Consider the following 72089-nt stretch of genomic DNA (forward strand, 5'->3'; position numbering starts at 1 on the left):
ACTTTTAGGTTCAATTAATCTGTTTCCTCAGCAATGTCCAATTTACCAGTATGCATATTAAGATATATTTACATGTGCATGTTTTAATATGATGATAATCAGACGTCGTATAGTTAGGGTAAACGCACTCCAATCTGAAATATAATCATATGATACATAAACGATCAGTTACCATTGGAAACAATGATCACAATTACCATAGTTGTCACAAATACGCATTCTTCAATAGACCGAGCATTTGTAACATCACATATCCCCCTATATACATCATTGTGGTATCTCAGCTGATACTTAAAAACTAAGAAATATTTTTTTTAAATGTTCATTTATATAGTTTTCTTACGCATAAATTTGCCCAGGAAAACTAATCTAAATTACTTTACAATTAAACATTTTTCTCAAATATTATGATTATTCCCTTTTTTCTACAAAATTTGCCAATATCAATTTATCAGTTATTTACCTTCACGTAATATACCATTTGACGAAAATTTTCATCGTCATATTCATCATTTTTCTTTATAAATTGTCTATTTGTAAAAAAAACCTAACTTTTACGTAGTCTTATATAGTCATCATCAATGAAAGTCTAAACGAGTTATTCGCAGGGCATTGTCCGCAGTTCCAGATATGTCATCGCTGATACATAATTTATAAGAAATTGTCTGGCCGCTTCTTTTCTTTCTTGTTATGGTGAAATCTAAGATAAAATAACCAACAACATATTTACAATGAACACATTCTAAATGACAAACACAATACCCATTCTTAAGGTTGACAACAAAAGGTAGAGATAAGAAAAAAATAACGGCGCCAGAATTCATGAAGCATCATTAAAAAAAAAACTCTGGAAAAGACTGGAATCGAGTCAGTGTTCAAAATAACAATAGTTCACCACCCATGACATAATAATAATTGACCATCAACGACAGACTACATTATATCTAGGGTTTAAGTTTTTGAATAACAACGAAAAACTATCTTTTAACTAGGATTTGATTATATTTTACCAATAACGACAAGCTTCATTTAAACTAGGATTTAATTTCATTTGACCAACAATGACAAACTACATATACAAAGTTTATCTTTACACAAACAGTATATGTAATAATGCATACAAGTGTCGTTGCAACGTTTCAAGACCGACTGGTCTGTTTGTCAACTCTGACTGACTCTTTTAGCCAACCTAAAAACTACATTTGTTTACTAGGACTTAACTATGTATGACCAACAACTACATACTAAATGTACATCATATCTAGGCTTTAATTACAACTACATACTAAATGTACATCATATCTAGGCTTTAATTATATTTGACACACAACATGCTACATTATAACTAGGATGTAATTATATTTGACCAACAACGACCAACTACATTATAACTAGGATGTAATTATATTTGACCAACAACGACCAACTACATTATAACTAGGATGTAATTATATTTGACCAACAACGACCAACTACATTATAACTAGGATGTAATTATATTTGACCAACAACGACAAATTACATTTTAACTAGGATGTAATTATATTTGACCAACAACGACCAACTACATTATAACTAGGATGTAATTATATTTGACCAACAACGACAAATTACATTTTAACTAGGATGTAATTATATTTGACCAACAACGACAAATTACATTTTAACTAGGATGTAATTATATTTGACCAACAACGACCAACTACATTATAACTAGGATGTAATTATATTTGACCAACAACGACCAACTACATTATAACTAGGATGTAATTATATTTAAGCATCCGCGATAAAGGTCATTATAACACGAGTTGAATCATATTTCGCCAACAACGGCAAAATACAATGTAACTGAGATTGAGATGATAGACCATCACTGATGTAAAGATTGTACGAAAGCCACGTACAATTTAAACAAAAACACTTGTAGATATGGATTTAGTTATACATACAGTTTATGTGAAATGATAAACATAAAACACCTTAAACCGATTTAAGTCGGTTTGATTTATATTATGTTACAATATATTGAATTAGAGTATAAACCAAATTCTGCTGATGAAGTCGGCCGTAAATGTAAATAACCTAGACTGCCTTAGATAGTAGGTCATCATAATATGTTCAGGAAATCGTCATAGGGGAGCAGAACATTGAGCTACAAATCAACACTGTAGAGGGAATTTACGAAATATCTAATCGTGTTTCCCATTCATCTAAATTGTTACTTGGTTTATCAATGGTAATTAATGTATATAATGCTGTTGAAACTAAACAAATAAAAAGGCGATATATGGATGTTTCTCGACCTTTTAAAAGGCAGACTTTTTCACAGCAGTCAAAACGTCAAAGATTTCTATCAATTCAATGAAAGTCAAATTCGTATTCCATTCCAGTCATCTAATTCAGAGGTTTTATTGTATATGACATTCAATAATAACGTTAGTTCTTTATGGTATATGTGATATGCGTATGGAATGTACAAGGTTAAGTGTAGATCAAGTGGAGACGGCGTCTATATATGAAGAGTTAATTTGAAGTGTGTTATACTGAGGTGTCACAACCAGAATATGTCACCATGACACGCCTCCTGACCACCAACGTTACATATATGACAAAGGTTTAACTAAGGACAAAGTTTGGCTATGGAGAAACCGCAAATTCAAAAAGGTTTCCAGACGTTGTTTTGCGGTAGTTGAGACGTTTTAGTTTTGCTTTGTTTTCTTCGATACAGGCTGATGCAGCATTCCCTGCTCAAGCCAGGGTACTGTTAGTTGACACACTTATCACAACTTTTGTCTCGCTTTAAGTCTAGAACGTACATACCATCACAGCGTTTGTCTCGCTCCAAGTCTAGAACGTAAACGCCATCACAGCGTTTGTCTCGCTCCAAGTCTACAACGTAAACGCCATCACAGAGTTTGTCTCGCTCCATGTCTAGAACTAGAACGTAAACGCCATCACAGCGTTTGTCTCGCTGCAAGTCTCGAACATAAACGCCACCCCAGCATTTATCTCGCTCCAAGTCTAGAACGTAAACGCCATCACAGCGTTTGTCTCGCTGCAAGTCTCGAACGTAAACGCCATCACATCGATTGTCTCACTCCAAGTCTAGAACGTAAACGCCATCACAGCGTTTGTCTCGCTCCAAGTCTAAAATGTAAACGCCATCACATCGATTGTCTCACTCCAAGCATCGAAGGTAAACGCAATCACTGTTGCGTATTGTACAGACGACACAACTTAATATAAATTGAAAATAAGATACAGTAGAGTAAACATTTAATTAAACCGTATCATACAGATACTGATATATAATGGTCTAGAAGAATGACCCAGTCGTGTTAGGTTCAATATCATATATAATTTGATTGATTGCGATGTTTATACCTCGATCCGAGAAGCTCCCGGATATAAGGTTACGCAATTCTTTCCTAGAGACTCAACGTTATCATCTAGAAATGGTTTACTGGAGAATCAGAATAAACAACTTTATTGGTTCATCATCCCTCATGTATATATACAATGATCTGTGATAGGATGTAGTAGACATGGACCTCACACTAGCTTACTAAGTCTCCGGGAAAGGAGAACAAATATCTAGCGTCAGACATAAAGAAACGTGATATTCATCATCAAACCTCTTTCAGGCTGATACGGTGTTAAAAATGGTTTGGACGAATTATTCGGTTCTATCCATATAATGATAAAGATTATAACTTTATTTTAAGATTTTAGTACTGGAGAAAAGCAGGAGATCACGTCATATTTCATTGTTTTTCCATCAGTGAAATGGTCCAAACTTAAGCAAACAATAAACATGATAGTTGATTACATAAAATAACGCCATGACAACAACTGTTTATATTGACAAAAATTGATTTGCAAGATTCTTGATACAAATAGCAATATTGAGAATTTATCAGTCAGGCTGATAATAATTCATGTAAAAGTAGACAGATTATTTACGAAATCGTTATTATAATTAAAACTCGATAATAGATACCTTTGACAAAGCGAAAGTAGAATAAGACGAAGGGTTCTAGAAGGGTAAGCGTATCCTGTTCATTGACGACACCTGCCAGGGAAATCGAGGTCAAAATGTTAAATTTTGTTAAATATGATATGTGTGGAAACCAATATATATTAATGTAGTTGTATGACCCTTTTTAGGACAGTTTTTTGTTTTATTTTATATTTATACTTATTGTCTTTTCGTTTACTGTTTCAATGTAATACAAATAAAGTTTTTGAAATTGCCAATGACGAAATTGAATTGTTTACTGGGAAAAAAATAAAACAAACTTATGACCTCATCTCAGTCAAACCCCTACAATATGTTTTATAAATAGAAACGTTTACTTAAACTGATATCATATCTGTTTATAGTTGCTGGGATCATGATATTTCCTTCCGTCTATATATTTAAAAAAAAACTCTCGAATGCTGTGATGTTCTAACTTGATTTACCTGTTTGATAGCTCCCCTTTGTAAATATCCTCGAATCTATAATGTCGCGTGTTACATGCGGGTTCCTTACTGTTACGGCATGTGGCGGAGCTTTTAACACGTTTGTCATCAAGTATTACTGCTATGTCCATTTCTTTATTTTTAAGTGACATTCATTTTACATTGTGTACTTGTTAATCTTTTCCCTGTTATTGGCTCTGTTAGTATTAATATCAATCAGTATATCATGACTTCAGTGTTAGATCGTTAGCAAAAAACTCAGAAGCAGGTTTCCAGATAAGCAGATTGACGAATATAAGGGGAGGAATGTTTTATCCAATATCGGGCAGTAGCTGTTTTCCTTATGTGAGATTAAAACGTGTTCGACTCTCGTTGATGTCCCAGTTCTCTTTTCAAAAATATGAAACATCTTAATCTGACTTATATTGACAACCGTGTCTTTTCGAAGGCGTAGACGCTAATTCTTCCGAAGCTTCTGGTCTAACGTTCTATATAGTTAATTATCTCCGTGTAAGTATGGATTCATAGCGTTATTCCGTTTTATCGATTGAGTAGGCGTTCAGTTTACACGTAGGTTACCTTGTTGTCTTTATTAGAGTTCGTAGCGACTGGGGTAGGCTCTCTATCCTCCAATCAGAGATAATGATTGACAACACTCCACGTGTATTCCCGACATGTTATAATAGTACCTCGGACCAATTATCAGTCAATCATTTGTTACAATGTAGGACAGTGTTACTCTAACGAGAGGTATCTTTGTAACAATAAATCAATTAATTCTCCTTCTCGAGTAGTAGTCGATATTTTATTAACCTTCGACTATAGAACCAAAATTTCCGACATGGTTTACCCAAGACACGTGGAATTAAAAGGTTGAAAATCTCATGAAACCAAGGAACTAATTAAAACCATTTGGTGTATCCATGTTTGCAAGGATATACGCGGCTTTATCAATTTTAGTTCTACATCATCACGCGAAGACAGAAACTAGTTTTCAATATAGGAAGAAATTAATTAATGACGCCACGCTGAAGTAAGCAAAGCAGATCAGATCTCCTTGCAAATGAAATATTCACAAGTCTGTGCAATTCTTACGGGCTAATTGAGTCACGACACTTTTAATTTACTTTGTAGTTGGACAGATGTACATACTGGACCGTGTTAAGCACAGTACCGTGCAGGTTTGTTGGATATTTGTATGTTTACAATAAAAACAATACATGAGACACTAACTTCCTAAGATAAAGGTAATTGGATAGTATCCTACATTGGTTTAATTTGGTAACATCAAGATATGAAATATGTTATAATATCATATGAAGTGTCTTCGGAGGATATGACTGCCGCTGTGATATATATAAAGCATGTTCACACTGTTTAGCCAGGAGTCGGTAGCGTGACCCCAATGCAGTCGCATTAATCAGACAATGATACCTAGGGAGGCAAAATATAGAGTAGAAAACAAAGAAATTATGGACTTCTACGGGGTTCTACGTCTTTGCAAGAGCCAGGGTCGTATTAGAATCTTTAACACAAAAAGGAAAAACACTACCTACTGAAGCTCGGCGGTTATGAGGCAATTTCAGTCTGTTTACAGACAGATTTATTTTAAGACTGCTTGATATCTACAAATATATTCTTACTTGTTATGAAAAAGATAATACAAACATCTAAACGGAATCAGTATTTTGAGTAAGAATAGGTCAAACGAGGAAACAAATCAACAATTGAATACATGAATATGGTTTTATAGATTACCTTGATTTAGTCATTAGATAAGTAATTATATAACTAGACCAGATATTTCAGAAGGTAAATATTCTTGTGTTATCGATTCCTGTGATCATTCTGTACCCCCTGTTGCGATCACTTTGGTCCCTTTTAAGGCAGTGTTGGTCCCGGTTGCGGGCGTTTTAGCATTTTATAGCAATTTTAGTTTGTATAGTGATTTATCAGATAAATGTATCAATCCACAGTTGTGATATATATCGATTTATCAAATAAATGTATCAATCCACAGTTGTGATGCATATCGATGTATCAGATAAATAAATGTATCAATCCATATTTGTGATGTACACGTATATCGATTTATCAGATAAATGTATTACAGTAATCCACAATTGTGATGTATATCGATTTATCAGATAAATGTATCAATCCACAGTTGTGATGTATATCGATTCATCAGATAAATAAATGTATCAATCCATAGTTGTGATGTACACGTATATCGATTTATCAGATAAATGTATTACAGTAATCCACAATTGTGATGTATATCGATTTATCAGATAAATGTATCAATCCACAGTTGTGATGTATATCGATTTATCAGATAAATAAATGTATCAATCCATAGTTGTGATGTATATCGATTGATCAGATAAATATATTACAGTAATCCACAATTGTGATGTATATCGATTTATCAGATAAATGCACTAATATATAATCTGCAGTTGTGGTGTATATCGATTTATCAGATAAATGTATTATTCCACATTTGTGATAAATATAGATTTATCAGATTAATGTATTAATTCACATAAGTGATGAAAAGATGTAATATATTTCATATTAATTCACATAAGTTGTACTTTCGCATTGGCAGGTAAACGTTCAATCGGCATTGATGATGCATTCATGTACTTGGCTGGAGAGTTAAATAAGCGCATGAATGATGTAAAAAGAAAACAAATATATATTGACAACATTTTAAGGCAGGTACACCACAGTAGCAGGTAGATACAATAACGATCCAGTCTAGAATTGCCTGATCTTTTCACTCTATTTTGAAGTAAACTCATTGTACGGCAAATTCAGTCATACCTTACCATGTTCTGCCAATATGTTTTTTGTCAATTTGTAGAAACCATAGCTTACACAATAGTTTTTAACAGACCACCACTATGTGAGGCTGTTAAACCCGGAGTTGCTCCGTAGAAACTATAATTATCGTCCAGTAAACACGGTTATTTCCAACATTTCTGTATATGTTTGTCGTTTGACTTTTGATTGGTCTCTACCATCAATCAGTCTACCACAACTGGAACTGAAAAAAAATATGTCATGAGCAGGGGACCAAAACGACAATTGCCCATGAATGGTACAGTATGTGATATAGTGAGTATTGATCGTAAAAGTGGTATCAACTTAAAACTCACAGACAGGGCGTTCAACACCTGTAACACACCAATTCCTCAGCGTTTAGATTGATATTGCTTTGTGTCATCCCTAGCTTCGTTATCAAAACACGTACGCGTCCTGGTACATTATAACATAAGTGAAATAAAAACAAAACGTATCTGTCGGATACACCTTTCTATTGACTTGGCGTAAAATCTAATTTGATATTATGTTGTGATGTACATTTTACACCTTCTTTCTCTAACACTAGTAAAATGCTATTTACCCATAATAATATCTGTAATTGACCATATGTCACATGACCACAGTGCGATTTATTGATACATAGAGGTTCCCCAACGAGTGGAGATTGTTTATCATTTTTATCCAACTCGAGTTAGTTAATTTTCTAATTTTGAAAAGACACGAGCTTTAGCAAGTGTCTGTTTTAAATTAGAAAATTAACTAACGAGAGTTGGATAAATATGATAAACAATCGTCACGAGTAGGGGAACTTGTTTATCCCATAACGTCTTTACTTACAAAAGTATGTTTGTCAAGTTCAAATTCTCCCAACGTAGCAACTAAATTCCAGTGAACCAAATCACTACGCGACAAAATATAGGTCGTCATGAACGAAAGCTTATCATCTATTTTAGATATAAGACTTATATCTTCGGTACTTTATTTGTAAATGATATTATTTTAAAAAAAAAACCGAAATATTAGTTTGACAATCCGTGTGTCTGTGTGATTCATTAATACGGAACTTGGTTAAATGACTCCGCTCAAATATGTATCGAAGACGGCACCATCATCACGACGTCGAACGTCACCGCTGAATATTAGACTAGAATCTAATCATTGTCAGATTCAATTATCGGTCCTTTCCTGGATTTCGTAGGTATGCTATTACTGGTTATTGTGATGTTAAGTGTTCGTTCTGAGATTTATTCATTCACGACACCGTGCATTTTAACAAATATTTCGGAAACCGAGCTGGAGTACTGAGCAATATGTATTTCACGTTTGTCAGTGTGTTTACACGAAATCTCATCAGTTTACTGACATGAGACAAATGTTCCAAGATGATTTCTACATCTGTGTGTTTGGGATATATACATTCGTAATAGAGGTAAGTGGAATGATAAGAAAGTGTTTATTCGTTGATTTTTTTCTTTAGTACAATATCCGTACCGAATGACACCGAACTAAAAGGGAAGCTCTGGGCTTAGGCCTACGTTAGATGCCGCGACCGTTTCATTCAAATGACTATGATTAGAGACCGCGATTTAAATATTTTGTATTACATTTGTTCATTGTTTTAATAATTCATTCATGACTATCGGGGTCCGCTGCATATCGAGAATCAAGGGGGAGGTGGGGGTGTCAGTTTTGGTGAGCTAAGCCTAGCCTTTAATCGATGCAATATCTCACTTCCGTGCGTCGTCTATTTTACAATCTTTAAATTATATTTCCTGCGTCTCATACCCCAGATTAATCGACATTTCCATGAGGCCACTCCTCTCAAACAGTTATGCTAATGTTGACCACCGACAGATCCACAAAACGTGTCCATGTTTTTTTATGTTGATCTTTTGAAGACAGACGACAAAAAAAGAACAAGTGAGAGTAGTAAAAATAGTCCTCGGTCAAAGGCCAGAGGTTAGCCAATCAGATTTGTGGGGGGTCACAAATGACTAATCGGAGGCTTAGAAAGTGGTTACACACTGCGGTGTGTAAACAAAAACAATAACACACTTCAGTTGTGTAACAAGCGTAGTTGTGGGATAAATTAATTGTATATATCTGTATTGCGTAACAGCTCATGTTGTGTGACAATGAGTTCGTCGTCATGGCATGATAATGAAAAGACATCTCACCCATGGAAATGTTATCATGACAGAAACATTGAGATGATAGAGTTAAGATAATTTCATTTGTAACGAGGAAAATTGTATTTTTTCACTTCGTTGATATTGTTTCATGAGTAACAAGGAAAATTATATTTCCCCACTTCGTCAACATTATTTAATTAGTAAGGAGGAACATTTTTCTACTTCGTTAATATCATTTCATTGATAACGAGGACAATTGTTTTTCTTCACTTCGTGCCAAACAAATGAATCACGTGATAAAAAGTTAGTTCGCCCCTTCAGTTTTTTGCATAAGAGATATTGATAATCGTAACAATCTTTTCACTTATCTTAAGCGTGGTGATTTTAATTTCCCAATTGTTAATTTTCCATTTTCAGGTAGTACCATTCCTGCATCAGCAACCAACCTATGGTGTTGATGTGTCCCAATTGTTTCAATAGTCAGGGACCTGATCATTATCACGATTTCCATACCTATTTCGTTACATCACATGGGCTCGCGAGATAGAGGTAGAAAAGACCAGTGACAATATCGGATTAATTGGCAATAGAGTCTTCTATCAAATGTGACTGGTGTACGATATGGAGCCATGCCTTCCAGGTGACCCCTGATAATACAATGCACACTCACTCTGTGACACGTTTCGTACAAATCAAGTGGTGTCTCCATTATCAAATACAAATTGAAGGCTGTTGCATATTTTTGCAGTCGCTTCTGAATTTAACATATATTTATGATTCTAGTTTACATGTTTTGGGATTTACTTACCAATCCAGCCTCAAAAGGTCATACTGTAGGCAATCTAAGTATGAGAACATTGGCCTTATGATTAGACAAAGGTGTTGGTTTTAACAGTACCGTGTCAGTTATTTATTATTTCATTGGTAGAGAACAGAGTTTTCAGTCGGCATTAGGAAATTTTAACACTTCTGACTACATATTGAGTTAGGTGAACTTCTTTAAATAGTAAGATTGATGGCATCTTTGTACCAATTTGCTTGCTTATCGGGCGTTGAAGCTGAGAGCGTAAGACTTAAAGTGCTTTTGTAGGTAACGATTTGGTGAGAACCTCACTCCTACATGGACATAATTCTGGGTACTTGCACTGTAAATAATCATATAACACCACATTCAGTTACTATTTTACATATACCAATGCCAACCTGCCCTTAATGTTGAGTCACAAACCAATTTTATAGTGGTTAACCTTTTGTTGTTTGGTGAGATAAGCTAGCAATCAAACCAGTGGCTAGCATTGTACCACTCGGTACTCATCATTCTGGTTATGACTAGTATTATGACATAGACTGGTCATTACCGTTTACCATAATTCTAATGTTCATATTCAGCGTGTTGTTCCGTTTTTATTGGTCGTAATTTACATAATTTACATGTACTGTTTACTTTAAATGTATATGTGTGTGGTATCTATTATGTTTCTTCGCTTACATTGTTATAATAGCTCTTTAATTAGGTAGTGAATTCACAACGGTAGCTCTTACAGTACGTTTCAGGGCAGTCTTTATCGGCAGCAAAATTCAGCAGTATTTCGTAAAATCATCCTTATCCTCAGTCTTACCAAGCTTCTTCGGGTATCATATATGTACCCTCTATAGCATGTATAAAAGTCTGCATATCAGACATGTCGCCACTCCGTCATTATAGCCGATTTTTTTTCTTTTTGAGGTTTGTTCACCCCTTAAGTTTAGTCACCGCCGAAGCAAATTACGATCTCACAAAGTGCGAATTTAAGATTGTGAAGATGCCTAATTAAATTCCTCGTAAGGCCTGGTTCAGAAAAATGTGTAATAACAAAAATAAGGAAACGAGATAACACGCAAATGAGTCTCCTTAATTCCATAATGAAGTCCGAAAGCTGATGTTCTAATGTAAACAAAAACGATCGAACGAAAACGTGCTTTAAACAGTGACAGAGTCCGCTACAAAAATAGAAAAAGATTGCGACACAGACAGTATCCGAAAATATCTTTGGGAATAAAGATGGATTGTGGGTATTTCATCAAAGAAGAAACGGAGAGGCCTGCATCCTTCTTGATACTGTTTTGTATGCTCTGCCCTGGACCCGTATCGTATCGCCCTTCTTATACCTGTAATAGGAACTTAATGTCCTGTTTTTGTTTTATCCCTTTAAGGACTTAATGAATTAAATTAAAGCTTTCTTTCAAACTAGATTAGATATTCGATCGACAAGCCGGTGTTGAAAAAAAAACAAAAAAACTCACGCCCCGGGTTTGAAATCTTCCCCGCCGTACAATTTTCACTCAAACCAACGTTACGTAGTAACCTCGCTTTCGATGTTGTAACGTCTCACGGTCAAATAACGCTATTTATAGGAAGGTATTTTCCTGATCAAGCTTAACACTAGAATGTCTAAGAAGGTCAGTGAAAGAAGGAATGGACAGGTGGAGGCAAAATGTACTTGTTAAGCAATTCTTTAAATCAAAATATACAACCGACGTATTTTCCCCAGGTTTATCTAGTTATTTTATGACTTTTTTGTTATAATCATTTAATATATATCCTATGAGCGTTTTTCATATAGTATACATGGAAGAAATGTTTAATATTTACATTTTCACCCTTTACCTTTTGTATTTTGAAGATTTTATCAGAACACATGAAAAACAAAGAGTACGGGGGAATGGCAGTGTTTTCTGTGTTGACCTAGAGTGTCTGTCCGCCGTCCGGTCGAGTATTCTTGGCATTTCTTTATTCATTTCATATTGTTTGATTTTCTGTCTGTCTCTCTATGTTGTCGCACTTAAAAGTTTGGTTCTCATATTGTTTGATTTTCTGTCTGTCTGTCTGTGTTGTCGCACTTAAAAGTTTGGTTCTCATATTGTTTGATTTTCTGTCTGTCTCTCTATGTTGTCGCACTTAAAAGTTTGGTTCTCATATTGTTTGATTTTCTGTCTGTCTGTCTGTGTTGTCGCACTTAAAAGTTTGGTTCTCATATTGTTTGATTTTCTGTCTGTCTCTCTATGTTGTCGCACTTAAAAGTTTGGTTCTCATATTGTTTGATTTTCTGTCTGTCTGTCTGTGTTGTCGCACTTAAAAGTTTGGTTCTCATATTGTTTGATTTTCTGTCTGTCTGTCTGTGTTGTCGCACTTAAAAGTTTGGTTCTCATATTGTTTGATTTTCTGTCTCTCTATGTTGTCGCACTTAAAAGTTTGGTTCTCATATTGTTTGATTTTCTGTCTCTCTATGTTGTCGCACTTAAAAGTTTGGTTCTCATATTGTTTGATTTTCTGTCTGTCTCTCTATGTTGTCGCACTAAAAAGTTTGGTTCTCATATTGTTTGATTTTCTGTCTCTCTATGTTGTCGCACTTAAAAGTTTGGTTCTCATATTGTTTGATTTTCTGTCTCTCTATGTTGTCGCACTTAAAAGTTTGGTTCTCATATTGTTTGATTTTCTGTCTCTCTATGTTGTCGCACTTAAAAGTTTGGTTCTCATATTGAATATATTTGCATCATTCTATTGGTTGAAATAACCATAATTATTGTAGCGACACACGTTTAAAATAAGTGAAATATGTCTCCAATTTAAATCAACAAGATTTTTAACAAGATTGATTGCTGTATTGAATTCTTTATCAATATATATATATATATCCAAAAATAGTTTTTAGCATCTACCAATTGATATATGCTGAATGGGATTCTATTTAATAAGCTTTTATTGTACCTAAATTACTAACATATAATGATGGTTTATATATACATAGTGTCCTTTTAATCAAAATGTCTTACGCTGACGAAACACAACTCAATTAGTTTGATATACCGAGATTTTTTCTGCACATGATGTAATGTGTCCAATATCTTGTGGGCGTAACATTGAATGAGCCACGATCCTGACGACGAGCCATACATGTACCTTAGTTATTTACAGTGTAGATTATAGTCTGGGTAACGATATATTGACCATCTCATTTGGTCTAAGGCACACCTCCAAATGTGCCACTGTTTATTGGGAATCAGCATGAAAATGTCTGGTAATCTGTCTATCAATGAAGCCTAGGCGGTTGTCCTAAGTCACGTTATCATGTCCCTCTCTTCAGCCGCTACAAGCAAATCATGCTGTGACAGCAAGCTGAAAATTGAATGAGGAGCCCGTTATTCGCTATAGCCAATCAGTGGTCGACCTCGTATAATTGACAGTTCGGAACACCTTTGAGTGGGACCTTTGAGTCCGAGTGGTAGTTACGCAGGTTTATACTGTACGTGCACCGTTTAAACTCAGCATTGCTGTCTCTGCTCCACGATATATACCCCTGGCTCGCATACATTAGTATTGAGTTTAAATAAGACGGCTCTTTCCTAGGCAGCTAGAGATACGGCGATACCGGGTTCCAGTGGCACGCGAGCTAATTAGTGAAACGGACAATCAAACTATAGAAATTACCTGGACATAACTGATTATCTACCGTACAAGGTAAGTCTTTGGCATTGTAATTTCGAACAATGCTTTTTTATTTTGATATGATAACAAAATGCAAACGGTAAGCTTCAAATTTGTCATTAATAATTTTAACAAGTTTAATCTTTATTATTTAATAAATCAATTAAGTTTTCTGATTTGCATTTGTTCTGGAATAGATAGGTTTGTGATGTTAACATTAAAGACTATGTTTTCTCTATTAATTTATTGAACACCGAAAAATGGTAAACTAGCGGTAAAGCACACTTTGTCATTTTAGGAACATGAAACCATTAATCTTTACTAAACACTTTTTCGCCATATTTATAGGCTTTTGATATATATGTTTTGGTAGGTATTAGTTGCTTAAATGTTTAGAAGGGTTAATGAAATTTTTTTTTTTTAATTGTGAATTTGTGAAATAACATGTTATGATGCGGATGTCGATTTGTTTCCTTTACTTCAAATAAAGGTAGTGACATTTATTAATCTCCAAAATCGCATTAACAAACACAGAACTGACATTTCAAGGTTTGTCAGCATTCATTAGTAGGCTTTTAACGACATATTCTACTGTATATAAAAGGCAAAATAACGAAATATTCTATTGCATATGACAAGCAACATAACGAAATATTCTATTGGATATGACAAGCAACATAACGAAATATTCTATTGGATATGACAAGCAACATAACGAAATATGTTATAGGATATGACAACTAACAGAACGACATATTAACATAACGATATATTGTACTGGATATGACAAGTAATATAACGATATATTGTACTGGATATGACAAGTAATATAACGACATATTCTATTGGATATGACAAGTAATATAACGACATATTCTATTGGATATGACAAGTAACATAACGACATATTGTACTGGATATGAAAAGTTATATAACGACATATTCTATTGGATATGAAAAGTAATATAACGACATATTCTACTGGATATTACAAGTAACATAACGACATATTCTACAGGATATGACAAGTAACATAACGACACATTCTGCTGGATATGACAAGTAATATCACGACATATTATATTGGATACGACAAGTAACATAACTACAAATTGACATAGAGATGACACTTACCAAATACATTGTATGAAATGATAGCTTTTCTCCGTAATCGTATTGAGACAAAATGATAAAATTTCAAGAGAGCAAACCAATCTACGTGTAACTTTTCAAGTTACTATATCTGTGAAATTCTGATGACCTGTGTGTTTTCGCGCTACAGCTACTTCTCAGAAGGGATTTCATTTCCATATGGTTTCTCAGCGACGGGTTTTTTTTCTAGATTTTCCTTATCTTTGCATTTTTCTTTCGAAATACATTTCAATACATGGAATATTGTCCTTGCCTTGCAAATACTCGTACAACAAGAATGTTTGTTAGGGTAACTAACAGCCATTGCTGGAATTATTTGCTCTAGAAATACCGGTTTAGACATACACAATGGCTGGTTTTCCCTCAATCATATAGTATGCTCGTTTGGAATGTCAATACAGCAATAAGAGCGTAGGTTTTTTGATGATTGGATTTTCTGAAATGTTCATTTCAAAGGTAACTGATATCATAGAATTTGCCCAGTCGCGGCGTGAGGTATTGTGTGTATTGTTCTATCCTCTTTGGAGGAATTCTGTGATAGATTAATCCGTCAAGAACAGAATCTAATAATTAAATTGTCAAAATACCAGCAAGAAGACTTTTATAGACACTTCCCCTGTACGTCTTAGAGCATAATTTGAAAATTAAAAAAGAAGCATTTTCAATATTTATGAGATACATAGACCTCAGTTTATTATCATTCGAAAGTTAATATGTACATAAGAAAGGTCAAGTCAAAGTGCTAATTTGTAGTCTCTGTTTGGAACTTAAACAAGATTAAGTTCCAAATGTGTCGGTAATTGCATTAAGGCAGTTGTATCTTGTCTGCTAAGGTTTGTAATCAAGAAGTACATCTATACATAGAGTGATACGTAATAACTCTGTCAAATCGCATGGCAGTGTTGGTGTGCCCTTCTAGGATATTGTAGACGTTACAGTTCAGATGAACTATGGATATAACTTTTCCTTCCTAATGCATCTCAGGAAGCACACACATGTTCAATTATTTAAGGTACGAATAAAGGTCATTTTATTTTGTTTGTATGTATTCTGTACATACTTTAAATCTGAAACAGACATTATTGTTTCGATTTGGAAACGAAATCGATATCATTTTAAATAGGTAAGATTTTTTTCTCTTAGCATTTGGATATGTAGAAAGATTAATCACCTTTTTTGTGTGTCACACCGGTATAAAAGGTACCCATTTTTACAGAATAAGTAAGGGAGGTTTTCTCTTTGACTAACTCGGTTGAGCGTACGCGTCAGTCTAGTTGTTCACTAGCGTAGTTATTGAAACTATTGACCTCTATTTCATTGGCGCACACGTTCGGATCAGGGAAATATTGACCAAAAAGTCTTACGCCTTGCTCTCACAGGGGAGTATGTAGCCCTTGTTAAACACGAGCCGTTTCCGATTGAGTTGGTTTCGGGGGAAACAAGCCAACCGGAAAACTCGGGTCAGTTATTACAGTGTTATTTTTATGTTATAATCATATCACTATACTCGAGGTATAAAATCGAAAGCAAAATAATGGTCATTACTAATTTAAATAAACAAATATAGCTATTTACCTGATGAATTTATACATTTTGAAAAGAGAAAGCAGAGCAAACATGTCAGAAAATTATCATAACAAACTGGTTATAGATATCAATTCACGGAAGTAATACATGTACAATTCTGTGTACAATTCTGATAAACGTAAACTTGAATAATGTATGTACAGCGAATGTAATTAATTTAATTTGTGATGGAAATGTTCATGTACCAACTTCATTTGTTTTTTGTTTTGGTTTAACGGCCCATTGACCGCCGTGGTCATTAATGGCCATGTTGATTTACTTACTGCCTCCTTATGCATCCACTGGTTTGATATCTTGTATATATAACATGATTTACTTACTGCCTCCTTATGTATCCACTGGTTTGATATCTTGTATATATACACTTCCAGGGACTCCAAAAACAACACAAGTGCGAAATGAGATAAAATTTCATTTTAAAATGCATTCGCATTGTATATTTTGATTGTTAAAAAAAGTGGTTTAATATTTTACCTTAAATTAACGAAAAGATTATATGAACTATGTGATATACAATACCGTCGATCGGAGTAAGATAAAAGGATATCAAATTTTATAAAATAGATCATGTCTTTTTAATAGCGCCTTCGAATTCACGGAACTGAAAAGAGTTTTCATATTCGGGACACGAAAGTAGTTATCAAGAATATATTAAAATGCCAAACTTCTTAAAGGCATACTGGAAGTACTGTAACACAGAGTAGCTAATTATATAAATACTATGTACTTAGGATCCATTTGCTAAATATTGACTTCGCCAATACTCAAATTTACATTATACAGCCAATATCTCAGTATACGTATTGTGATATTCGCTGTCATGTGTTGTTCCTATTGTCAGCGTAAACGGACATTCCTGAGACAGTCTAACATCACAGCAATGTCTGCTTGGAACATTGACCTCATCTGTTGTGGGAGGAAATGTCTCAAAAGGACACTGATCCAGTTTCATTCCAAGTCTTATATATAGGTTTACGAGGGATGTAATTATAGATTGATATTAAAAGAAATAAAAAATGATTGGGCGAATACACTGAAGAGTAATCTACCTTGTCAGGGTGATGGTCGTAAATGATATGTATATCTTCTATGACTGGCAACCAAAAAAGTGTGAGATTAGATTTTAATTAATGAATAAAAGTCCATGCTATGGCAACTATTATGAATTCGGATACGATGGGTATATACGTCTAGTCGTCTGTCTTCTTACTTGAAGAATAATACTCAGGAAGTAATTGGCGATGTACTATTATCGCGATTAAACACGAATCATTTATCTCCACAAACCATCAATATGTGTTCGCCTTTCACTGTCGCGCTAATTCAAAAACAATCTTTCTTATTTCGTATTCCAAGAAACTGTTTTACAACGAACGCCACAGAAACAGCATTAAACGCGAGGTATTTAACTTTCGATTGATTCTGTTCAAGAAAGAAAATACCTACGTTACGAATTAATGATACGAAACATTGGTATAAGCCAGTCGGAAGGTAATCGTTTCTACATAGCTGTCATGCGGGCGGATCGATGTGACTGACAACGCCTTAACTGTCACGAGTTATTCTTGATAAATACAACGTAATGTAAAGGAGGACACCACTCTACATGAAAATGAAATTTGGGGTAATCTACAGTAAGGTCCTAACATCCTAGACGTCCAGTACAGTAGGTCACGTGTGTAATCTACAGTAAGGTCCTAACATCCTAGACGTCCAGTACGGTAGGTCACGTGTGTAATCTACAGTAAGGTCCTAACATCCTAGACGTCCAGTACAGTAGGTCACGTGTGTAATCTACAGTAAGGTCCTAACATCCTAGACGTCCAGTACGGTAGGTCACGTGTGTAATCTACAGTAAGGTCCTAACATCTAGACGTCCAGTACAGTAGGTCACGTGTGTAATCTACAGTAAGGCCCCAACATCCTAGACGTCCAGTACGGTAGGTCACGTGTGTAATCTACAGTAAGGTCCCAACATCTAGACGTCCAGTACAGTAGGTCACGTGTGTAATCTACAGTAAGGTCCTAACATCTAGACGTCCAGTACAGTAGGTCACGTGTGTAATCTACAGTAAGGTCCCAACATCCTAGACGTCCAGTACGGTAGGTCACGTGTGTAATCTACAGTAAGGTCCTAACATCCTAGACGTCCAGTGTGGTAGGTCACGTGTGTAATCTACAGTAAGGTCCTAACATCCTAGATGTCCAGTACGGTAGGTCACGTGTGTAATCTACAGTAAGGTCCTAACATCCTAGATGTCCAGTACGGTAGGTCACGTGTGTAATCTACAGTAAGGTCCTAACATCCTAGACGTCCAGTACGGTAGGTCACGTGTGTAATCTACAGTAAGGTCCTAACATCCTAGACGTCCAGTACAGTAGGTCACGTGTGTAATCTACAGTAAGGTCCTAACATCCTAGACGTCCAGTACGGTAGGTCAGGTCTGTAATCTACAGTAAGGTCCTTACATCATAGACGTCCAGTACGGTAGGTCACGTGTGTAATCTACAGTAAGGTCCTAACATCCTAGACGTCCAGTACGGTAGGTCACGTGTGTAATCTACAGTAAGGTCCTAACATCCTAGACGTCCAGTACGGTAGGTCACGTGTGTAATCTACAGTAAGGTCCTAACATCCTAGACGTCCAGTACGGTAGGTCACGTGTGTAATCTACAGTAAGGTCCTAACATCCTAGACGTCCAGTACGGTAGGTCACGTGTGTAATCTACAGTAAGGTCCTAACATCCTAGACGTCCAGTACGGTAGGTCACGTGTGTAATCTACAGTAAGGTCCTAACATCCTAGACGTCCAGTACGGTAGGTCACGTGTGTAATCTACAGTAAGGTCCCTAACATCCTAGACGTCCAGTACGGTAGGTCACGTGTGTAATCTACAGTAAGGTCCCTAACATCCTAGACGTCCAGTACGGTAGGTCACGTGTGTAATCTACAGTAAGGTCCCAACATCCTAGACGTCCAGTACGGTAGGTCACGTGTGTAATCTACAGTAAGGTCCCTAACATCCTAGACGTCCAGTACGGTAGGTCACGTGTGTAATCTACAGTAAGGTCCTAACATCTAGACGTCCAGTACGGTAGGTCACGTGTGTAATCTACAGTAAGGTCCTAACATCCTAGACGTCCAGTACGGTAGGTCACGTGTGTAATCTACAGTAAGGTCCTAACATCCTAGACGTCCAGTACGGTAGGTCACGTGTGTAATCTACAGTAAGGTCCTAACATCCTAGACGTCCAGTACGGTAGGTCACGTGTGTAATCTACAGTAAGGTCCTAACATCCTAGACGTCCAGTACGGTAGGTCACGTGTGTAATCTACAGTAAGGTCCTAACATCCTAGACGTCCAGTACGGTAGGTCACGTGTGTAATCTACAGTAAGGTCCTAACATCCTAGACGTCCAGTACAGGTAGGTCACGTGTGTAATCTACAGTAAGGTCCTAACATCCTAGACGTCCAGTACAGTAGGTCACGTGTGTAATCTACAGTAAGGTCCTAACATCCTAGACGTCCAGTACGGTAGGTCACGTGTGTAATCTACAGTAAGGTCCTAACATCCTAGACGTCCAGTACGGTAGGTCACGTGTGTAATCTACAGTAAGGTCCTAACATCCTAGACGTCCAGTACGGTAGGTCACGTGTGTAATCTACAGTAAGGTCCTAACATCCTAGACGTCCAGTACGGTAGGTCACGTGTGTAATCTACAGTAAGGTCCTAACATCCTAGACGTCCAGTACGGTAGGTCACGTGTGTAATCTACAGTAAGGTCCTAACATCCTAGACGTCCAGTACGGTAGGTCACGTGTGTAATCTACAGTAAGGTCCTAACATCCTAGACGTCCAGTACGGTAGGTCACGTGTGTAATCTACAGTAAGGTCCTAACATCCTAGACGTCCAGTACGGTAGGTCACGTGTGTAATCTACAGTAAGGTCCTAACATCCTAGACGTCCAGTACGGTAGGTCACGTGTGTAATCTACAGTAAGGTCCTAACATCTAGACGTCCAGTACGGTAGGTCACGTGTGTAATCTACAGTAAGGTCCTAACATCTAGACGTCCAGTACGGTAGGTCACGTGTGTAATCTACAGTAAGGTCCTAACATCCTAGACGTCCAGTACGGTAGGTCACGTGTGTAATCTACAGTAAGGTCCCGACATCCTAGACGTCCAGTACGGTAGGTCACGTGTGTAATCTACAGTAAGGTCCCAACATCCTAGACGTCCAGTACGGTAGGTCACGTGTGTAATCTACAGTAAGGTCCTAACATCCGAGACGTCCAGTACGGTAGGTCACGTGTGTAATCTACAGTAAGGTCCTAACATCCTAGACGTCCAGTACGGTAGGTCACGTGTGTAATCTACAGTAATGCCCCAACATCTAAACGTCCAGTACGGTAGGTCACGTGTGTAATCTACAGTAAGGTCCTAACATCCTAGACGTCCAGTACGGTAGGTCACGTGTGTAATCTACAGTAAGATCCTAACATCCTAGACGTCCAGTACAGTAGGTCACGTGTGTAATCTACAGTAAGGTCCTAACATCCTAGACGTCCAGTACAGTAGGTCACGTGTGTAATCTACAGTAAGGTCCTAACATCTAGACGTCCAGTACGGTAGGTCACGTGTGTAATCTACAGTAAGGTCCCGACATCCGAGACGTCCAGTACGGTAGGTCACGTGTGTAATCTACAGTAAGGTCCTAACATCCTAGACGTCCAGTACGGTAATTCACGCCTAGACAAACGAAACGAAATGAGATAAAGCCGATGTGTGCCTCGGGGATATTTGGTAAAGGGAATCCAGTGTTAGTGTTTATATAATACCTACATGTGAAAAATAGATGTTACGGGAGAGATATACATGTATAAGTACCTCGTTTACATCAAGGCAACATCCTCAGGTAGTGATAGAATTGTCATCCATAGGAGACGTGATTCCCTTAGTTAGAACTAGTATTACCAGGCATTTAATGAGTGTTTCGGCGTCAAAATACACTTTCAGGGCAGACAACGAATTTTATTACATTATTGAAACGTATCATTTTATCATCCTAACTCGGAGTTAATGCCATGTAATATTTTAATATCTTTTTGGCAATAAAACGAGTTACATCGTAATCTAACCTTGGGACACATTTGCGTTAACTGTCGGATATATGTCCCCAGAAACTCGTGAACTATATAAATAGTAAAGTTACCTACATTCGATACAAAACTATAAAATATTACTATATTGCATCATGATCCTAAACAAAACTTTCTGGAATCTGCTGCTCATATCTACTTAAAATATACAAGGGAAAAAAATATGACTATATATTACCGTCCTTCAATTGTGTTCGGGAGAATACATCTATAAATGTGGCTTGTTTTGTCATGTTGTCCCAAAATAGTGTTCGGGAGAATACATCTATAAATGTGACTTGTTTTGTAATGTTGTCCTACAATAGTGTTCGGGAGAATACATCTATAAATGTGGCTTGTTTTGTAATGTTGTCCTACAATAGTGTTCGGGAGAATACATCTATAAATGTGGCTTGTTTTGTAATGTTGTCCTACAATAGTGTTCGGGAGAATACATCTATAAATGTGGCTTGGTTTGTCATGTTGTCCTACAATAGTGTTCGGGAGAATACATCTATAAATGTGACTTGTTTTGTCGTCCTACAATAGTGTTCGGGAGAATACATCTATAAATGTGACTTGTTTTGTCGTCCTACAATAGTGTTCGGGAGAATACATCTATAAATGTGGCTTGTTTTGTAATGTTGTCCTACAATAGTGTTCGGGAGAATACATCTATAAATGTGGCTTGGTTTGTCATGTTGTCCTACAATAGTGTTCGGGAGAATACATCTATAAATGTGGCTTGTTTTGTCGTCCTACACTAGTGTTCGGGAGAATACATCTATAAATGTGGCTTGTTTTGTTGTCCTACAATAGTGTTCATGAGAATACATCTATAAATGTGACTTGTTTTGTCGTCCTACAATAGTGTTCGGGAGAATACATCTATAAATGTGGCTTGTTTTGTCGTCCTAAAACAGTGTTTGGGAGAATACATCTATAAATGTGGCTTGTTTTGTCAGCCTACAATAGTGTTCGGAAGAATACATCTATAAATGTGGCTTGTTTTGTAATGTTGTCCTACAATAGTGTTCGGGAGAATACATCTATAAATGTGGCTTGTTTTGTAATGTCGTCCTACAATAGTGTTCGGAAGAATACATCTCTAAATGTGGCTTGTTTTGTAATGTCGTCCTAAAATAGTGTTCAGGATAATACATCTCTAAATGTGGCTTGTTTTGTAATGTTGTCCTACAATAGTGTTCGGGAGAATACATCTATAAATGTGGCTTGTTTTGTCATGTTGTCCTACAATAGTGTTCAGAGAATACATCTATAAATGTGGCTTGTTTTGTCGTCCTAAAACAGTGTTTGGGAGAATACATCTATAAATGTGACTTGTTTTGTCAGCCTACAATAGTGTTCGGGAGAATACATCTATAAATGTGACTTGTTTTGTCAGCCTACAATAGTGTTCGGGAGAATACATCTATAAATGTGACTTGTTTTGTCGTGTAGTCCGCCTACAGTGTTAGGGAGAATATATTTATATTTTGGAAATATCAGAGATATTTAGCTTCCATACATCAAATATATTTCACGTTCCATGTCTTGTACAGAAACATATCTTTTAGTTTCTTAGTGACATATAATGACGTAATATATTGGTTGTATATACATCTTCCAAAGATTCATGCCGGCATTATTGATAATACATTCCTGGTATTTCATCAATTTAATTCTAGAATAAAACTTGCTGAAGCACGTTAATCAAAACACTGTTTGTCTAGACTGATAAAACGAACATATACACGATAATATAACAATACATTGCACGTGCTTGTCGCGCCGCCATCATTCTGGCGCTACTAGCAATCCCCTAGCTTCAAAACAGAAAGTGATAACTGCATATTCCAATAGTAACCTACCGATAGGTATGACGACGGCTACCAAGTATCTAGTTATAAATCGAAAAAAAAACAGCAAATAAGAAAACGCTGTACATCACAGTAAGTTAGTGATTTCTTTTATCGATAACTTGTTAAGACAAATTCCGATGTTATATCTGATGCATCCATCCTATGATCAAGAACTCTTTTTCTTCTTATTCTAATATTGACACTGCCACAAAACTCATTACGAATCAATGTTGTCTTCCGTTTTTTCGTGACTCAGTGATTCTGAAATCAGTAAGTTCTGTAAACAATAAGGTCATACATGACTCTAATGTATAATTCAGTTCTGTGGTGACTCAGTAAGGTCATACACATGACCCTGATGTATAATTCAGTTCTGTGGTGACTCAGTAAGGTCATACACATGACCCTGATGTATAATTCAGTTCTGTGGTGACTCAGTAAGGTCATACACATGACCCTGATGTATAATTTAGTTCTGTGGTGACTCAGTAAGGTCATACACATGACCCTGATGTATAATTCAGTTCTGTGGTGACTCAGTAAGGTCATACACATGACCCTGATGTATAATTTAGTTCTGTGGTGACTCAGTAAGGTCATACACATGACCCTGATGTATAATTCAGTTCTGTGGTGACTCAGTAAGGTCATACACATGACCCTGATATATAATTCAGTTCTGTGGTGACTCAGTAATTCTGTCATCAGTAAGGTCATACACATGACCCTGATGTATAATTCAGTTCTGTGGTGACTCAGTAAGGTCATACACATGTCCCTGATGTATAATTCAGTTCTGTGGTGACTCAGTAATGCTGTAAACAATAAGGTCATACACATGACTCTAATGTATAATTCAGCTCTGTGGTGACTCAGTAATGCTGTAAACAATAAGGTCATACACATGACCCTGATGTATAATTCAGTTCTGTGGTGACTCAGTAAGGTCATACACATGTCCCTGATGTATAATTCAGTTCTGTGGTGACTCAGTAATGCTGTAAACAATAAGGTCATACACATGACTCTAATGTATAATTCAGTTCTGTGGCGTTTAATTCAAGAGTTGTAAACGTTCCAAAGCACATATTATCGCAACTTTAAAATAAAATGGAAATGACAATTTGATTAAATTTTTTTTTTTTTTAAATAAGATTTGAATTACAATTTAGGCGGCTCCACGTTAAAGTATATAATAATATATTGTATATAACAATACTGTAATATTGACTATACCTTTCTCTCTAGGTTATACTGTGGATACTTGCTGGTACCTGGTGCTGTCAGTTTCATATCTAGTTAAGAATTTTATTTAGAGTGTACATCTCAAAGTAAACTTAAAGTGAAAATTACTTGCCAGTCTATAAAGTTTGCCTCGTTATTATTTTCTGATTGATCACAGTTTTGCTTTGTAAAAAAAATATGTACTAAATTGAGATATTTCCCACTTTATTCTAGATATACAAACTGTACGTAGGACCGGTTTGATGTGACAATAAGTACGGTAAAATTGAATGGTAAACAATCTAAAAGCTCGAACTGCACATCGAAGCATTGTAGATTATTTTGTTTTAATATACAACAGTAATGATTAAAGGATAAGAACAACACTTGCACTATGATTCCATGGAAATGGAGGTCAATCTCCCGTTGAATGAGGATAGAATGTTATAATACCAGAAAATAAAAATGTTCTCAGTGTCCATTGGATCATTGTATATATTTTCCAAGTGACTGATGCTGAAGTCAATTGCTGCACTACTGTAGCTCGTATGCTACGTGAACGTACATGTATATGATGATGTACTTAGGTGTGTGTCTGGGCGGGTAATTGATGTCTACAAACCCTTTATGACAGAACTGTAACTTAGTTTTTGCGTCAAATATAAAGGGATGGAATCCCAAAACAGTTATGTTACTGGATGTTATATATTTATAATTTGGCCAGGAGTGTAAGAATTTCACCACGGAATTAATGACTTTAGATTAGCTTAGTTTGGGGTTCATGTGTAGTTGGTGGCTGTGTTGCCACATTGATTCATATTATACATTGTGACGTATACTGCCATTTCCTGGTATGGTGTGGGTTATTGGAGGGTCTTATGTTGGTGACAGTTGGCTGTGTATGAATCGCAGATATCTTCCGCTCCATTACAAGTCCCTAATCTGGTATGTAGTCAATTAGACAGAGTTCGTGAAGGTGCATGGAGCCCTCTGGTAAACGTTCAAGGACATGGTACAGTCATTGGCGCGGCAAATGTCTGCATTAGAACATTAAAAAAATATTTGATGATTTTTGGCCAATAGTTTAAGGTCAATGATAGGGCACGTATTCGGAACAGTATCCGCCATACACGAGACCAATATACATGTAGTTTCAACTAAAATGGTTAGGAATATCACAGCTACCTAATACTCTCTGTACATACAAATGATTTAAAGTTAGGGGACCAGGAATTTAAATTGTCTAGCGATCTAGAAAAGATTTGTCTTTAATATTTAATGCCAATATCCGTTCCACTCTTGTGCAGCCTCGTCTAGCCACCGCTTTCCAGTTGCCTCACTTTTCAAACAGTATCTTAAAGTACAACTTGGCCTATGTTTCCTTTAGCCTTTTGGTTCCACAATTCAACCAATCAAGAAAGAGAACACCTTGCTTTGAGTAACGAGGATGAACGGACAGTTTTTATTTAAGCAACGGTGTACTAATTTAAGTTAATGTTTAATTATGTACTTTAGAGATATTTGATTTCTACGTCATCGTGTCTAAATTATATATCATAATTATATATTTTGTACGCATGCAATACACGCCCGAATGCCTTGACAGTGGGTACCATAATCTCAGACATTTTTAAGAAAATGTGTGCACGGGTCGTTATATCCTTATGCCATGTTTGAAAGTAAACTAGCTACACAGATCTAGACGTTTATAAAGGGACATTTTGTCTGATTTTTCATATTCAGTAATTGCTTGTGTTTATAAAAAAATGTTGCTATCTAGCCACTTCCTATTCCAATTGGAAGTTCGTGTGTGCACGTGCTTGCAGTGTTATATTGTTTTCATTCATTTTGCAATGAACGTTTAATATTTGTCACAATATTCGTGTTGAAGACTGGCTTTCATACACAGATATAGCTTACAACAAGGGTAGTATGCCGATACTGTATTGTAGAGTTTTGCGCCGCGGTTTTGATTTAACATATACATTTCAGATGAGTTATTTCTCTGAGTTGTATTTTGACAGCGTGATAATGAATTTTGCAACCAATTTTGGTAGCTATTGAATTAATGAAATTACTAATTAAAGAAGAACCTGACTAAGCAATGTATCTTCATAGATGTTTAAAATTAATTTCATTTGACAGTTGAATTTATAGACGTTCCAAACAAATGTAGCAGGCAAATCGATATGCCAGTCTTTCAATACTTATAAATTGAAACACAGACAGTCGTATGTTTAAATCACCTTCTGATGTGATCACTGTAAATCGAGTAACGGTATTACGATAGAGACAGATACCTCCGTCAACAGAATATGTTATCTATGGCAACTATGAATGAAGTGATAAAGCAAAAGAGGAGGAGTAAAAAGAAGTCATAATTATATCTCAAAATTGATGAAACGACATGCAACCCTTTTAAAGGTACAATGAGTAAAACCCAGGTGTTTCGGAAGGGAACGAATCTACTGTTTTATCTGCGACATTCGCCATGCAAATCTAGATAACATCAACGTCATATTACCGATATAAGAACCAAGGTTTATGGTGATAAAAACCACCAGAGATATCAACGAACATAGACCTTACGTCATAAGGCAAAATGATGTAAATCTAGATAATGTCACATTCTTTATAAATGAAACGAGAATCGGCTTATAAAAAAAACCTCAAGGGATATCAACGAGTATCCCTTGATACTCGTCTTACGTCATGAGGAAATACATTGATTGTGATGTGTCGACCATTAAACTTTCTGTATGGTTAATTTCCAATACTCTGTATAACCTAATTTTCTCATGTTATGTTTACTGTCACTGATTCCCTTTTGACAGGTATAGAGCCAGCATTATCAATCATATCACTATTATTATCTTGTCGTAGAGCAGCGAGATCTCGGATAAGAGCAGCGAGATCTCGGATAAGAGCAGCGAAATCTCGGATAAGAGCAGCGAGATCTCGGATAAGAGCAGCGAGATCTCGGATAAGAGCAGCGAGATATCGGATAAGAGCAGCGAAATCTCGGATAAGAGCAGCGAGATCTCGGATAAGAGCAGCAAGATCTCGGATAACACTTCAGTATCCAGCTTGATCCCATAGTGGTATATTAACACTTAATGAAGAAGTACTTCAAGTTATTGTTTTATAGATTTCTTTGTCTAGCTAGTAATGTGTCATGGTACGAACGTTCTTTCGTATCGTTTTAACGTAAAGTCAAATTAAAGTAGCCTTAAACTGACCAACAAACTAACTCAAGCCTTGGTTGGCACAGCTGACGAAGCATAAAACATTTCAATCTAAATACAACGGCGTCGATAGAGAAGTAATTCTAACAAACGGTCCCTCAACGTACAATAACGTTTTACTAATTAAACAAAGGAATTGATAAGTGTCTTGGTATCGATTTTGTCCGGGAGTGTTGATACTCTATCATGTATCTTTCTCTGTTTAACTTGATTTTGTTCAATTAGTTTAGTTTTGTAAAACATGGATAGAGATATATGACGTGTAACGTGAGACTCAATCTGCTAATAATATCCTCTTTTGTCTGTTATTATACATCTGGGATAGCTTGTCTGAGATAGCGGTATATTTCACAGAAACTGCTAAAAACTGAAACGTGAAGTAGATATCTCACTAGTTCATTAAAAAAATCTAGTTATTTATTAGAATTCCATTATTCGTTGATATGGTCAAAAATGCCTTCTACATGATATAACGTTTACACACGGTAAGACTTGTTGGTAGGATACACTACACACCTGATACGTAATGTGTCATTGGTAAGATACACTACACTACACACCTGTTACGTAATGTGTCATTGGTAAGATACACTACACACCTGATACGTAATGTGTGATTGGTAAGATACACTACACTACACACCTGATACATAATGTGTCATTGGTAAGATACACTACACACCTGATACGTAATGTGTCATTGGTAAGATACACTACACACCTGATACATAATGTGTGATTGGTAAGATACACTACACTACACACCTGATACATAATGTGTCATTGGTAAGATACACTACACTACACACCTGATACGTAATGTGTGATTGGTAAGATACACTACACACCTGATACATAATGTGTCATTGGTAAGATACACTACACACCTGATACGTAATGTGTCATTGGTAAGATACACTACACTACACACCTGATACGTCATGTATCATTGGTAAGATACACTACACACCTGATACGTAATGTGTCATTGGTAAGATACACTACACTACACACCTGATACGTCATGTATCATTGGTAAGATACACTTCACACTTGATACGTAATGTATCATTGGTAAGATACACTACACACCTGATACGTAATGTATCATTGGTAAGATACACTACACACCTGATACGTAATGTATCATTGGTAAGATACACTACACTACACACCTGATACGTAATGTGTCATTGGTAAGATACACTACACTACACTACACACCTGATACATAATGTATCATTGGTAAGATACACTACACACCTGTTACGTAATGTGTCATTGGTAAGATACACTACACACCTGATACGTAATGTGTCATTGGTAAGATACACTACACACCTGATACGTAATGTATCATTGGTAAGATACACTACACACCTGATACGTAATGTGTCATTGGTAAGATACACTACACACCTGATACGTAATGTATCATTGGTAAGATACACTACACACCTGATACGTAATGTATCATTGGTAAGATACACTACACACCTGTTACGTAATGTGTCATTGGTAAGATACACTACACACCTGATACGTAATGTGTCATTGGTAAGATACACTACACACCTGATACGTAATGTGTCATTGGTAAGATACACTACACACCCGATACGTAATGTATCATTGGTAAGATACACTACACACCTGATACGTAATGTGTCATTGGTAAGATACACTACACTACACACCTGATACATAATGTATCATTGGTAAGATACACTACACACCTGATACGTAATGTGTCATTGGTAAGATACACTACACACCTGATACGTAATGTGTCATTGGTAAGATACACTACACTACACACCTGATACATAATGTATCATTGGTAAGATACACTACACTACACTACACACCTGATACATAATGTATCATTGGTAAGATACACTACACACCTGATACATAATGTGTCATTGGTAAGATACACTACACACCTGATACATAATGTGTCATTGGTAAGATACACTACACACCTGATACGTAATGTGTCATTGGTAAGATACACTACACTACACACCTGATACGTCATGTATCATTGGTAAGATACACTACACACCTGATACGTAATGTGTCATTGGTAAGATACACTACACTACACACCTGATACGTCATGTATCATTGGTAAGATACACTACACACCTGATACATAATGTATCATTGGTAAGATACACTACACACCTGATACGTAATGTATCATTGGTAAGATACACATCACACTTGATACTTAATGAATCATTGGTAAGGTATACTACATGCATGATTTACCTGATATGTAATGAATATATCTCTTTGGATGATATTATGTCCGTCATGGTCGGTGATCGTTATAATGATAATAATAAAATCTCAATCTTAATAAAAATTAATACTGGGTGACATATTTTGATAAGCATCTAACTGACAATGTGTCCCTGAAATTTCATCAGTCTTTTCGTTACCATTGTTTTCATTTTGAGAACATTTTATTGCTTTCATTAAGTTGTTTGTTTGTTTGTTTGTGTTTGTCCATCGTTTCAGCTATATTTCGAACAAGGATCAAGGTTACGTTTACAAGTATGTTTTCTTCTTATTTTTTCATATTGATCTTTTATTGTGTAATTTGCGTTGTCTTTGAGCTATTGTATCCAAAATATGCTTTTTATGATTATAAAAATAAGTTTCAGAGCAAAAATGTTAAGCTTTGTTTCGAGCTGAATGCTTTGTTAATATAATTGTAAATACCATGATACAATCTTAATCTGGATGAAATTAAAATTGCTTACATCAGTAATTCAAAATATACCCGTGAACTTATTTAATTGAATATGAAGTGTGATACGTTTACACAACTCATTCATTTTTAGAATAAATTGCGTTTATGTTATTCCCTCAGGATCGTTGCTCAATTAAATTCGGCTAAAGATATTTGCCGAAACATTATTTCAAAGTAATAAATATTATTTCTCCTTCAGTCCTTGCGAATTTTAAGAAGCAGAACTTTACACGGTGTACCATACTCTACATGTAGCGGCTCTCTTGGGATTTTTATTAGTTTACAAGTGTGACAATGTCAAATCACGAGAATACCGAGAACTTTGATGTATGCTAATACACTGGCTCAATTGCCGTTCACAGACGTAACGCTTTTCTCGAAAAGTGATAAATTGCGCGCACGCCGATGAACATAAGTGTATTTCCATGTAAACTATATAAATGATATATAAGTTATCTGCTGTTTAATAGCGCTGAAATATTATGTCATTTTCTATGTAAACAATGAAATATATAGACAATAAACGTAATCATATCAAGAGGAAAAATCAGCAATCATTACGAGCCAATGTCTGACGTGGACGCTGTAGTGTTATAATACAGCCATAAGTCTTTCTCGAGCTATTTCTACCGACAGGCGTTATGTTATGGCCATCTTCTGTATCCCCCAAGCTACAGAGATACTTTCCGTGGATATCAATCAAGACGATCCGGAATATTAATTGTCTCTAGCTGACGTTAATTGTGTTTTTGTCGTTTTGTTTTTAGGCTAGATAAGTCTGATCTCGTTATTTGTAGCTACCCATACGGTCCTAACTAATATCATAGGCTTGGGCAAGTAAGTCCGGGATTACACCGGGACTGTGCAAATGGCCTTGTAGGGTGTAGTCAATGTTCGGCTTGCTCCGAACGAACGAGACTTTCCTCTGTCTTAACTATTCTAGAACAATCATTTGCCGGCTAGGTTCTGGTAATATCTATTCTAAACGTTCAATCTGATACCGATAACATCTGCTTTCAGTTTTTAAGTCAAATGCGATATTAACTTAAGCCATACTAACACCGACAACATAAAAGAATTAAAAGACGTTATGGTCAAGTTCATATAATTCTATAATTTGCGGCACAGATCAGCTGTCGAGAGTCGATCAAAGAGTCAAAGAATCTATATTTGCAATAGCAACAATGATACCGCAGTCAATCATAAGAATCAATTTCATACACAATATCTTTTACAAGAAGAAATTATAAAATCATATGAAACACTGCTTTAACTTTAACATGGTTCGAAACATCTATCATTTTTCGACAAACCTGACCATGCGGGCATACAAAATGTACATTTCATCCTACACAGACAGGTGAATCCAATCATTTTTTAATTCAACTTCGAGATTCCAAACATTTCGCGGCCATATTAGTATTGCTTGCGTTCATGTGACCGGACGAGATCTCGCGTGACACAGGGCAATTCCTCATACTAAAAAAAAAAAAAAAAAATCATACGCGACTTTAATTACATTACACGTAGATGCCGATTAGGTATCAATATGTTGGTAGATATTTGATATGGATGACGTAGATAAACTTGTGCCCCCGACTGAGTACTGACAGATCATCTCATAGTAAGATATCGTTAGTATGACTTTGTATTCGACATCCTCTAGGTAGATTTTTATCAGTCGGATTGATATCTAAATAAAAAAAGGGAAAGAGCAATATATCGTACATCAAAACATATGCTACAACAACATGACGCTCAAATGAATAATTAAATCGTGTTGTTAGCCAAAATTAATCAGTATTTGTACAAAAAACTTGTCAAATATCTTGTGCGACGATATCCGCTAAAGCAGATCTCCGAAATAAAAACACGGCGCTATGGTATCTGTACCTCATCTGTAACATCGACATCGATATATCCCGGAGATGAACGAAATAAACAGTAATTAATCAAGACACGACACCATTCTATCGGCGCTGGTAGGTATACGGTGGCCAGCGACATATTATAGATACATTGTAGTCTCAAAGTGCAAGATTTCCCATATCTTGCTATAATCTTACGTGAATTCCAAGCTTTATGGTCGATGTTAACAAGGTCAATCCGTGTGTGTTTATTGCTCATGAACAGTATATGGGTCTGCCTTTATTAATTGATGTTGACTATGTCCGATTCCAGGATGAATTGTATTAGACAGTGCGGGTTAGTGGTAAAGGTATGATTATCAATTATCAAACTATTTTGAAATTAACTGCTTCACCAATTAAAGATAAGGTTAGGTGTTTACTATAAACATTACAGTTTACCTACGATGTAATCATGTGACATAACTACAATTTGTTTCCGTTATGTATTTTTCATAAATTGTATACATGAAATTGGTATAAGGTACTTATTTTGTTTAAATTCATTATACAGGCTGATTATCTTTTACTGATTTCTCATTTATATGCAACAAAAGCAGACTTACATATGGTCAAGTCTTTAGCTACATGTAGAAATAGCAATGGTTGTTTCACTCCAATACCATCAATAATTGTTAAAAACGATTTCGAAAATATTTAGGGGTTTTCTGTCAAACTCGCGAACTAATTGTGTTATAAAGTAAAAGTTTAATTTGACAGACATTTCCGACTTTTTCAATTAAAGTTTGTCAGCTAAAGGCATCTTAAAATCACATAAAAACAATAAAAACATACGCAACCTTGGCTCGAAAAAACAGTATCGTTCGATAACGTTTTGGATGAAGATGGAACAACATTGGGGACCCATTTCCACGTAACTCAATGTTATACCATACTGAATGTTAAAACTATTAAAAATATTTCGCACATTCTACTTCATTTCGTAGTGAAACAACATATATGTATTGGTTTATTGTAAGCAAAGAAGGAAACAAAACAATTTCAGAAACACATAAAGATGCGTTAGCTTCCACAATACTGATATCTAATTCCTAACCAAAAATCGTACATGCTTCTGAATGTTTCTTCAGAGCGTACAATATACTTTGTCCTAGGACAGTAAACTGTTAAGAAACCCAAGTGCATAGTATAATTTAATATGAATTCATTTATAGATACATTAAACCCCATTAAACCCGTATTGGGGATATGAAACAGCATTATGTCTAAATATTAAAACATATAAAGGGCGACCCACTACTCCCTTGAATGACTTAACAATGCGATTTATGATTGAAGACGTAGGAGGGCTTTTAGTGACGATAAATAGATAAGCTAATAATTTTCCTTTATAGATACACTATATGACGCAGATGTAATATATAGATATGGTCAGGAATTAAAGGATTGTATCGAGTAGGAGGACCCATCATATAAGTAAACAAGAATATTTTAACAGATCTACGTGACAAAGTCCATATCCTACCATTTACAATGGATTCCATCACTCTATTCCATATCCATTTCACTATATCCACACTAGGGAAAATGCTACATTGTTTTCCATTCACACATGGATGTTAAGCCTTATTTGGATCGATATTTATAAAACTTCCGATAAATTATTCACAGTTTCTCGTTTAATTATGAATAAGTAAACGACAAAGAGATCTGTCATCTCGAGGCGATCATTGACCAATCAGCTATAAAAGGCTTTGTCAAACGTCTGTTATCCGCAAACATCGGCATCGTGTTATATGTAGACACAGTCCAGCTACATCAATTCGTTTCTCCTCATTGTTAGAAATAGACAAAGGAGTTTTTGTTTTCTGAATTTGAAATTTTGCTTAATTTCCTATCCCCATTCTTATTTCATTCATATTTTCTATCAAAATAATCTAATACATGTTCATCTCCGAGTAAAATCTGAGTCGTCATTCGTGTTGCTATGATGTACACGCACATAGCGAATTTATATTTTATAGAAATACTAGGCTTACTTTTGATGATGTATGATTAACTTATACTAATATGTAGCTTAGTTATGTCAAATTGACTTTGTATGTACACACATATATATATCTTTTTTTTACATCCAAATATATTTCAAATACAACCAATGTATCTCGATTAAAAGATTAGCCTGATATCGTGATATAACGATAACATGAACATGGCATGATTGATCAGCCCCTTGGGAAATACGGGCACTAGTTGATTACAAAAGTACAGGTGTAATGTCCCTACCTTTGTTGTTGGATTACCTCCCTTGGGATATTATCGGGGTTTGAAGTAGCAACGAGCCATGGCTTAGAGTACGTGTCAGTGTTAATTCCCTGTGCAAATTTGAAGCAACTTTATCGCCTTATTTGATAAAAGTGTTAATTAATTGATGGTTGAATCGATTACGATGCTATGAGGTGGACCCGCTGAGATTAATGACATCTCACACGCTGGACCAGACATTAAGTAAGGCTGGATTAGTCAGGGCATTACACACCCCTGTTTGTTGATATTAAACGCCAATATAATGTCACGTATTGAAAGCATAACGACCACGACACGGAAGTTTCCACTTGTAAGTGTTCCATAGTTATCTGTGGTGTCCATCAAAATTACGTGATAACGGTAGCGCTATGATTCCTAGTGTTAGCGTTATTGATTCAAGGAAATTCTTAACACCTTTTTTTCTTTGGTAATAAACACTTGACTCCCCATTCATCTTTATTAAATGAAAGTTATTAGTCTGATATCTTTTAACTATCAAACTGAACGATTTGAAGATTTCAATTATACCCCAGAATTAAATTGTAGCAATGTTAATGTGCACTTTTGAATGTTGAATGTCGTTTTCTACATAATCAAGCGACAACTTAGATGAAAACCCCTGTCCGGTTTCAGGCACATGTCAGCAAATATTGCAAAGTGGAATGTCAAACAGGGCTGTTTATCTCAGATTTTGTCCTGATTTGTAAAGTGTGGCTTGCGGTGAGTTTCGAATACGTCTCTAAGGAAACCGAATACTTCCCTTTGCGACCAGGATTTCGATTATAAAACTTTCTACTTTCTTCTTCAACTTGCGTTTCTGGAATTAACTGTGTTGAATTAACTGTGCTGAATTGACTGTTTTTAAATAACTGAGACTTGCTAGCACCATAAATTAAAGGAGTGGTGATATTGTATAGAAAGGGAAAGTTAACAATAGGGAATTAGGAATCGTTTACAGTACATTAAATCTATCGTTGATAAAAAGTTGGTTTTGAATTGAAGTTATTACTTAAGCTGAATTTACCTCTACAATTTCCAATCTCTATAATACAGGGTTCGAATTCTCTCAATCCAATCACAATGTAATGTGTTAGTAAATGTACTGACACCCGAGGTTCTATTAAGTAAAAGATGGAATATATAATTGTTTCCGAGCAGGCCTGACGATGCCTTCCACTCTGTTGATCGATGCGGCGTGATCGTGCTATTGTGGAGTGTATCATTGGTGATGTAATTGCTTTTTAACATGTTTCTGTACTAGTAGTCTAACATTCAGATCCCTTCAGGCCAGTTTGTGTATTGTTTCTGTTTTCTTACAACATTACACGAAAACAGTTGACAATTTCTTTGACTTCGCACGTTTTACGTCAGATGTCAAGTGACAGCCGTCCTAGTTATTTACCATTTCTCATCATGTCGAGTATAAAGTACATACATGTATGAACTTATCGGTCTGTTAATGACCTTATATACCACAACAGGTCACGTGAGGAGGATTTGGAGACGATTGTATATAGGCAAATATTGCTCAGCATCAGTTTAATTTGATTAAAGGTTATGATCTCAGGTATACTATGTCTCTCACGTTGAGGTAGGGACAGTATCTATAAATGCTGGCATGATCGTGTCTACCAGAGACGTATATACATTTCGATACTTCTAATGTTTGTTTTGATGAGTATTACATTTTTGTGGTGTATATAACTAGTTTTTCGACGAAGTTATATCAGCGTTATATAAAAAAAGAGGTCGGTAAATGTAACGAGGCATATGTATGCGAGGTCAATATGAACGAGGTCAATGTGTACGAGGTCAATGTGAACGAGGTCAATGTGTACGAGGTCAATGTGTACGAGGTCAATGTGAACGAGGTCAATGTGTACGAGGTCAATAAGAACGATGTCAATGTGTACCAGGTCAATGTGTACGAGGTTGTTTATTTGTATTTATAAGTATTCGTATGTAAACCAGAGTCAGCTTCACAAAGGAAGTGGAGTCAACTTAATCCGCATATGTTTGACGAAGACATGTTTCCAATTTTATCCCGAGGTCAAAATAAGGACAATGTCCTATTGTCAATCGCGGTACATTTTATTTGATATTATTGCATTTGTTTTTAAATGTCAATTGATGACGCCAGTTGTAGTCAATTTAGGAAGTCAGATTTCCTAGTAATTCCATAAATGTTAAAATGTTTTAGGCCGATTGGCTCTTTCGAATTACAACAACAAGTAACTTATATAGTAATGTGCTTGTGCAGGGATTGAATATGAATATGTTTATATAAAATACTGATGAACTGTTCCCTAAATTATACTAGTCACCATACCATCACTAGCCATTACAATATATCTTATCCATGTTTATGTATACAATGAACGTTAAGTCTATTTGAAGATTAGCAGGTGCGCACCTGCCTCTAGGCTTTGTTACCCTTTCCCTAGATATGTCGATAGTTTTGGAACAGGTCCTCTGATGGTGCTATGTAAATATCACGTTGTCGCCAGAAGCTAGCAATGCGGGCTATCGACACTAATGACAACACTTCTTAGATAATGTTTTATTTCCTATTAACTCCTATATTGTGGGGGATACACACCATGCCCAATGTCATCTGCTACTTATGTGTTGTTGAGAACTAATTATCTTCACTCATATATATCTTTCATGGCAATAATCATATTCAATTAAAAACGTTGTAGACGAGTGTGTTCCGTATTTTGCTAAACATCGCCAGTTTGTTATTTTCATTTCTTAAAACATTGATATGTTATCATCACAGAGTAAAAAAAGATAATATATTGGCTACAGCAACATGAATATAGGTACAAGTGTACTGTAGTTAAATACAGAATACGTACCGATTCTCATAGAGATAGAGTATCACGTGAAGTAATGCGATTTATCAAAGAAAGATTCATTGTGCATGCCTTTTACATATATATATTTAAAAGCATGATATATGAATTAATAATGGTTAATATTAAATGATGGTTTGCTTGTGAATTAATAGATTATTTCTACAATTTCGTTTTTCATATTTTTTTCCTACGAAACACTTCACATAACTCTCAATAAACTAAGTCGTTAGATTCTCACATTAATCATCCCTTTTCGTTTCAGACATGTATTTGGCCCGACCATGGAGTCTGCTAGTTCTGACGCTCTTATACTTCAAGCTCACAAAAGCGGACACGGAAGTTGAAAATGACGCAGACGCAGACAAAAGTCATAACAGAGTAGCAAGGGGGTTGAGCTCATTTGTTCGCATCGGAAAAGATGGTGAAGATCATTCTGTGGACGGACAGGAAAAACGAATGAGTTCTTTTATGAGAATAGGAAAATCCTATGACTCACCAAACGAAAATGAACTCATGGACGAAAATAAGCGTTTAAGCTCATTTATGAGAATAGGAAAAAGTGCTTATGAACCGCAGGAAATCAAACGAATGAGCTCTTTCATGAGAATTGGTAAAAATTCTGATGATCCGATGGATAAACGATTAAGCTCTTTCATGAGAATCGGAAAGAGCAATGATGGACCAATCAACAAACGATTAAGCTCGTTTATGAGAATAGGAAAGAGCATGGATGGAGAGCCCCTTAATAAAAGATTGAGCTCTTTCATGAGAATTGGAAAAAGTATGGACGACGAACTACCGGATAAAAGAATGAGCTCATTTATGCGCATAGGCAAAAGCCTTGCAGAAAATGAAGTTGCAAAACGATTAAGCTCATTCATGAGAATAGGTAAGAATTCGGATGAACCGTTGGACAAGAGGATGAGTTCTTTCATGCGTATTGGCAAAAGTATGGACAATCCCGAACAAAAACGGTTGAGTTCATTCATGCGTATCGGCAAAAGTATGGACAATCCTGAAGACAAACGAATGAGTTCATTCATGCGAATCGGCAAAAGTATGAACAATCCCGAAGACAAACGGATGAGTTCATTCATGCGTATCGGCAAAAGTATTGAAAATCCCGAAGACAAACGGATGAGTTCATTCATGCGTATCGGCAAAAGTATCGACAATCCCGAAGACAAAAGATTGAGTTCATTTATGCGTATAGGCAGAAATATGGATGGAGAAAATGAGGTTTCGGATGTGGACACCGGAAGTGACGACGAGCAACAAGAAAAGAGGATTAGCTCATTCATGCGTATAGGACGAAGTGCAGACGAAAGTGGCGCAGACATGAAAAGAGCATTCATACGAATTGGAAAGATCCCGACATCGTCCTTTATGAGAATAGGGAGGCGGCCTTATGTCAGAGTTGGGCGTCTTGGTCATTCGTCTTTCATAAGAATAGGCAAACGCGCCGACGAGTCAGTATGAACACGTCATATCCGCCGTCCAGAAAGGCCGCTTCCTGTCGGAATTAACTATAAACAGAAAAATACATATTTTTTATCACTTTCACGTCAACATCTCTAAAAGTAAATTGAAAAATTCATAGAACTATAGGACAATGTTATAAGGTAAACTATATACACAACGTATCAAGTGGCGGAGGACTGGGATGTACTTGGTATTGTGTATTGCACATCAGCACGAACGTGAACTGGACTTGAAAGTGTACCGATTATATATATAATGCTAAACTGTGTAAACGTTGACAGCCCGGACATATATTTAATATCTAACAATACTGTACTACCAAACACTCAGCCTGTCTACATATGAAATTTACAGAAGGAATATAGGATATGATAGATGAAAATGAAATGACATCGACTTCAACGCTAGTGATAAAACTTGGTTATAACTAATGCTTATTTCCTGAGGTGAATCCTACCACACAATGATGTACATTGAGATTTCAGTCCATCACGAAATAACGTTAGACTCTATTTCATGTCATTTTATTTTCCCCAACATATTATACAAGAAAATGTAATTATTTCTTAACCAATCTATATAACGTTATAAATATAGAATGTTTTATACATTGAATAAGAAATTACTTAAGAAGTTGTTGAGAAGTAGGAAAGTACATTTTTTATAGAATAGAGTGTCAACTTCACCAGTGTCAAAGAACGTTTGGTATGCAGTAAGTACCGTGAAAGTGGAATTTTCGTAACGAAAGAATCAAAAAATGATTTTTCGTCAACTGACAGATGCCATAGCACAAAATAATGCTGTATGCAGCATCTATGACACTTGTATACCGGCAACGGTTATAATGTGAAGATATGCATACCTCCCTTAACATTGCTAATACGACATATAAGGAGAATAGAGTCCGGAGGAAACACGTGAAGAAATCTCCCTGCCTTCTTTATTCTGTATAAATGAATATTGACAAAAATTCTGCTTTCATAGTTTACATAGAAGTACAAGATAGTATGATATGTTTACAGTATGGTGTGATTACATGATCAGCAAATATAACACATCAATTAATTTTCAAATTAATGGTGTCTTAAAGATATTGCTTACATCAGACCTTTCCGCTTGCCAAGTCGTCAAACGAAAACGCTAGATCACTAATCTGAATACATGTATATCAAAATAGTATTTTGAACGACACCGATATTATATAATATTCATAGTGCGTAAAGCTGGATTTGCGTTTGACGTGACGACATGGCAAGCTGGGGCATCAATTTATCAGGAGGTTTGGTTCACAATATCAAACACCAGGACTATACCATGAACTAGCTGCGTCGTCTCGTTTGAGCAATACTTATATGCAATAAAACAAGATAGAAAACTAAACGTCGCGATAACTGGATGCCTGTACATAATTAAATGTGATTAGGCCCGCCACTAAGAAGAGGAGCAAAGGGTTTGTTACATGTTCAAATTGTTGTTGATTAAAATATCATTTCTAAAATTCCTTGCCTTAATTTTCGTTTTACTTTCAGTGATATCTGTTTGGAATTATCATCGGATATAACATATTTTCCAGACGATAAAACAGTACAACTAGCTAATTAATCTTCCTTATTTCATCTCAATACAAAGTCGCGAATCTGCAATTTACTTCCTTCAGACATCAGCGTGGAGGCCTTAGTAGGCGGGACTAAAGTGAGGTATAAAAAGCTTATGTTCTCCTTTCTTCATGATAAATTGACCATAAATGACCAGACAGACAGCTAACTCATTGTTACTAAACTTTTTAATCGATATAACCAGAGAGTTAACTCATTGTTACTAAACTTTTATATCGATATAACCAGACAGACAGCTAACTTGTTGTTACTAAACTTTTATATCGATATAACCAGACAGACAGCTAACTTGTTGTTACTAAACTTTTATATCGATATAACCAGACAGACAGCTAACTTGTTGTTACTAAACTTTTATATCGATATAACCAGACAGACAGCTAACTTGTTGTTACTAAACTTTTATATCGATATAACCAGACAGACAGCTAACTTGTTGTTACTAAACTTTTATATCAATATAACCAGACAGACAGCTAACTTGTTGTTACTAAACTTTTATATCGATATAACCAGACAGACAGCTAACTTGTTGTTACTAAACTTTTATATCGATATAACCAGACAGACAGCTAACTTGTTGTTACTAAACTTTTATATCGATATAACCAGACAGACAGCTAACTTGTTGTTACTAAACTTTTATATCGATATAACCAGACAGACAGCTAACTTGTTGTTACTAAACTTTTATATCGATATAACCAGAGAGTTAACTCATTGTTACTAAACTTTTATATCGATATAACCAGACAGACAGCTAACTTGTTGTTACTAAACTTTTATATCAATATAACAAGACAGACATCTAACTTGTTGTTACTAAAGGTGTATATCAATATAACCAGACAGACAACTAACTCATTGTTACTAAAGGTGTTTATCAATATAACCAGACAGACAGCTATTTCATTATTACTTAATGTATATTAATACAATCAGATCGTTTAAGTAAAGCCACAATGGACAAAATATTAAATTGGTCTATTGTGTCCATCAACAATAAAGTGGTAAATGATATCCATGAGTCTTAAGCAGCGTAACGGGGACAGCTTTGTCGAATGTAATGGCCCTGTCACACTGTTGCGTATCGTACTAGCGTATGCCAGCGTATGAAAATTATCACTCATACGCTGGTATACGCTGACATACGCTAGGGGTACGTTAGGCATAGGTTGTATACGTTTCAAACACGCTGGCATACACTGGCATACGCTGAGGCAGAAATAAATGTTTGAGCATGTTCAAAAATTGTGTGCGCATGCGGCATATGGTTAATACGCTAATCATACGCTAGGCATACACTGAATACGCTAGAGGTACGATATAGGTACGTTACTCATAGGTCGAGTACGCTGGACATAAGTTGCCATACGTTGGCGGAAGGTGTATCGTACAGCCCAGGCAGACGATGATTGCTTCTTAGGAGGCATGATGGAGAGAGATGTCGAGAGAGATGTTGATCGTCCGCCGTCTACTGCAATAATGCAGCAATGTTTCCACCTTTATATAGGCACTTTGTCACGTGATAGGCCGAACGCTGGGCATACGCAGTTCATACGCTACTCATACGCTAGCCATACGCAGAGTACGCTGGCCATACGCTGGTCATACGCTGACATATGCTGGTCATATGCTGACATTCGCTGTCAATACGCTTTCAATACGCTGGCCATACGCTACTCATACGCTACTCATAGGTTCAATACGGTAAGTATACGCACAATTCTGTATTTTCAAGGGCTTTTTGTGCGTATGAAAATTATATTATGAATTGTCATACGCAACTCATACGTTTCTCTCATACGCAACAGTGTGACAGGGCCATAACCTTCCTCTGCTCTCCCGTTACATGCGCAGATGATGCAGTCTGGGTTGTGACAATAACACACCATTTTATTACTGAACACCTTTGTGCTGAAGCGATACCTGGAGAAAAGTTAGTTTTCAGATAATAAGAAGCTGACGAGTAAACGCCAATGTATCAATGTACTTCACTCTATCGCATTGTCAATGTAAGTTACAAATGCTGTTGCCAATGGAGTCATGATCCTAAAACAAGCATTGCTATTGCCGACAAATAAACACAGGCGTTTCTTTTAAGTTTCACTATCAATGTGTGTTAAAGGACCATTACGTCATCTGCTTCATATAGCCTTAACTGCCAGAAAATAGTTTCACAGGTCGAAGTCTAAAATAAAACAAAAAATCATCAGTGACTGCATGAAAATACACAGATTTTGACCCGGACGCCAGTAGAAGGATCAAATTGTTGATCTCTGTCGTATACCCATATATACATGCTAAGTTCAGTACTCCAGAGCACTAACTGTGTTAGTTAGCTACAGAAATTAATGTCTCTATCAAGAATCTAAATCTCGTGGGGAACATTGTTATTTTTCTTTTAAAAAATTATTTAACTAATTTCCGGTACAATTACAGCAAGATCATTTCAGGAAATTGAAAATGAATCAATCCCAGAATAAACATTCGTTAAAATGAACGCACTTTTAAAAAACAGATGTTTTCAATGATAATTTGTCTCGATGAATCACATGTCCATAGAGAGTTCATTGATAAAACAAGCCGTCTTGTCAAAGGTAAGCACATGGAAATATCTCTCTCGGAGGCGACTAGATGTTTCTAAATCGAGCTGTAATAGTAATTTTTGCAAAACCAATTCACCTTGGTAATCTCCAGAGTCCAATCAAGGCTGATAGAGAGTGCTCGGGAAGGTTTCGATGTAATTCAATTTCTCATCTATTTTAGAATTTTAGAATAATAACGACAGCATAATTTGACCCCAAAGCCTTATAAAATTTTTAACGCAGTCCTCTTCTCGGAGAATATTTTTTATCTTAAATTCGTTCAATGAATATGAATATTTTGTTACAAACGTGGGAACCCAGTCGTTAACAATCTGATTATTATTATGTGGGTTTTTTTTGTGAAATATTAAATTAATTTTTGTGTCGACTTATTTTCAACTGATTTGAATATTATTTTAGTATAATAATTAGTTACTGCATTTAAGTAACGATCAGCTGAAGCAGTTAAATATCACAAATCACGAAAACAAATACGCTGATAGCAATTACTTTGGAACGGAACATTTTTGGAGAATTTGGGATAGAAAGACGATTTTTCTACACTACAGATTTCTATTGTCCATATCCTCCTGTTTTCGTTAAATGTGTCTGCAGCATCTTTGTGACTATGGTACAGCTATGTGATCGCACAACGTTCCACGATGTGCGATGTGCGCACGCACGATGTGCGATGTGCGCACGCACGATGTGCGATGTGCGCACGATGTCTGCACGATGTACATCGATCGCCTATTGAATTGATACAACTACTCATGTTCCCTGCTTTTAAGCGAGAGAATGAACGAAACTGGAATTCCAACTCTAAAGAAGAGATAGCCTGTGGACATAAATAATGTACAGAGTAACATAGAGACTATTGGAGACGGGAAATACGACCAGGTGTTAGGGAAGGTTAAGCGCTTTCTGTTTCAACAACATAGGTAAAGGTCAAGGTTACATGTATGTCAAGTTCTTAAATGATTCGCAAATCTATAGGCAAAAGTGAGCGAAGCTGCTTCAACGAGAAGAATAAGGTGTTGGTGAATGTGTATATTGCGAGCACTTTTAACATTTTCACAGGTTTATGATTGATATTTACGACTGATACACATTTAATTGTTTTTGCGTTTTGTATGTAAGCATGTTTTCAAAGGTCATTTCATTATGAGACCATCAGCGTCGAGGTGTCATCCAAGTCAACCATGCAATAAAAGGCCGTATGGCATCATCGGTGTTCATGAACCACTCAATACGATGTGTTTAAAACTACAGCCAAGCGTCCGTAAAAACCTTACCACGTCAATATTAAATAAAACCACTGACGAAGCGTATATTCATTATTCACTTTTTAATGTCGACACAAGAATAATATGGGCTGCCCACATGATCAGATATATGTGTACCTCTATTCAATTGATTAATCTTCCTGTTTGTTACTGGATATTTTATAGTGAAAATCGCGATGCGTGTCCAGTATACGTACGACCTGCCGAATACCAAATATAACAATAAAAACAAAATAAACACAACACGTGAGTGGATCATGGCGCCATTTTATTTATGTGAATATGACGCTAGGCGGTCAGCTTCAAATCGTGCATTGGAATGCTTTACATCAATCGATCAAATGATCAGGGTTGTCTGCAATGTTCTACGAATCGTTTATTGGCTGAACACAAGGACTAAAACAGTGCGTTTTATTTCTGAGAGTTTTCTTTTCTATAAATAGTTACTTTTATACTGAGAGTCATGCAAATATGATTTTTTTTTCAGGGTGAAATATAAGATTTCACAGTAAAAATACATTGTTTCTATACTTTTTACCAATTTGAACTAAGTATTTCAATGAAAATAAAGTCCATGCCAAAATCTGCTATTTATTCCTACGAAAGCCGGTTGGGACCATTTTCGTAGAAGAAAATAAAAAAATGTTCGCGTTATTACGCGAAACTTACGCGTTATATCGCGAAACTTTCGCGTAATTACGCGAAACTAACGCGTTATTACGCGAAACTAACGCGTTATATCGCGAAACTTTCGCGTAATTACGCGAAACTAACGCGTTATATCGCGAAACTAACGCGTTATATCGCGAAACTTTCGCGTAATTACGCGAAACTAACGCGTTATATCGCGAAACTTTCGCGTTATTACGCGAAACTATCGCGTAATAACGCGAAACTAACGCGTTATATCGCGAAACTTTCGCGTAATTACGCGAAACTAACGCGTTATATCGCGAAACTTTCGCGTTATTACGCGAAACTATCGCGTAATAACGCGAAACTTACGCGTTATTACGCGAAACTAACGTGTTATATCACGAATATATACAGATAGCTATAAGAAGTATCGACTACTTTTGAAGAGTATTGACATGAGGCACGACAGTTTAGTGAGATTTTATTTTGAGCTTGGCCTATCCCAAGCTGAAATTTTGAGTTTTTTTAACAAAAGTGGATAGTGTTGTTTTCAGCAATTCAACACTTAAACGATATTTGAAACGATAGTGTTTAACAATAGGGAAATTAGTTCTCGGATATATCCGATGTTGCATTATTCATTCTCAATGAATTACAAAATTCTGGACAGAAAAACAACTTTGTTCTCGCCCTCCATCTTTAGAGTCATTATCTGATTCTCTGAAACCATTTCATAGTCTTATAGAACCTGCTGCGCATAATAAAGCAAAACTTTCGTGATATTATACAATTATCGACCTGTTTTCAGGTGAATATTATGATTGATAAACTCGAGAAAATGATATTTCCCGAGGCCGAAGGTCATCGTGTTCACCTGAAAACAGGTCGATAACTGCTTTATTATATGACAAAACTGATACATTTTCATATTACAGAATGATTATCATTACCTGTCATAGGATTGAAAAAATAATAGTGATCGACCGGAGAAAAGTTCAAAATGACAATTAATAAGTCAAAGTCAACAATGAATTTTAACTATATTGTTTATTGTTACTTAAAATTCAACAAAATGTAAAAACTAAAACATTTAAGAATTCAGTCTATTAAACTCTGTCCGGGAGCACGTACCTACATGTACATGTAAGCATACATTTTTGACGACATGGATAGTTGGAAATTCCCTTGTTACTATATTTGGGTGCGTAATCGAGTTGTTGGATTGTTATGTCACCCTGGATTTGACGTCAAGGATTGCGGAATAGGCCCTGTTATTATATTTGGGTACGTACTTTACTATTTGGTGATCATATCACTCTGTAGCGAGAGGGGGCACGGACAAAAGCCCCCGTGGACATTAGCCTCTAGGACAAAAGCCCCTTCACACTAATCAAAAAGTAGACAAAAGCCCCTTTATAAAAATAAATATTTTTTATTGATTTGAAAAAAAAAATTCATTGTCTGATTTTAGCAATGGTTATATTGAGTTAAATTAAGTGCTATATATACAAATATGTAAAAGTGACTTCAGTCACCAGTGGCTTCTGCAATATAAACAACCGCTTCAAACAATAACTTATTGAACTGTTGTATTAATTTATTTTTATATTATTTCTATGATTTCCTAAAATAACAATAATTATATTATAATTTGAGACACAGATACTGAAAAAGGAGATGTTTTAGGAACCTGCTGGCACCATGTAATCGGCGATTATTGATGAAATACTACTTGTATTATAACATCACTATTTACTATTAAAAATACAGATTTACTATTAGTATATAAAGTATACCAACTAAATTTATATAGACGGGGCTTTTGTCCGTGGGTGGGGGGCTAAAGTCCGGGGGTTGGGGTCGGGGTGTTTTGTCCTACACTGTAGCACGGCTTCGGGGTTGATAATAATATTTGTGCAAAGTGAGAATGTTTAGAATTGGCTAATCAGGAAAGGGGGGATATCACAGTCATATCATAGCCTAATACGCGTTAGTTTCGCGTAATTACGCGAAAGTTTCGCGATATAACGCGTTAGTTTCGAGTAATTACGCGAAAGTTTCGCGATATATCGCGTTAGTTTCGCGTAATAACGCGTTAGTTTCGCGTAATTACGCGAAAGTTTCGCGATATATCGCGTTAGTTTCGCGTAATAACGCGAAAGTTTCGCGATATAACGCGTAAGTTTCGCGTAATTACGCGAAAGTTTCGCGATATAACGCGTTAGTTTCGCGATATAACGCGTTAGTTTCGCGTAATTACGCGAAAGTTTCGCGATATAACGCGTAAGTTTCGCGTAATAACGCGAAATTTTTTTTATTTTCTTCTACGAAAATGGTCCCAACCGGCTTTCGTATATTCCCTATTCAGTTAGAAAACATTAAAAAAAAGCCTGAACGATATTTCCTGACAGTGATTAAATATAACACACAGACCTTCATTTTTGAGTCAAGGTTTTTTTGTTAATATTTATCTTAAGTGTCCGTCCACAAACGGCTTCAAACGGTGGATTTAGACTTAAAATGAACAACCAGAAACTCCTTCATATTATAACAGCCGTGTTGCCGATAGTATTATTACGCGCACCTATCTGTTGTAGAAATCATTATTTATTGATCCTACAATATTTACATTAAATTACTGAGTATAACCCGCGCTGTACTTATTTACTTTATGTTAATTTTCTTCGAAACTTGTGTACCATATATGCGGAGCTATATTATATTAATACAAGGGCAAACAAATGGGCATTTTTAAAATGACATCCGTAGAGATTAGGGAAAATCTAATAGATGAAACTTTCCTTTTTTCTTGATAAATGAAAATTATATTTCCCTTCGCACTCGTGAAAAATATCAAACTTCCCTACCAACTCGTTGAAATATAACATTTATTCATCAAATAATAAAGACTAAACTCTATTTTAGAGTGTCTGCTGTAAATGGATATCACTGGAGATATTGGCAGCTGTTGAAGATAAATCTTTAGTATTTACTTTAAAAAGGGGAAAATGTCATATAGCGTTGTGTTTTACATAAAAGCCATTGGCAACAGTGAAGATCAACAAATCAAATCTGTGATTCTAGTTAAAAAACGACAAAACCAGTGCAAAATACGAACGAAAATTACAGATCGGTCGGGGAACCGTAATAGAGAACTGGAGACAAAGTCCAGGTGTTCAGGAAGAGCAATTTATAAAGAACTACAGCTGTTGTAGTTTTATTTTGGCACTTTCGAAATAAATTTGCTTTTTTGGAGCATGATTGGAGAAAATGAGTGAAATACTAAGCGTATACGAGCGATGGACACCGCACGACTGTTCACAAACATGATCCCTCCAGAACAATGGTGGTAAATAGCAAAATATATTATTAACTTCACCAATAAAGCGATACAAATCTCATTTTACACAAACCCTCCAAATCAGTATAAGTTTAAACTAGGAATTAGCAATGCCACGAGCTTAGATTTGGCTCTTTATTAAAACATAAAACGTACAATCTGATTTGATACCAGTATAAAAAAGCCTTATTCTTCATCGCCGTTACATTTGCTGTTAAAGTAGTACATGGTAAGATAGAGAAATAAAGAAAATCGATATAATTCACCAGTTCTAAAAATTATTATCAGAATGCAGTTTCGCCGTAAAAATCGTAAGTTTTCATTAATTGCCTCTGAATAATTCTGAGCATCAAATATAAAGAAAAGGTGCCAGATACGCAGATTTATCACACAACAAACCTTTTATCAATTGTAGCATTCGTAGATTCCTCAGGTCAGCCTCGTCACGACAGCCTAGCTAACTCTTTATTGAGAATGGTGAGCTGAAATCCGAAGTTTAGTAACAATCTCACGATGGCCCTGAATATATGTCGTTAAGTTCAACAGTATACCCATATACTTTAACAATTTATAGAAGGATGCCCTTAACCGAGGTCAAGGCCGAACGATTACTATCAGGGTTATTGAAATGCTATAGTATACATCTGGTCCGTGGGTGGAATTATGTATGTATAGGTAGTATGTTGTCGTCCCTGAATCCAAGCTTAGTGAGATTATTTGTCTGACGCGTGAATTATTCAGCATGAAAGACGTCATCAGGATATTTATAGCTTACTTGGTACAATTCCCTGCAGTGTTGAATCTTTGTTGGATGTAATTTCGTCCTTGAACCTGACCTCCTGAAATGTTTACTCTAAACTTGTGTTTGTTACATGTTGTTATGTTATATTGTCCATGCTCGATTGTTTTCCGTGTTTTTTCTCTCCATTATTATTCACTACACACTACCAATCTTCACACCAGTGTCATTCTCTACAAAACATGGCGTTTTTATTCCGTTCCTTTAATGGAGAGATTGATTAAAAGGTTTATGGTGAATATAATGATATTATACAGAACTATTCTATTCCGTGTTACTGCTGAGAAGGTGTGTTGTCAATATAATGGTATTATACAGAACTAGTCTATTCCGTGTTACTGGTGAGAAGGTGTGTTGTCAATATAATGGTATTATACAGAACTAGTCTATTCCGTGTTACTGGTGAGAAGGTGTGTTGTCAATATAATGGTATTATACAGAACTATTCTATTCTGTGTTACTGGTGAGAAGGTGTGTTGTCAATATAATGGTATTATACAGAGCTATTTAATTCCGTGTTACTGGTGAGAAGGTGTGTTGTCAATATAATGATATTATACAGAACTATTTAATTCCGTGTTACTGGTGAGAAGGTGTACTGTCAATATAATGGTATTATACAGAACTATTCTATTCTGTGTTACTGGTGAGAAGGTGTGTTGTCAATATAATGGTATTATACAGAACTAGTCTATTCCGTGTTACTGGTGAGAAGGTGTGTTGTCAATATAATGGTATTATACAGAACTAGTCTATTCTGTGTTACTGGTGAGAAGGTGTGTTGTCAATATAATAATATTATACAGAACTAGTCTATTCCGTGTTACTGGTGAGAAGGTGTGTTGTCAATATAATGGTATTATACAGAACTAGTCTATTCCGTGTTACTGGTGAGAAGGTGTGTTGTCAATATAATGGTATTATACAGAACTAGTCTATTCCGTGTTACTGGTGAGAAGGTGTGTTGTCAATATAATAGTATTATACAGAACTAGTCTATTCCGTGTTACTGGTGAGAAGGTGTGTTGTCAATATAATAGTATTATACAGAACTAGTCTATTCTGTGTTACTGGTGAGAAGGTGTGTTGTCAATATAATTGGATTTATGTAAAACAAAGTAATTTATATCATCTATTTGATATGTAATTAGTGAGTTTCCGAACTGATATAGTAGTCCGGTTTTGTTATTAGTTAAGTGTGATATTTGAGATAGTTTCCGGATTGTTAAAATTTCCATTCCGGCTTTTAGTATCTCCCAGAATGGATAGTCACGTGATGTTTTGATTTGGATGATCACGTGACTACTACAGAACATTTTCACTGCCAGGAAAAATTGGTTCATACAAGTATTTTGCTAATATATACAGCCAACTGACGTTCCAAAAGAATTGAAACGGAACCGTAGGCAGCATTTGTGTACGAAGAGCGTGAGTAAGGGAATATTTCCCCTGAATTAATTCGATAATAGCATGGTCAGGAAGAAGACATGTAGTGACAAAGGGGGTCAGGAGATGAGCCTAACCCTTAACAACAATGAAACAGAAAAAAGAAACCCAGCAGCAGTTGAGACAACTCAAGAATCAAGGAGAAACCTTTATGCTGTGGCTAAACGGAAACGACCTTCAGCAGCAGCTGGATCAGCCCAACAAAATGTCAATTTGTCTGATGGAAGCGATGAGGTGGAACAGCCTGACCTAGCTGGGGCTGATGACCATCGTCAGGCTGCAATGGTGCAGGCCATCACGGCACAAGTTCTGTCCACTTTGGAGGCTAGAGACAAGCCAAAAGGCCGGGAAAAAAAGTAAAAAAAAAGGCGACGCATATCACCAACACCAGTTGTATCAGGTACTGACTCTGATGACAGTAGTAGCAGCAGCAGCAGTAGTGATAGTGACTCTGATACTAGTTCAGATAATGAGTTAGATACCCCTTCTTACTTGTTGGTCATATTCCAACCAAGCCATACCCCTTCTTCTGCTCGTCTATCTTGCCCCATCGCTAGTCAAATTGATGGTAAACTGAAAAACAAAATATGGCAAAACAGGTATATTGATTTGGCCAAACTGCTTCCACAAACTAAGCCGTTCACCTCTGACTCGATTAGTTTTCAGAGTACGGGTCGGTCACAATTCAAAGTGACAAAATCTAAACAAAAAATGGTGCTCAATAATATTGAGCAGTGGACAACAGCATTTTTGAGGTTTGTTGCCATTTATTCAGAAAGATTTCCTAAGGAAATCCCACAGGTCATCAAGCACGGTGAGTTGGTTAGAGATTTGGCGAGCAGGCGAACGGGTATGGCTTGGTTGGAATATGACCAACAGGTAAGAAGGGATATTGAGGTGAGGTCCATTCAGTGGAGAGAGTTCCATACAGAGTACTGGGTAATGGCAAATACACCTAGACAAGTGTCATTTTCCAACAGTGACCAGCCCTTTCGGGATAACTCAAAGGGGTTTCGTGCCAGACACAAATCTCGAATACCAAATGGCCACTGCTACATGTTCCACAAAAAAGGCTAATGCGCCAAACCATCCTGTCCATACCAGCACTCGTGTTTCCAGTGTGGACAGTCCCATTCGGTGCTCAGTTGTTCCAACAAGAGACCAAACACCCAAAAGGCTCCCAACAGAAACCAATTTCTTGCCAAATGACACAGTCCTTAGTGATATTGTTACACCAGTCAAAGCAGACATCTTGACCGATTTTTTGCGAAACTATGATAATGTCTTGAAAGATTTTTTGGTAAATGGATTTTCAAAAGGTTTCCGAATACAGTTTGAGGGTACTCATCAGTTTCGAGTGAGCCGCAATCTATTATCAGCCTTTCAAAATAAGGAAATATTACAGGAGAAGCTAAACAAGGACATTTTAGCTAGGAGAATTGCAAGTCCATTTGACAAACCACCTTTCCAATTTTTACAATGTTCTCCTATTGGTTTGGTTCCCAAAAAAGAGGCAGGTGAATTCAGAATGATCCACCATTTGTCATATCCCGAGGGAAAATCAATCAATGATTGTATTCCAGATAAATTTTGCTCTGTATCATACAATACAGTGGATGATGCAATAGGTATCATTAAAAGACTTGGTCAAGGATGTCTGCTTGCAAAAACAGATGTAGCTTCAGCATTTCGCATTGTCCCAATTCACCCATCTGACCATAAGTTACTGGGTATATTTTTTCAAGGTCATTACTATTATGATAGGTGTTTACCCATGGGATGCTCAATTTCCTGTTCAATTTTTTAGAAAGTCAGTACAGCATTGCAGTGGATCGCTTGCACAAAGTTTGGTATTCCAAATATGTTAGATGTACTGGATGATTTTTTGTTCTTCGGTCCTCCAAATTCAGGTATATGTGCACTAAGCTTGGCACAGTTTATAAAGATGTGCAATGTCTTGGGTATCCCTATAAAATCGGAGAAAACTGAGGGTCCTGCATCAGTTTTGAGTTTTCTGGGGATTGAGCTAGACAATATCAAAATGCAAGCTAGATTACCAAGAGAGAAAATTGAAAAAATTAGAGTAGCCCTTGGAAAAACAAAGAAAAGAAAGAAAGTGACGTTGAGGGACCTTCAGTCATTGATAGGTCTTCTTAACCATGCATGCTGTGTAGTAGTACCTGGTCGTGCATATTTACGCAGGCTTATAGATCTTACTAAGGGAAAGTCCAAACCTCATCATCATATTCGGCTTAGCAAGGAAGCTCGTTTAGACCTTCAGGCATGGAGTTTATTCATTGATTCATTCAATGGAAAATCCATTTTTTTAGACGATGTGTGGCAGAATTCTGCTAAACTTCATTTGTACACCGATGCATCAGGTGCATTGGGTTTTGGAGCAGTATGTGGGACAGAGTGGTTTTACGGTCATTGGATGAGAGTGGTATGGAAAGTCATGATATAACACTCAAAGAATTTTTTCCAACTACATTAGCAATGGAAGTGTGGGGACACACATTTGCTAATAAGTGCATTTTGTTCCATTCTGATAACCAAGCTGTTGTTAGTATTATCAACAAAATGTCCTCAAAACATGCTTATGTGATGACCCTGGTTAGAAGATTAGTCGTAGTGTGTATGCATCACAATGTTATGTTCCAAGCCGAACACATTCCAGGAAGGCTGAACGTTTTACCTGATTTACTCTCACGTTTGCAGATAAAACGATTCAAGAAGTTAGCGACAGCAATGGATCAATTTCCAACCAGGGTGCCACAGCAGTTGCTACGCCTTTGACGGCAACAGCCAGACAGCTCATTGATGCATCTGTGTCAACTAATACACGTACAGCATATACCACTGCTATGAACTCATACACCAAATTTCATTTCCAAATGTTTGGGAGAGATCACATTTCCCATTACTGGTTTCAAATGTGATAAACTACATCGCTTGGTTGTATGATCAAAAGAAATCACCTAATACCATTTCCACTTACACAGCGGGATTAGCGTATGCTCAAAAACTACAAGGGTTTATGGATCCCTTGCAGTGTTTCCTTGTTAAAAAGGTGTTGAAAGGTGTTCACAATTTGTCAGGTGGTCATGATGTACGGCTTCCTATTACCCCAGCTATCCTTAAAAGGCTAATACTCGCTCTCAGCCATACAGCGCCAAGCAAGTTTGACCAGACCATGCTTAGGGCTATGTTTACCTTAAGTTTCTTTGCATTCTTAAGGGTTGGAGAAATAACATCCCGGTCTCCACAAGGTGACAATAGGAATGTGGTACAAGTTTCTAATGTGTGCATGGACATGACTCACAAGAAACCGACACACATGTCTTTAACGCTAAGGTATTTTAAACACCATAATTCGCACAGGCCTGTGGAATTGCAAATCACAGCGCAAACATGTAAACACATTTGTCCTGTACGGGCTATGGCAAAGTACCTAAAGCTCAGAAGCGGTAGCGTTATTGGCCCACTATTTACAATAGATGGTTGCTTTCCGGTATCTCAGGCTTTCTACATAACCAAATTAAACCAGGCTCTTTCTTTTGTTGGTTTAAACACTGCACATTATAAGTCACACAGCTTTCGCATAGGGGCAGCTACTACAGCTTTTCAATGTAATATACCTGAATATCACATTCGGCTTATGGGGCGATGGAAATCAGATGCAGTCAAACGCTATTTTAGAATTTCAGTGTTTGATGGCATACAACTCCACAGTTGAAGATTCATTTCTGGTTTTCATCTCTGTTATGTCAGACTGTCTGAGGCAGCTGATATTTTTTGGGGAACTCAGCTCAGGTATTTTTTCTATGTGATATTGGGACCATATTTCAGTTAATCAAGACTGTTATTGGCAGCTTTACTGGTATTGATATGTTGTACACCATACCATTACTCAGTTACTCAACATATTTGTTACATTTTTGCTGAATTTATATTTTTATAAGAAGTTGACTGTCTGAGGCAGCAATGTTGTTTTGTAAATAGTTTACATATTAGTTTGTGATTGTAATAGCAATATGGATCTAGTCAGTCAGATATCTGGTATAAATGTATATAAGTGTATATGTCAGATTTACTGAGCGCAGCTGTGTTTCACAATTTAGCTAGTCATCATACAGACTGGATTTACATTACTATGAACTTTTAATGCAACCATATTAAGCGGCACAGAAGTAGATGTTACCTTAGTATTATATCTAGTCTGGTGCACAGGCATACATGTACAATGATAAAAAAGATTACCATACAAGGTATCCAATATATTTGAAAGACTGTCTGAGGCGGTTTTCAATACATGTTTAGCATAAGTTAATTCTGATGCCCAGACATAGATTGTCTACTACAACAGATTAGTATATTAATAATCCAACATTATTTGAAAGACTGTCTGAGGCAGCTTTCAATATCTATGTGGGACAGACTTGTTTCTGTTTGATTTTGATTCTAGAATCCATTGCATAAAAATTTGTATTGTCTTGCTATTTGTTGTAACATGTACGTATAAATTTCTACTACTTAATAAGTAATTAGTCCACACAACTTACTCTGGCTGGGGCACTTGAAATTAAGTTTCATTTCAAGTTTATGGCGTTTTATTAGTAAGAAACCCCCATCTTTTTTGGTTTGTAAACAAATAACTGGCATTTTAATAAATGCTCATTTTTCGACAACCAAAGTGTTTGTTGTTTTATTGCCAAAAACATAGCAGAGTAGTTGTGGGATTAATGTATGTTCCAACGTGCAAAATACGATGGTATAATTGGATTTATGTAAAACATAAAGTAATTTATATCATCTATTTGATATGTAATTAGTGAGTTTTCGGACTGATATAGTAGTCCGGTTTTGTTATTAGTTAAGTGTGATATTTGAGATAGTTTCCGGATTGTTAACATTTTCCATTCCGGCTTTTAGTATCTCCCAGAATGGATAGTCACGTGATGTTTTGATTTGGATGATCACGTGACTACTACAGAAAATTTTCACTGCCAGGAAAGATTGGTTCATACAAGTATTTTGCTAATACCCACCTCCTCCCCTGCTTTATTGTCCTCCTAAAGTTAGGATGTATGGTGGATTGCATTTCATAATATAGTTTTACTTGTATGTTAACGAAAAATATTTCTTGTATTTAATATGTCTATTGATATGATTGTTTTACTTGTGTGTATAATGTAAAAGCTTACTTACATGTATATGGGGCGTTTTATTAGTAAGAAACCCCCATTTATTAGTAAGAAACCCCCATCTTTTTTGGTTTGTAAACAAATAACTGGCATTTTAATAAATGCTCATTTTTCGACAACCAAAGTGTTTGTTGTTTTATTGCCAAAAAACATAGCAGAGTAGTTGTGGGATTAATGTATGTTCCAACGTGCAAAATACGATGGTATAATGGTATTATACAGAACTATTATATTCTGTGTTACTGGTGAGAAGGTGTGTTGTCAATATAATGGTATTATACAGAACTATTTAATTCCGTGTTACTAGTGAGAAGGTGTGTTGTCAATATAATGGTATTATACAGAACTATTCTATTCTGTGTTACTGGTGAGAAGGTGTGTTGTCAATATAATGGTATCATACAGAACTATTTCATTCCGTGTTACTGGTGAGAAGGTGTGTTGTCAATATAATGGTATTATACAGAACTAGTCTATTCCGTGTTACTGGTGAGAAGGTGTGTTGTCAATATAATGGTATTATACAGAACTATTCTATTCTGTGTTACTGGTGAGAAGGTGTGTTGTCAATATAATGATATTATACAGAACTTTTCAATTTATTCCTCGTTGTTTTGAGGTTGACTTCGAGTTATATTAACAGTGTCGATATTCTTCATGGTTTTGAGGTTGACTTTGAGTTATATTGACAGTGTCGATATTCTTCGTGGTTTTGAGGTTGACTTTGAGTTAAATTGACAATGTCGATAAACCTTGTTGTTTTGAGCTGACTTCGAGTTAGACTGACAGTGTCAATATTCTTCGTTGTTTTGGGGTTGACTTTGAGTTAAATTAACAGTGTCGATATTCTTCGTTGTTTTTGGGTTGATTTTGAGTTGAATTAACAGTGTTGGAATTCTTTGTTGTTTCGGCGTTGATTTCGAGTTATATTGACAGTGTCGATATTCTTCGTGGTTTTGAGGTTGACTTTGAGTTAAACTGACAGTGTCGATAATCTTTGTTGTTTTGAGCTGACTTCGAGTTAGATTGACAGTGTCAATATTCTTCGTTGTTTTGGGGTTGACTTTGAGTTAAATTAACAGTGTCGATATTCTGCGTTGTTTTTGGGTTGACTTCGAGCGAGATTGACAGTGTCGATATTCTTCGTTGTTTTGGGTTGATTTTGAGTTGAATTAACAGTGTTGGAATTCTTTGTTGTTTCGGCGTTGATTTCGAGTTATATTGACAGTGTCGATATTCTTCGTGGTTTTGAGGTTGACTTTGAGTTAAACTGACAGTGTCGATAATCTTTGTTGTTTTGAGCTGACTTCGAGTTAGATTGACAGTGTCAATATTCTTCGTTGTTTTGGGGTTGACTTTGAGTTAAATTAACAGTGTCGATATTCTGCGTTGTTTTTGGGTTGACTTCGAGCGAGATTGACAGTGTCGATATTCTTCGTTGTTTTGGGTTGATTTTGAGTTGAATTAACAGTGTTGGAATTCTTTGTTGTTTCGGGGTTGATTTCGAGTTATATTGACAGTGTCGATATTCTTCGTGGTTTTGAGGTTGGCTTTGAGTTAAACTGACAGTGTCGATAATCTTTGTTGTTTTGAGCTGACTTCGAGTTAGATTGACAGTGTCAATATTCTTCGTTGTTTTGGGGTTGACTTTGAGTTAAATTAACAGTGTCGATATTCTTCGTTGTTTTTGGGTTGATTTCGAGCGAGATTGACAGTGTCGATATTCTTCTTTTTGTTGGGGGGGGGGGGGGGGACTTCGAGTTAGACTGACAGTGTCGGTAGTCTTCGTGTTTTTTTGTTAGGGGGGGGGGAGTTGAGTTCGAGTTAGAGTGAGGTGTAAACTATTCTCCATTGTTCTGGGGTTGACCTAGAGTAGATTGACAGTGTCGGTATTCCCTGTTGTTTTAGGGTTGACTTCGAGTTAGATATACGTTGTCAATAATCAATCAGTATTCTCCTATTCTTTACTGAAAAAGACATTTATACACCAACATTTCCTCGACATGAAAATATGCCTGTTAATATTGGACACTTAAACTACGCTAAATTATGTCATTGTAAGGTAACATTTTTCACACCTACACCATGACCAAAGCCTCGTTTTGAGTTTAGATGATTTTCCGTTACAGGATCCCACGATCCTCTACACCCGACTCGAACATCACTTCATACAAATATATACACGGATATAAATATGTAATTGGGCATGTAATAATAACGACAGTACAGACAAGTAAATTGTCAAATTTTCGAGACAATCCATCCCTCTATCAAGACACAGGTACATTACAAACGATTACATAAAGACATAGAACATGAAACAATTACATAAGCTAAGTAGATAAACAACGAATCCTTTTTTTTGTAAAATGATCCCTTGGTTGATAATTCATTAGAAACATTTTAGTTGGTATATTATATTAATATAAATAGCCTTATAAAATGTTTTAAATGATTACGCTAAATTGAAACGATGTGGTGTCAACGTGTAGCAAATGTGTTTTTGTTTGTCACCCAAGTTGGTTCATTTCGTCCCACAAAACTTGTCCACAACTTGGGCAACCGGTTGACAATGATACTATCGGAAGGCAATCAGTGTGGTTTAAATCCAATACTCCTGAATAGTATAGTATCATTTGATGAAAATGAACAAATATTTAAGTAAGTAATTCAAATGTAATATAGAAAAGCTTTGTTTGAATGTAAAAAAATAATTCAATTGGTTGGTCGAAAAGTGTTGTTTTTGACACAAGATGTAAACTGCATGAAAGGGGATAGATTTGAAAGAGAGTACGATTCCATACTTCATAGAACTATAAAACAATAATAAACAAATAAATACATCAGACGAAACTATGGAAGATAGTTGTCTCCATTCCTGCAGTGCTCAAAAAGTGATCACATTCATGCCATGTGTGGGGAACTGCCATGTTGAAATGTCTCGCTACTTGCAGATCCTAGCACTTCTGCTTGACGGAACAACGGTGATTGTTGATACTCAAACAGAGTGGTGTTTTGGTCTCCCCTACAGAGTGCATGTTATAGTAAGTACTAAGGTATATAACATTGACCGATCTACAGGAAACTGACTGGAGGATGTAGTATAGTTCTGCCCATGGGTCTGACAAATAAATGAACTGGTGCTAGGAGTGTAGGGCAAAGTTTACATCTCTTACTGTTACATGTCTTGAAACAGCCAATGACAGTAGCACGAGAGGATGGTAAGGTATCTTACCGCTGACTAACAAATCCTGGGTGAATTTTTTTTGTCAGCTCCGGGAAAACACACGAGTTAACTGGAGAATAGCAGAATGCACCAGTGTTTCAGGAAGTTTGTTGACAATGCTGGCATGTCGGGGTGAAAGGTTACCACACATGGTACAGTTTTGGGTCTGACTTTGTATTCCAGTGTACCTGTCCCATCCAATTCTTCAGTTCTGTTCCATATCTCCTGCTGACAAGATAGGATCTTAGCTCTAGACAACGACGTTTGAAGGCATGGTCGTCGGAGGCGACACGCCTGATTCTCAAAGCTTGAGAGTATGGAATGCTCCTTGTAGTATGAGGAGGGTGACAGCTGGACGGGCGAAGGTATTGGTGAGTGTCCGTTGGTTTACCGTATAAATCCGTGCACATTTCTCCGTTGATGAGTGTGAAACAGATGTCCAAAAAAGTGTGTTTCTTGCCGGAAGAGTCTACAGTAAACTTTATGGTCCGATGGAACTCGTTTGTGACTCGATCTCGATCAGCTGTGTGGTTTTGAAGGCTGCTGTTGGCAGCATGAATATGTATATATACATTGTGTATATATAACTATTTTTTGGAAATAATATCATATGTAACACACTGTTAGCTCTGTTATCCTAAATTATTTTCGAATCAATCCAATGTTTGTTTAGTCTGCTTTTACAGATGATTCTGATACCACACCTTCTATTCAACACTCTTTACTACCCGTACAGAAAAGGAAAGTTTCCTTATTTGTATATTTTAATGTTTTTGATACAGTTTTTAATGACCTCTTTAATGACCTCTGGTAACATGGACATTTGATCCCGACCATTTTTAGGAAATCTGAGGCCTTTCTGTCGTATACATCGCTTGTTATTTTGTATACTTTTATTGCGCATGTATAGCTTAAACGGGGCCGCGGTGGCCGAGTGGTTAAGGTGTCCCGACACTTTATTACTAGTCCTCCACCTCTGGGTTGCGAGTTCAAAACCTACGTGGGGCAATTGCCAGGTACTGACCGTAGGCCGGTGGTTTTTCTCCGGGTAATCCGGCTTTCCTCCAACTCCAAACATGGCACGTCCTTAAATGACCCTGGTTGTTAATAGGACGTTAAACAAAACAAACCAAACCAAACCAAAGTATAGCTTAATGTGGGTAATTTTAGTCTCAGATCCCTGAACTCAGGTATCTGTTTAGTTACCCTCCTTTGAATCCCATTCCAACATATCAATATGTTTTAACCTATGTGGCCACCAAACCGAGTTCACGTGTTCTGAATGAGCTCTAACAAGAGTCTTATATTAATGCAGGAAAGTACGTTATTTCATTTCTTGAAAGGTCCCTATTACAGCGATCATGGAGTTTGGCTTTTTAACCTGTTTGGTTATTTGGTCTTCAAAAGTATTGTCTATAATTACTCCAAGATGCTACTAATTACATACATCTTCTACATTATTTAAGTAATAGGTTCATTCTCCCAGCATACGACCTATGAAAAAGGATCTACATTTCCCAGGATGGAACGTCAATAACCATTTGTCACTCCACTCAGAGATTATTTTTGTATTCGTTAGGAGTGTTTACATCTTCACACTCATGTGTTACTATGTGTAATTAAGTATCATCAGCAAACACGTAGCCCGTAGACTAATCCGAAGGTTTGTGGTATTTTATTGGTTTTAGAAAAATCTGACATGAGCCGACTAACATCAGATCTCCTACCATTGTGAAAAGTGGGGAAGAGCCGACCCGACCTCAGGTCGACACTTCGTCGTATGACTTCCAACCATTTACTATAGTCGTGTGGATCGATCATTTTTCGACATACCTAACCATACAGACATACCTGACCATACAGACATACCTGACCATACAGACACCTGATCGTACACACACCTGACCATGCAGATATACATGTCACCATACAGACACCTGATCGTACAGACACCTGACCATACAAACATACCTGACCATACAGACATACCTGACCATACAGACATACATGACCATACAGACATACCTAACCATACAGACATACCTAACCATACACACACCTGACCATGCAGATATACATGTCACCTTACAAAAACAGATCAGTTCGTTAAAGCCGCGTTCATATGACATGACGAGAAGTCGCGTGACATAGGGCAATCCTCACACTGAAAATAGTTTCCAGAGATGATTATTTCACGTGATTCACATTATAAATATGGTTACCAAACTTCTCTCAAAATGAAATTTCCACACAAATGTTAGTGGCAAATAATGTATTGAACCGAAATAATTCATCCTGTTTTCATTAATCTATGAACACCTAATACGCTCGTACATCGTATAGTATAACACATGAGTGCTTAATATTTACATTTTCACTTCGCTCCGCCTCAATGAACATAGTAAACTCAGATCACTTCATTTTCCGTTGCAGATTTTGGGTCGCGTGCTTCTGTTCTGAGAGACGAATCACTTTCTTGCCGGCGTGTGAATACATTAACCGATTTTACAATGGTGATCGAGTTCTGTACCGCCTCAGACTTGAATGCACTTTCATTTTGTGAATTGTGTAACATTGTTATCAACGTATATAAACACAAGTGGAATAGCCGCTTTATGTGCTAATAAAAATGCCAGTATAATGCAGAGAGTTTAGAAAACAGGATCTGACAGAACACTGGCATAGTGTTTTTATGGCAGTTTGTATTTAGATAAAGATATCATTTGTAGTACAATTACTGAGATTCTTTTTCCAAAACAAATATTAAATAAAAAATAAAACAGCTGCAATATCGGACCTGAAAACATTAATAACCTTGTGTGAAATTTATAGGTATTTCTTGGGATGGGCTGGGGATGGGAGGGGGGTACCGATTTCTTGTTTGTCCAACTGAAGCATTTAGTTTCCTTTGGAATTTTTGACACTATTTAAATATGATTCATGATGGCGTGAACATTTGTCACATTGTATCGACAAGGAAGAATGGTTTGTGAACAGTGTTCTGTACCTACTACAGAATAGTTCAGAAACACAGGATCTCAAACTCCTTCTACTTTCTCAAATGCTTCAGTTTTAATCATGCTTTGTACTCGTGTGAGATGATTTCCATCGGGTATTCACATAGGTTTTATATCTCTAAGGAGACACTGTCACACCTCTCAATGAGATCATGTATACATACGTCACGGTGAGATATACTAAACAGAGTCACCGTTAAATCGAAGTGGTTTATAGGTTTGTTTACCACTATAATAGACACTTACAGAAAAAGAAAATGATATATGTCTCCAAATTCAACTTACATCAGATATGATTTTTGCACATGTTGGGCGGCATTAGTATAAAGCTCGTTCACATCTATAAACATAAACACATTTGGAGAGCTACTACATGGGTTTTTAAGTAAATGGAGTTTATAGATTTGAATTGTTTCTATAACCTTTTCAGCATACTTTAGCTCAAACTAGTCGGTTAGGCGTAAATTCATCGCTATTGTCATATGTGATCTCGCTGTGTAATTGCAGCGTCTGGCGTCTCTTTCATGTGTTATTCGTGATATGGATAATACATTTTCCGACTTTTTATTTCAACCACTATAATCTAAATATGATTTTATAAATTTAAATCCTATCTATTAAAAACCAATTTCGACATTGTTTTAACAACCTCTGTCGTCCATCTAGCCATCAGCATTGACGAACACTGCCGATTCTGGCTTTGTTTTGGCATTGTTTATGGCCAATTGACAGTTGAAGACATTTAGGATAAAACACTAGAAAAGGTCGCTCACAAATATGTTTAGCTATTCTAAGTTAAGTTAAACGTATCCCTATCGAAAAAGATTAATTAAAGGTGGAGCGCCGATCCAACTGTGTGGTGCAATTTACCTCATTTAACTGTACATTGTGTGTGTTAAACGTAATAGTCGTTTTTGAAGTTTTCGGAAAGACTAATCATCTATTCTATGTATATGTAGCGTTATCTTGCTCTGTGTTTCGATAAAACAAAACTGAAACTACAACATTTGTATAGAATATATTCATTTCATGTGCGATTAGCCATGAACACTGATAGGACCTTGTTCAGCCATGCTAGCTCCACAGTATATAGATATATATATATTTATGCTCCTCCACATATATCAAGAATAACTCCGACAAGTATATGAAATTGAAATGGCCACCCACCAGGGTGACATTTAAATTTATTACTGAGAAAGCCACCTAGTGGCTTCTAACATGAAATATTTTTTTATGATTGCAAAGTAGTTGCACCCATACAATAATGGCAACTACAATCAATATCAAAATGTAGATAAAAACATACAAGAACCTATGCTAGCCTTAGTGGGGTTGACATAAAAACCGCCACAAAACATGACATAAAGATCCAGTCCTGGGCTAAAAACTAGAGATTAAAAAGACGATATAAAAAACTCTGGAAAACCGTGGACTGAACTGAAAGTAGGGTGTACATTTGAAAAATATGAATTAACTTGTACATAAACATTAAACAACATTAAAGGAATAATACATGTCGCCAATATAGCACCCGCTACACGAATATAATCAACACATAATAAACTACAACATTTTCATCATATCAATTATCAATGTGACAATCTAGTACCACTGATTTATTGCAACCCCAAACAAGGGGAGGATGAGGGTGGGTTTGAAAAAACTTTGCCAGTATGTATGTGCGATCTAATCAATCCAATATGGCTGCTGAAGGGAGAAAAGGGATGCGTCCCCTCAGGCCAATTCAACCAATCAGAAGTCAGATATTGAATTCCGTCATCAGCAGCCAATGAAAAATTAATAACTACTAGTATTAAGGATACATGTTCCCATAAATATTAGCCTAGAAATATTGGCATAATTAAAGAGTCACGTACCATTAAATTATACAAAATAAAGACACCAAAAAGAATTAAAGACAATACTATAAAAAGATCTTGATATGAGTTACGAGCATAACATAAGCTAATTGCTTAGCTAGCATATATACAGTATACATTGTCCTCGTTTCCCTTTGTCTTCTGTACCTATATGGGACTCAAATGGTAGCGCATGATCGAATTTAAAAAGAATAGCTGAATGTGATGAAAAGGCTCATCAATAACATCACATAAAGCAATATATAAAAACTGCAATTTGCACAAAGGTTACTTAGGGAATACTTTCACACGAAAAATATTTAAGTGAAATAGCTGCTATATATGTGCGTTAAAAGTAAGTTTTTGTTTTGTTTTGGCATGCAACTATATGTAGTGTCTAGATACAGGTCAGGTTATCAGTCGGAGACTTTAGCAGCCATTACACAATAACGATACAGCTGTGCTAACTCGTCATGAGAGCACTGACCCATACATGTACGAACATTGAACGATGTGGCTACACTTTGGTGCCAGAAAACCTACTATGGTTTGTAGCGCTACATAGTTTTATATGCATCATGGGAAAAGTGGAACTCTTTAGTAATTAGAGTAAGTTTAAATATTAATGTATATTGCTATTTCCTCAAGCTGACCTATACACCGATACTCCACTCCCTTCGATAAACACACATACTCTCGTGTTATCGTCATAACGATCTATTTCGTCATAGACTGTGAGTATGCAACAAATGTGCTTCCATGTAGGACTTAGGAGACGTAAAAACAACTCGAAATAAAATATATCTTGTGCATGATTCAATTAATCAACACTACCAAGGTTAGCGTGACACTGTATAGATAATAAGAAGTGGAGTTGTAGACATCAGCTCAGTCCACTGGTCACTGCATGGAGTTGTGGACATTGCCTCACTGATTGGTCCTTGGAGTTGTAGACATCGCCTCACTGATTGGTCCTTAGAGTTGTAGACATCGCCTCACTGATTGGTCCCTGGAGTTGTAGACATCAGCTCAGTCACTGGTCACTGCATGGAGTTGTGGACATTGCCTCACTGATTGGTCCCTGGAGTTGTAGACATCAGCTCAGTCACTGGTCACTGCATGTAGTTGTAGACATCGCCTCACTGATTGGTCCTTAGAGTTGTAGATATAGCCTCACTGATTAGTCCCTGGAGTTGTAGACATCAGCTCAGTCACTGGTCACTGCATGGAGTTGTGGACATTGCCTCACTGATTGGTCCTTGGAGTTGTAGACATCGTCTCACTGATTGGTCCTTAGAGTTGTAGACATCGCCTCACTGATTGGTCCCTGGAGTTGTAGACATCAGCTCAGTCACTGGTCACTGCATGGAGTTGTGGACATTGCCTCACTGATTGGTCCCTGGAGTTGTAGACATCAGCTCAGTCTTTGGTCACTGCATGTAGTTGTAGACATCGCCTCACTGATTGGTCCTTAGAGTTGTAGACATAGCCTCACTGATTAGTCCCTGGAGTTGTAGACATCAGCTCAGTCACTGGTCACTGCATGGAGTTGTGGACATTGCCTCACTGATTGGTTCTTGGAGTTGTAGACATCGCCTCTGATTGGTCCCTGGAATTGTTGATATCACCTCTCTGATTGGTCCCTGGAGTTGTTGACATCACCTCTCTGATTGGTCCCTGGAGTTGTTGACATCACCTCTCTGATTGGTCCCTGGAGTTGTAGACATCGCCTCTCTGACTGGTCGCTGCTTTCCGATTTTAGCATTGTTAGAATGCTGTTTTATCAATCACAGTGAAGAAAGTTTAGTACAGCAGATACGACAAGGAAAGTAAAATATCTTATATATTGATCTGTGTAATATTACTAATTCTATACAATTTGAATACCGAGCAGAGATGTAATGAACCGTTAGTGCGACATGAACTATTTATCTGTCACCCAAATTGTATTCATATCGACTGTATACTACCATTTGGTAACAGTTCAATGCTTATATTAACAAGATTAAGATTTTTTCATTTACTGTAACTTAAGTCGCGTTTAAATTTGCCACTTATCCTATCGCTGACGTCATCAATTTCAAATAACGGAACAGCCGAAATTTCCAGAATGAATAATATAGTCCCTCATGTCGTTATTAATAGCGAACACATAAAATGGTTTTTGCACAAATTTGGCTTTATTTCATATTTCATATATGTTTGTAGATATCGTCAAATTGTTCACAATTGCATACTTTCTGATTGTTTAAAATCAAGCCGTTTTTCTGCGCAATGATACACGGTTATCATTTAGAAGTGATGCAGCGTTGAATGGGTACCGGTATCACTGGATAGACTCGATTCCTCGGAAACACTTATGTTTTTATCGACTTAATTTACGTTATTTTCAGGAGAAAATCAGCTCTTAAATTCTAAATGAAAGTCGTCTTGACAGTAGGGGGAAAAAATATTCCAAGGATATTTCGTTCGAAAGAGATTCCAGTCTAACCGGTCACATCAGTGTCGCTAACTTAGCAGACGATGTTCACCTTCGCAGGGGCTCGATTTTGGAGTTAGGTAGGCCTTTGACTTCAGTGAATAACCACAAAACTAAAATCCAGTATACATACGTTACCGGAAAACATGTCGATACTTTATATTTTTTTATTGTAAAATTTTACTCTCATAACTTGTGAAGTTGCTTTTTTTAATTTTTTTTTTTTTTGTGGTGGCTTATGTAAATAAAAACCGAAAGTAACTAACGGCCATTGTTTTAATCTACAACACCTGGGTCTGTATTCCTACACTGACCGAATCACTGTAAATTGCAGTATATAATCTTATGAATACAATTAGCTTTACTAATGACATATAGGCAAATGCAACACAGAATGTATATATATTGTTTTTAACATAAATTATATCTATAATTTGAATGAAGCGACAGTTGTTACGTTTTCCTTTAACGACATTGAGTTGGTAACAAACATGCAATTTTCATCGGTTAAGAGCTTGAATATTAGTCAATTCCATGGTAGATATCGGGTGAACGGGTATCAGTGATCCCATGCGTGACACCTCGTGTATGTTAACGTGATATTCTACTGGGATGTACGTTTACTTCCTAAACTAATTAATTGTTCTTTGATGCGGTCTGATTTCACACCTGATTACATCCATGTTGTACTCAGTACTTCACTCACCTTAAGCAAAACAATGTGTCCTCTTTGATGAATCAAGTGTACGGACGTTTTCAGACTTTACCTGTCGACTCTCTACGTTTCCTTTATGATTGACTATCCTACTTTTGAGCAGAATCTGTCGTACAAAATCAAGTCGTGCAGAAATGTTATTCAGTTTGTATGTTTGGTTTTGTTTTTCCCCTAAACTATGAATCTACTGTTTCAGGACAGCTTCTATAAACCGTAATAACATTTAATAAGTTGTTGAATTCATTATCTCTTCAGTGTAGGAATAGGTCTATTGAAACTCATCCGGAACCTTTTGTCGCTATGGGCCGCTACTCACTGACAGATAAGATATCATACTAACATATGATAATATTTCTAATAAACATAAACGCTATCTGCGTGAGTATCAATGCAGAAGTGACTTATAGTCTCCGGAAGGTTATTGATAACTGTGGCTTGGAAACGTTAAAATACTTTGTGCTATCATAAGTTACTGTCATTCCCTATGACGACATCATTGAGTCAACTTACATCAGCTTTTGTCAATGATATATATCATACAGCTGTGTTACTATACAGACAATAGTAGGGAGAGGAACAGCGCATTACACAATAAAACAGGGTTATCACATAACCGATCCATCACAAGAATTTCTATTAACACCAAAAATAGTGCATGTCGATAAATTTTCTTTTCTGATAAGTTACCGAGTAATCAATCATAAAGTTGGTCATGTTTACGGAGTGTAAAAATGCATTTTTTATACAAAAATGGGAGAAATAAGTGTTTCAGGAAGGGCCCTAGGCATTAAGATATTTGACGTATAGACAGACATAATCAACACTGACTTGTAATATATATCATTGTATCGGTCATTAGGCGGGTCATCAATGGTATATATATATTTCATAGTGAGTTAGCTACACGTATAGGAAATAAAAGTCAAATCATAACCAAAACAGAAGGTTTCGTCTATAACACAAGGGAATGAAATGTGTTAAATAAACGTAACGTAACAGTAACAATAAGCGACAAAGGGCTATTTTTCTATACTTTTTTAATTACCAGACACCTCTTTAGCTGTCATGTGATGATTATGTGATGAGGATAACAGTCTTGACACGGTGTTCAAAACTCCAACCTTTTTATAGGTGACACTGAATAGGGTTAGGTTGCTATCATTTTTAAACTGTAGATACATTTGTTAAGGCTTTGGTGAGTATGTGACCATAATTGCAGGTAACTACATAATTATGACGGTATTGTTACCAGTCACAATTTTGGGGCTAGTATGTTATTAACTGTTTAGACATTACCGACTTATTACCGTTGATAAAAGAAGAGTTTATAATAATTAAGATGTGGTAAATAAACTGTGAACTTTGAACTGTACAAAATAGTATCGAACGGCGTGCTGTTTATATCAGAGATATTTCGTTTGACGAGGAAAACAAGTATAGTAGTGTAACCGTTGCAATGTAATTACTGCTATTAAAACTGGTACCATATTTCCCTTTTGGGTTGAAACCATTTCAGAAGCACATTGTTGATACTTTTTGCCTGACGATGTCTTAATATCAATTAAAACAGATGTAGGTTGTGGAAACGCCGGTTATCAGACAGTTTAACCTCTATGAACAGCGCCAGGTCGTTGTTACAATTTCGAAACTCTGTTTAGCTAATTGACCCACAAAATACGTGCCACGCATTCATTTTCTTCATATTCTTATAGAAACTTTAAACAATTCCCCTCTTAACCGAGTTCCTATTCAAAAAGGGTTATGCTGATTGGTTTCTATATATAGAGTGACGTCTGTGACACGAGGATTTTTCACCGAGTTGACCGCCGGGTGATAAGTGTAGCTTAGAGTAGTACAATCAACCGTGGGTATCCGGCGATGCATAAATACTAGCATTCCTGACGTCCCACTACTCGGTCATCGACAGATCGGCGATCTCACTTCCTTACCATTCCAAATCTGTTTATCCTACTGCATAGTCACCAGCACTCCTGATGTCCCACTACCAAGCTATCGACCTTTCGGCGATCTTGCTTCCTCTCCATTCTCAATATGGTTGTCATACCACCTACCCACCAGCATTCCTGATGTCTCCAATCCACTATCATCCGGCTGTTGTATTACAATCACCATCTATCGAACTAACAAGCCGCCAACAGTTGGTGGCCTGAAAACAGGGACATATACGAATAGTATCCGCAAAGGTTGAGTGCAAGCAATGTCTATATTAAAATGTAATCCATTTGAAATATCATGTGCTTATTTACTAGTAAGAAAATGCATTAATTTAGGTTCAAAATGCTGCAATGAGTTATCAAGGTGAACTTTGTTCTCTTCAACATAAAAAGCATGATATCACATATTCCTCCGACGATTCTGCTGGGTATACCAGGTCGTCTTACAGAACATAATATAATACAGATAAACAGCTAAATGTTGGCAACGACTAACGAGGTTTGTAATTATTTGAGAACATTAACGGTCACTCGAAGCCAAATAAATAACCCTTAATTGGGTGCTGTATTTTAATAACACAACAATAAAATTATCATATGCATTTGCTGATTACAAAAAAGTTAAGTATATCTTACATATCACTGTTGTATTAAAAACCTTTCATGAAAAAGTATAGTGGAATTCCAATACCGCGATTTGATTTGGTCAAATCGGTGAAATGTTGCTTAGACATGCTATGAAGGATATGACCTACCATTTTAGCAGGATATTGTACCTGTAGGGGAACACTTCAAATACAATGTCATTGAATTAGCTTCACACAAAATGTTTACTTACATGATTGTATGTGACGTTCAATGTTTCTGTGCATGGCTACTGCTACTAATGTCTCTGACCGAGTATAATACATGGCACAAGTACGTGTGAAGGGAATTTAAATTTCAAGTTTAATCAAATGTAGGCAGTGGAAGGGCTTTTTAAGAGCCACCACTAGGAAAAAAAATGTAGGTGCATATGGTTTTAACGGACTGCTATATTGTTGCGTGCCTGTAGGTGTATTATTGACATACGGATATTATTTTTTACTGGGCGATATTTCCTGAGATGTGTCTAGGATATGACTACACTATTATATTTCTTCTGTCCATTTATAAATACCCTGCTGTATCTGTTGAGGTGCTAGTGTGCTGATGATATATTTATGGGAACAGGCTTACTACTTATTTCCTCTCTTCCCAGTTTATTCCTCTCCAATATCAATGAAGATACATTTTTGTAGTTGTTAATTAACTTTTCAGAATTCTCGACCTAAATTTGTCTTATTTCTGACATGTTTATATCGCCAGGTGTAAAGTAATTGCTCTTGTGTCGCCTGTTTTGGACAGACATTTATAAACGGCCAATCCTCATTATAGCAAAACTCAGAGTGATATTGCAGAATGAGCCAAATAAATGCACGAACAAATATGTATTTTTCACCGAATTATTGTTTTGTTACCAGGTCGTTATGAAAATACGTCCAATGATCTTTAGGAGATCTCTGAACTGTTGTATGTCCCCATGATGTCAACTGTGACATCACAACTACTGGTTTTGTGACTGCATACTGGAATTATGGAATTAAATCATGCTGTTTACACACAAATGAATTGAACTATTTCTACGTCGCACGATTGAAATAATATTAAACTCGTGCCCGTTTCAAAAGGCGCTTATATTTAACTGGTAACGAGTATTTGAAATCAGCTCACCAGAGACCGGCATATTTGAAAATAATAAAAAAAAAAAATAAAATAAAAAATAAAACATACAAAAAAAAACCCAAAAAAACACATCGTTCCAGCAATTTGAAATGTAATGAAAGATCGTCAAATGTATATTCACCACTCTATGACATTGTCACTTTTTAACCTTACTAACAGTAGTTTAGCATTACCATTCATAAACTGCCAACCGGCGCATTAATAATATGCGAAGTGAAGCACACCGCAGTTGTTGAAAAATATTGAATATACATTTCCTTTTGAAAAACTAGGCAGACAGTTTATATTTAGCATTTCCACAATGTTAATTTACATTGGATATTTGTATTGCACTGACTATTCATTGCTGGTTTCTATTATCTTACGCACTATTTTTTTTATGCGGAACAGCTGTAAACAGGCTCAAAGTCGAGAATGGCTGGGAAACTTGAATTCGGTTAATTATAGTTATTTTTCGAATTCGCACGTGGTAAATATAATCATTGAACTGATTTCAGTTGGATGTTATGGGCTGATAATGCCAAATGGATGAAGGCAAATTCATCATGAAGCCTTAGCTGTCCAGTTGGCACTATCAGCCCATAACTGCCAACTGAAAGCGGTTCAATGCTTAAATCATTACAACTAAACTCAACAGTTATGCAAACATCCGTAAGTGATAACTGCGATGTTCCCAGCTTTCTTAAAACTTCGTTGTTAAATACTAATATATATTTGGTTACATTTTACATGTATAAAAAGAATGTTTTACTCTCTCCAAAAA

General features: G+C 36.3%; 1 protein-coding gene across 1 annotated transcript; it reads left to right on the forward strand.

The window, feature by feature from the left end:
- The first annotated feature begins 13732 nt into the window (after positions 1–13732).
- Positions 13733–40894, forward strand: LOC117336134 (FMRF-amide neuropeptides-like). The gene is made up of 2 exons (XM_033896518.1): positions 13733–13932; positions 38174–40894. The coding sequence occupies exon 2, from the start codon at positions 38176–38178 to the stop codon at positions 39388–39390; it is 1215 nt and encodes a 404-aa protein (XP_033752409.1). The 5' UTR covers positions 13733–13932; positions 38174–38175; the 3' UTR covers positions 39391–40894.
- The last annotated feature ends 31195 nt before the right edge of the window (positions 40895–72089 follow it).

The sequence above is a fragment of the Pecten maximus genome, chromosome 10, assembly GCF_902652985.1.
Source record: "Pecten maximus chromosome 10, xPecMax1.1, whole genome shotgun sequence".
Taxonomy (NCBI): domain Eukaryota; kingdom Metazoa; phylum Mollusca; class Bivalvia; order Pectinida; family Pectinidae; genus Pecten; species Pecten maximus.

Bases quoted from the DNA above. Each gene is read 5' to 3' on its own strand.
- LOC117336134 (XM_033896518.1), top strand. From the start codon at position 38,176: ATGTATTTGGCCCGACCATGGAGTCTGCTAGTTCTGACGCTCTTATAC.